Source organism: Ceratotherium simum, chromosome 3 (assembly GCF_057802395.1).
Source record: "Ceratotherium simum simum isolate JZ-2026a chromosome 3, ASM5780239v1, whole genome shotgun sequence".
NCBI classification, from domain to species: domain Eukaryota; kingdom Metazoa; phylum Chordata; class Mammalia; order Perissodactyla; family Rhinocerotidae; genus Ceratotherium; species Ceratotherium simum.
Window position 1 is genome coordinate 29,596,387 of NC_141902.1, and position 72,089 is coordinate 29,668,475.

At 34.7% G+C, this 72,089-nt stretch overlaps 7 protein-coding genes across 7 annotated transcripts; 5 read left to right on the forward strand and 2 right to left on the reverse strand.

The window, feature by feature from the left end:
• The first annotated feature begins 2,725 nt into the window (after positions 1-2,725).
• Positions 2,726-3,667, forward strand: LOC101389432 (olfactory receptor 4K13-like). The gene has a single exon (XM_004421964.1). It carries the CDS (start codon positions 2,726-2,728, stop codon positions 3,665-3,667), a length of 942 nt encoding a protein of 313 aa, XP_004422021.1.
• An 8,163-nt stretch (positions 3,668-11,830) lies between these two features.
• Positions 11,831-12,772, forward strand: LOC101389676 (olfactory receptor 4K13-like). The gene has a single exon (XM_004421965.2). It carries the CDS (start codon positions 11,831-11,833, stop codon positions 12,770-12,772), a length of 942 nt encoding a protein of 313 aa, XP_004422022.1.
• A 6,831-nt stretch (positions 12,773-19,603) lies between these two features.
• On the forward strand, positions 19,604-20,563 carry LOC101392325 (olfactory receptor 4L1-like). The gene has a single exon (XM_004421340.2). The coding sequence runs from the start codon at positions 19,622-19,624 to the stop codon at positions 20,561-20,563; it is 942 nt and encodes a 313-aa protein (XP_004421397.1). The 5' UTR covers positions 19,604-19,621.
• Positions 20,564-37,437: 16,874 nt separating this feature from the next.
• LOC101389945 (olfactory receptor 4K17) lies at positions 37,438-40,408 on the forward strand. Its single transcript, XM_014780382.1, has 2 exons — positions 37,438-38,377; positions 40,368-40,408. The coding sequence occupies exons 1-2, from the start codon at positions 37,438-37,440 to the stop codon at positions 40,406-40,408; spliced, it is 981 nt and encodes a 326-aa protein (XP_014635868.1).
• Positions 40,409-49,193: 8,785 nt separating this feature from the next.
• On the forward strand, positions 49,194-50,117 carry LOC101390203 (olfactory receptor 4K3-like). Its single transcript, XM_014780383.2, is given in 1 exon segment — positions 49,194-50,117. A coding segment is annotated over 1 exon segment (855 nt). The 5' UTR covers positions 49,194-49,262.
• A 9,175-nt stretch (positions 50,118-59,292) lies between these two features.
• LOC101390459 (olfactory receptor 4F15-like) lies at positions 59,293-60,231 on the reverse strand. Its single transcript, XM_004421967.1, has one exon. The coding sequence runs from the start codon at positions 60,229-60,231 to the stop codon at positions 59,293-59,295; it is 939 nt and encodes a 312-aa protein (XP_004422024.1).
• A 9,461-nt stretch (positions 60,232-69,692) lies between these two features.
• LOC101392589 (olfactory receptor 4F15-like) lies at positions 69,693-70,634 on the reverse strand. The gene has a single exon (XM_004421341.2). The coding sequence runs from the start codon at positions 70,629-70,631 to the stop codon at positions 69,693-69,695; it is 939 nt and encodes a 312-aa protein (XP_004421398.1). The 5' UTR covers positions 70,632-70,634.
• Between the last annotated feature and the right edge of the window lie 1,455 nt (positions 70,635-72,089).

Genomic DNA, 72,089 nt, shown 5'->3' on the forward strand with positions numbered 1-72,089 from the left:
ACTCTACCTATGTACCACATCTATGATAGTATTTTCATGTACAGTATTAAATGTGTTCATAAGTGATAAAATACAAATGGCAAAATAATAACTGAGGGGAGGGCTGGAAAGGGAAAAATTAAACTGAAACAAATTTCATTTTGTTACAATTGGAAAAAAATAACAAAAATCATCATACTCATGTGAATTGGGAATTAAGATAATGAGTCAGTAATCTAGGCCAAATAAATTAGTCTTAGAGACAAGGGATCTAAGTATGTTTAAATTGTTTGGCTATACTGATCAGATTGAATAATTTTATTCTTTGAATTACTGCATAATATAGAGAAAGTTGCATAGTTGCTTTCAGAGATGCAATTATTTTTAAAGAGAGATAGGTAATAGAACTTCAAGGATAAAATGCCTGATTCATGGCTTAGAAGATCATAAAATATCACTACACAAAATATTGATGCTATTATTACACTTCTTAGACTTATTGGAGGAACATACGAGGAAATTTAATTTTCTGATGAGAAAAATCTGAAAATAACCAAATATTTGAACACTCATTCAGCTGGAAAGATCTTGAGAGAAATCCCCTTGTTTAGGACTCTTTCTTTGTCAGGTTCATGTGCTCTTGAAAAATCTACTTATTTTATATTTTGTTGAAGCATAGAAGATCCAGAAGCCATATCTGAACATGAAGGTCTTACTGTAAGAATACAAGCTCAATGAACAAATAATTGTGTTTTTTTTTAATTAAGATGTGATTAGTATATAATATTGTGTAAGGTTAGGTGTACATGTGTTGATTTGATGCATTTATATACTGCAATACGATTACCACAGTACTGTTAATTAACACCTTTTATGGTGAGAACAATTAAGATTTAGGCTTAGCAACTTGGAAGTTTATAATACAGTATTGTCGACTGTACATAATCACTATGCTGTGTATTAGATCTCCAGAACTTATTTATGGCTATAAGTTTGTAACCTTAAACAACAACCCCCCAATTAAGATTTAAAATTGTGAATGAGAATTGTCAGATATTTCTACTTTCAAATTCTTTTAATTTGTGAAAGAAATTAGTTTTCATGTCATTCTGAATGATGGAGTACAACATAATGGTTAGCATATGGGGCACTTATGACAAAATATTTACCTTGGTGGTAGGAGTGCAACATAATCGTTAGCATATGGGGCACTTACAACAAAATATTTACCTTGGTGGTAGTATTCATGCAGGAAAGTGCATATAATTAAATATTCATTGAAGTCTGCTAGAAATACGACATTTAAAAAATGTAAACTATGTGATTAAAAGGTTAAAATGTACAAAGAAAAATTGCATATATATGTATAAATACATCAGATGTATATATACATATATGATTTTGTTCCTTGATAATCTGCATTAGCTCTGGGTCTAGGACTCTGATAAATACAAGAAAAAGACTGGAGGTGAGCAACAAGCCTGGAATAATAGTTAGGAATAGACCTACATCCAACCAAAAGGGGAAGCTCTGAACCAAGTGGATTTATGGAGATCCTGTTCTATCTGTACTCTTTAAGTATATATTTATTTTTTAATCCTTTAGATTACTTGTGTCCATCTCAGTTACTAACACAATATTTATGACATATGCATCCTGGAAAAAGATTAAGGGCAAATGATCCTTAGAGAAAATCATTGTGAGAAAACAGAGCTCGAAAGAGAGAAAGTTTCTTTGCCCAAGATTCCATTCAAACAATATATCATAGATTTGTTTTGTTTTATTCGCTTTAGGTAAAGAGAGGTTAATAATTCACATCATCCTTTACACTTCTTTGAAGGAGAAGGATGGAACAAGACCAAAGTGGTCATCTCCACTAGTTCCTAGTCTTAAAGACAGTGTTCTAGTTATTTCTATCACCCATTATATGTGAAAACATATGCATTAGCTGTAAATTTCCAAGCAAAATATTCTTTTGATCAAATTTTCCACAATTACATAAGAATGTAAAGATGGAATACACTTAGTCCGCTCACACAAAATGAAGAGTTAGGCATGTGAGATGAGCATTTATAGTTTGGAGAGTCAATCTATGTCATTCATGTCCGAAAACTTAATCTTTCTTCAGTAATTGAGTTTGATTTCCACTAATAATATAACTGTCTCAACATTCAACTTTATATCACCAATGTGGTCATGGTCTCTAATAGTTTTTCGTTGTTCCCTTCAGACAGCCATAACACAAATTGTGTGATTACAGCAATATATTTTTTTAATATGGAAAAGTACTCAGATTTTCATTCGTATTTAGGATGGAACAAAAATGTGTACTTCCTGAGACTTGAAAAAGATAAAAATTTACTCCATTAATGCTCTTCAAAACTCTTCTCTATCACTCCAATATATTAACTATTCATGCACAGTCTGATCTGGAGCCAAACCTGAAAGGAGACCAAATTGACTCAAATGTCTAACAGAATTTGCCTCATATTATCCAAGAGAAAAAAATTGATTTAATTGGCTCTCTATCAAGCGCAGTTTCTATTGGACTATGGCACATGAAGTGTGTCCAATTACAAAATACCAAGGAATACCTACAAAGCAGTCGTATTACCAAAAGGATTGGTTACTGAATAAGAAATAGGATGCTTAAGTAAAGATTAAGCTCACTGCCTTGATAGTCAGTGTGATTTCCTGTGTTGTTTCCCTTGTTAGAAACATCTGAAAAACCAATGCAAACGGAGGAATGGATCCCCTGAATAACAGATCAAGTGTTTCTGAGTTCATCTTGCTGGGACTTTCCAGTTCTCAAGAAGTTCAAATATTCCTTTTTGCAATCTTCTTTCTTGTCTATGTAGCCATTGTGGTAGGAAACTTGCTCATTGTGATTTCTGTGATATTGGATAACCATCTTCACTCCCCTATGTATTTTTTTCTGGCAAATTTATCATTTTTTGACTTATGTCTTTCCTCTGTGGCAACTCCCAAAATGATTGCAGACTTCCTTAGAAAACACAAGACCATCTCCTTGTGGGGCTGCATGGCCCAGATGTTCTTTACGCATTTCTTTGGGGGTGGAGAGATGTCTCTTCTGATAGCTATGGCCATTGACAGGTATGTTGCCATATGCAAACCCTTACACTACAAGACCATCATGAGTCACAGGGTGCTCATTGTGTTTCTACTGCTCTCCTGGGCAACTGGGTTCATACATACCACAAGCCAGATGGTTTTCACAGTGGGTTTACCTTTCTGTGGTCCCAATATTGTGGACAGCATTTTCTGTGACCTTCCCCTGGTCATCAAGCTTGCCTGCACTGAGACCTATATCCTAGAGCTCTTGGTGATTGCAAACAGTGGACTTCTGTCCCTCATCTGCTTTATTCTCTTGCTCATATCCTACATCATCATGTTGGTCACCATCTGGCAGCACTCCTCCAGCGCATCCTCTAAGGCTGTACCCACCCTCTCTGCTCACATCAGTGTGGTCACTCTCTTCTTTGGTCCCACTATTTTCAACTACACTTTCCCATTCAATAGTTATTCTGTAGAGAAGTTTCTTTCTGTGTTTTACTCTATAATCACCCCCCTCCTTAATCCAATTATGTATACTCTGCGGAATCAGGAAATGAAAGCAGCAATTAGGAGACTGAGCAGCCAGCATGTTGGTTCCTGGCTCACCCATTAAATATTGTCTGTAACAACTGATTATTTTGTGTGCTCTGATATTTTGGGGTTTTGAATCTTAAATATTTATTCAAATAACTGACATGAAAATGTTAAATAATATTAATTTTCTTCCCCTCAATTTTGTGAAATTTTTAATTTAAAATTATAATGGAAAATGTTCATAACATAGACATAATAAATAAGAACATGTGCATTCATTATGTACTTTCTTGTCTTAGAATTCAGAGAAACAACCCTGATGAATGCTTAAAATATATAAGCACAATGTCTTTTTACAAAAATTTTATGTTTCAGTGAATCACTATGTAAAAACAGGAAACATTAGTCAAATAGCACACTATATACTGTTTAATATAAATATCTATTACTAAAATTGTATGTAGTAACTTAATAGGTGTTAAAATATCTATCAATATATATCAACCACACGGAGGCCTTACAGAAGAGTTGTGATTTGAATGAGGATATGAAGAATATTTTTTCACTGTATGGCCTCAATAGGCTAATCATCCTTAACATAACATAAAAATATGCCTAGAATTGAACATTTCAAACATTTCTTTGAGTACCCAAATAGTTTTCTGAGAATCAATATCAACTAAAATATTACAGATTAAAACCATAGACTGCTTATTGTATCTTGCTACACCAGACAACATGAATACTGGATGTTCTTTTAACTGAATTCAGTCATTCACGAAACATTTTTAAAAATATTTACTAGATATCAAACACTCTGCAAAGCAATATGGACATGGTTAATGATACAGACCTTGTCTCTGCGCTGGAGAGAATAACAGCGGGAGCAACAAATGTTGGCCATGGTGAACTCAAACGACGAATGTAAGGAGGAGACATTTATACCAATACATTAAGAAAGCTAAAGAATTCAACATTTGAGCAGGGAAAAGAGCATTCCAGGCATAAGAGCCAGTGTTTATAGACATTGTGTAGTGAGACAGAGCTTGTAGGTACTGAAGGCAGACCCTTTTGAACAAGGTTGATGAATAAAGAAAAGAAAGATCTGGGCTGAGATTTTATAGAAAGGAAGAAACCCAAGTATTCAGGCCTAATGGATCCTTTTTTATTGGCAATATAAAGCCATTAAAGCATTTTGAAAATGAGAGTGATGGGATCCTACATACCTTCAATTTTAGTATACCTGTGTCCTCTCAAGTGGAGAATATGATATAGCAAAGGGAAGCAGAGGGAATAACAATAATAACAGTAACAATAATAATAAGCTGTTTCAGTTACTCAGCCTGTTTAATAAATGATAATGATGATACTAACTGTGAGTTTATTGAAACTTTTCAATGAGGTCTCACAAAGGCAAATACAAAACTTCAAATTATTTTAAAGAATAACCACATTGAAAATCAAACTTACATGTATTCCCCCCTAAATGCCTTGTTCTCCCTTTTTGAGTATTTTTAGCTTTACTGAAATTTGGCCCTGAACCATCTGCTCCTAAAATTTTGGGTTTATTCTAGAAAATTCTACATATTCCAAACTTACCAACTAGATTGGATAATCTTCCTGGGAATTCATTTTTGTGTACATATTAACTTTCAAAATCTGAATTTAAGAATCTTTTCCTTTCTTAAAAATGCCTTCTCTAAAATTAATACAACACTAACACCTGGCATATATTTCTCAGCAGAGAAATGTTTTAAAAGTCTTTATTTTTCGTGATGATTCTGACTGATTACTAGTGGCTGCATCGGGTATTTATTTATTTTTTTTAAATCTGAGTCTCAGTCATAAAGGGTGATTAATCTACTATAAATATACTATTGGCTTAAGAAATGAATACGGCACCATACTTATTGTATATTTACTACCCTCACTTCTATGTAATCTTTTTCAGAAGGTTACAGCTATTGAAGAGACATTGAGGGGTTACATATAAGAATAAACACAAATTACTTGCTCAATTAAATTGTTTTACCATAGAAGTCAATACTGGCATTACATCCAGAAACTTCCTTTTATATTGTGGAATAGGACATCATGAAGTTCTACATAATATCAAAGAACTTAGCAAAACTCTAAATCTTCAGAATGGCTGATTGCTAACCTCCACTAATTAATCATTTATTGATTACCATTAATCAAAAGAGCTTTAAGGATGATGAAAGGCCCTTCGCTCTCTCTCTTTCTCTCCTGTCTTACTTTCTTTCCCTGTTTCTCTGTCTCTTTCACTCTCCTTTTCTCTCTCTCTCAAAGAGCCCCACAAAAAATTTGCATTTTTCATATAATGAAGAAGATAAATTGTTTTTTGAGTGATAAAAGAAAACAAATTTAAAGACAGATAAAATCTTTCTTGATGACAACTCAATTTTGTAAAATTGTTCATTTCTCCTATGTTTATTGTTAAGTTTAATGATATAATAATTGAAATTCCAATGGAATTTGTTTTAACTTCAGAGAAGAATTCCATTTCATTGAAAAATATAAAAATATCTAAGGAAATTTTAAATGATCAAAGCAAGGAGAGGAGACTTGCCCTTCCTGATATTAAAATGTATGATAAAATACGAGTAAAAATAAAATATGTGGTACCTTGTCAAAAATTAACAGGCAATACAAGAGAGAATAGACCAATAGATAATAGAAAAGAATAAATGTGCATAAATACAGTGAACTGATCTTTTACAAAGGAGCAAAGGCACCACAATGGAGAAAACATGATCTTCTCAACAAATGGTGCAGAACAGCAGGACATTCAATGCAAAAAAAAATGAACCTAGACATAAACTTCATACCCTTCACAAAAATTAACTCAAAATGGACCACAGATAGCCTCTATGGAAAATGGTATGGAGATTCCTCAAAAAATTAAAAATAGAAATACCCTATGATCCAGCTATCCTACTACTGGGAATCTATCCAAAGAACCTGAAATCAACAATCCAAAGAGGCTTATGCACCCCTATGTTCATTGCAGCACTATTCACTATAGCCAAGAAGAGGAAGCAACCCAAGTGTCCCTTGACTGATCATTGGATCAAGAAAATGTGGTATATATATATAATGGAATACTACTCAGCCATAAAAAAGATAAAACTGTCCCATTTGCAACAACATGGATGGACCGGGAGGGTATTATGTTAAGTGAAATGAGCCTTAAAGAGAAAGACAAACACTGCATGATTTCACTCATATGTGGAATATAAACCAACATATGGTCAGAGAGAACTGTATTGTGGTTACCAGTGGCAAAGGGGGTGGGGGGTGGGCATAGGTGAAGGGAGACATGTATATGGTGATTGACAAACAAAAATTTACAACCAAAATTTCACAATGTTATAAACTATTAAGACATCAATAAAAAAATGGATCACAGAATTAAACATAAACTGCAAAATTGTAAGACTTGTAGATGTTGACATAGGAGAAAATCTAGACGACCTTGGGTTTGGCAATGACTTTTCAGATACACACCAAAGGCACAATCTATGAAAGAAAGAATCCATAAGCTGATTTCATTAAAAGTAAAAATTCTGCTCTTTGAAAGACAATGTCAAGAGAATGAAAAGACAAGCCAAAAGGGGAGAACATATTTACAAAAGACATACCTAGAAAAAGCCTATTATCCAAAATATACATGGATGTCTTAAAATTGAACAATAAGAAAACAAACAATCTTATTAAAAAATGGTAAAATATCTTAACAGACACCTTCTTTGAAGAAGATATACATTGTATATCATAAGGATAATGCAAATTAAACACCTATAAGATGCCACTACACAGCTATTAGAATGGGCAAAATCCAGAACACTGACAACATCAAACACTGACAAGAATGTGGAGCAACCACAACTCTCATTCATTGCTGGTGGGAATGCAAAATGGTACAGCCACTTTGGAAGACAGTTTGGCGGTTTCTCACAAAACTAAGCACTCTTACAATATGATCCAGCAGTTGTGCTCCTCGGTATTTACCCAAATGCGTTGAAAATTCATGTCTACAAAAACCTACACACAGACGTTCAGAGAAGCTTTATTTGTAATTGCCCAAACTTGAAAGCAACCAAGATGTTTTTCAGTAGGTTTATGGATAAATAAACCTTGGTACACCCAGACAATAGAATTTTATTCAGTGCTAAAAAGAAATGAGCTATCAAGCCATGAAAAAGGCATGAGGAAAGGCATGGAGGAATCTTAAATGCATATTACAGAGTGAAAGAAGCCAATCTGTAAAGGCTACACACTGTGTGATTTCAACTATATGACATTCTGGAAAAGGCAAAATTATGAAGACAGTAAAATAATCAATAGTTGACAGAATTTAGTGGGAAGAAGGAATGACTAGGTTGAGCACAAAGGATTTTTAGGGCATTGAAACTGTTCTGTATGACACTATACTGGTGGATATATATTACTATAAATTTGTCCAAAGCTGTAAAACGTACAAAGCCAAGAGTGAACTATGGACTTTGGGTGACAATAATGTTTCAATGTAGTTTGATCAGTTGTAACAAATGGACCACTCTGATGTGGGGTGTTGATAATGGGCGAGGGCTATGCCCGCGTGGTGCCAAAAGGTATATGGGAAATATCATTTGCTCAGTATTGCTGTGAACTTAATACTGCTTTAAAAAGTAAAGTCTATGTAGGGGCTGACTCAGTGGCATAGTGGTCAAGTTCACGCATTCTGCTTCTGCATCCCAGGCTTTGTGGGTTTGGATCCTGGGCGCAGACCTACACACCACTCATCAAGCCATGCTGTGGTGGCATCCCACATAAAAAAAAAAAAAAAGGAATGGAGGAAGATTGGCATGGATGTTAGCTCAGCGGCAATCTTCCTCAAGCAAAAAGAGGAAGATTGGGAACACATGTCAGCTCAGGGCCAATCTTCCTCATTAAAAACAAACAAAAAAAAAACAACAACAAAAAAGTCTATTTAAAAATAAAAAACAAGGAAGAAAAATAGATCAACCTGAAGCAGAGTCTTGTTATCTGTAAATTTAAATGATAAACATTATAAATTTTAGTGGAATTACTTATTTTTTGATTACAGTTATGTAAATAATTTTCTCACATCATTTATCAATAAATTCCAGACAAATTAAAGTTTAAACGTGGAAAAAGTTCACTTTTAATAAGATTTAAAATTAAAATAATCTAGACTGAATATTTTTTGTCTGAATATAACATGATAGACGCTTATTGTAAAAAATAAACTACAACTATTACAAAAAATAATTCACCTCTGGTAAATTCACCTCTAGTAAAACGTCCCATAATGCACTATCTTTCCACACCCAATTGATTATTGATTGATACCTTTAAACGATTGTCATTTTGATAGGTGAAAACGGTGTCTCATTTTCTATATTGTCAAAAGTCTATTTTAACAATCCCAATTACTTTTTTATTGCAAGTCTCTGAGGAATCTAAAACAATCAAATGAGTTTTTTCCTTTATGCCTCCTATCAAGGGATACACTTATATACTGTTGTCTTCAGAAGTTCATAACAGAAAATAAAATAACTGGATGATGAAGATTAAGCATCTAGAATATCATATTGATGTTACTTCTGAAGTCCAAATGCAAACTGGTAGGTTACATAATCCTGACGTGTTACTCTACCTATATACAACATCTATCTTAGTATTTTCATTTACAATGTTAAATGTGTCCATAAATGATAAAATAAAAATGCCAAAATAATAACTTAGAGACGAGCTAGAAATGGGAAAATTAAACTGGAAAAAAATTGATTTTTTTACAAATGGGAAAAAATTATGAAAATCACTGTGCCAGTGTTTACTGGAAATTAAGATAATAATCCAACAATCTAGGCCAAATATATTATTCTTAAAGAAAAGGATCTAAGTATGTTTAAACATGTTGGCTACATTGATCAGATTGAAGGATTTTATTCTGTGAAGTATTGCATAATAAAGAAAAGGTTGCCTAGGTGCTTTTAGGGATGCAATTGTTTTTAAAGAGAAATAAATAATAGAACTTCAAGGATAAAATGCCTGATCCATGGCTTAGAAAATCATAAAATATCACCACTCACAAAATACTGATGCTGTCATTACCCTTCTTAGGAATTACTGGGGGAACATACGTGGAAATTTACTTTTCCTATGACAAAAGTTTGAAAATAACCAAGTATTTGAAAATTCATTCAGTTGTAGGAAAAAAAAAAAATTGAGAGCAATCGCCTTGTCTAGGACTCTGTATTTGCCATGTCCATGCATACCTGCAAATCTACTTATTTTCATGTCAGAGAAACACAGAAGGTCCAGGGACTGTACCTTCTGTAAAGACTGTACCTTCTGCAGTAAGTGTACGAAGCTCAGGACAAAAATGAATAAAGATTCACATCTATATATGAGATATATCAAAGATTTGCATTTTCTATTCTATTACTTTGTGAAAGAAAGAAGCTTTTATGCTACTCGGAATGAAGGTTTCAAATATAATGATTAGAGTATGGGCTACTTATGATAAAATGTGTATCTTAGTGATAGCAACCATACATAGAAAAGTGCATATGATTAAATGTTCATTACTATTTACTAGATATACTGTATTATAAAAATTTAAAGTGTGTGATTAAAAGGTTAGAATGTACTTCCAAATCACATATATCCTAGTTTCTTTTCTGATAAATGGCATTAGGTCTGGGTTTAGGCTCTGATAAAGGCAAGGAAAGGACTGGAGATGAGCAATAAGCCTGAAAAATAGAAACTTAGACTTGAAAAATAGAACTAAAATCAGTCAAACACAGAAGCACTGAAATAAGTGGATTTATGTAGATCAAGAACTGACATATTCCCTTTCAAGTTAAGTGTGTATTTTTTAAAATTTCATTTGGCTTAGCTGAGTTCACTTTAGTCAGTAACAGAATATCTATGATTTATTTCCACCCTCAACAAAGTTAAAGGTTAAATGAGCCTTAAAGAAAATCGTTGTGAGGAAACATATTTCCAAAGAGGACAAGTAACTAACCCAAAGAAACTACTCTGTTCAAACAATACATCATACATTTTTTTTTTCTTGTGGTGAGGAAGATTGGCCCTGAGCTAACATCTTTTGCCAGTCTTCCTCTTTTTGCCGAGGAAGACTGTCCCTGAGCTAACATCCATGCCAACCTTCTTCTATTTTGTATGAGGGATGCTGCCACAGCATGACTTGCCGAGTGGTGTGTAGGTCCGGGCCTGGGAACCCAACCTGTGAATCTAACTACTACGTCACCGGGCCAGACCCCATCGTACTTTTTTTAGTTCAGTTTCACAATGGTAAATGATTCACCTTACTCTTTACACCTCTTTAAGGGACAAAGTTTGAACAAGACTACAGTGGTAGCCCTGAGTACTTCACAGTCTTAATACAGTGATTTTGGTATTTCTATACACTCATTATATGTGACGAATTAATGAATATCAGATAAAAATGGTCATTTGATCAATTTGGCACAATTGGATCGGAATGCACATATGGGATACACTTATTTATCTAATTACATAAACAGAAGATTTAGGCAGTAAGTGAGACGAATCTGTAGTTTTGAGTCAATACAGGTCGTTAATGTCTTAAACCTTAATCTTTCCTCAGTAATTGGGTTTGATTTCAGTTAACTGTCTCAGAATTCAACTTTATATCAACAATATGCTCATGGTCTCTAATGAATTTTCTTCAGGAAGCATGATGCACGTTATGTGATTTCAGCAATATTTTTTTAATACGACAAACTTTTTACTGCCTACTGAGGGTGTCACAAAAATGGACTTCCTGAGACCTGCAAAAGATAAAAATCTCCTCCAGCGATGCTTTTCAAAACTCTCCTCCATTTTTCTAATAAATTAAGTGTTTACGTACAGTCTGGTTGGAGCTGAACATGAAGGAAGACAAGTTTTCTCAAATGTCTAATTCATCTTGCCTTGTACTAACCAAGAGACAAATTTGATTTAGTTGGCTCCAAAGCCACCACGCTGTCTACTGTCTTGTGGTTCTGTGAAATACCTCCAACGGCAAAATACCTTCGGAGCAGTTGTATTGCTGAAATGGTTGTTTCTCTGAATAAGAAAGAGGATCCTTACATAAAGATTAGGTTCACTGACTTATTAATCCCTGTGACATCCTTCACTGTTTTTCCTTTCAGACAACTTCAGACAAACTCATGCAAAAGGATGAATGGATCCTCTAAATAATAGATCAAATGTTTCTGAGTTCATCTTGCTGGGACTTTCCAGTTCTCAAGAAATTCAAATATTGCTTTTTGCAATCTTCTTTCTTGTCTATGTAGCCATTGTGGCAGGAAACCTCCTCATTGTGATCTCTGTAATATTTGATAACCATCTTCATTCTCCCATGTATTTCTTTCTGGCAAATTTATCGTTTTTTGACTTATGTGTGTCCTCTGCGGCAACTCCCAAAATGATTGCAGATTTCCTTAGAAAACGCAAGACCATCTCCTGGTGGGGCTGCATGGCCCAGATGTTCTTTATGCACTTCTTTGGAGGTGGAGAGATGTCTCTTCTGATAGCTATGGCCATCGACAGGTATGTTGCCATATGCAAACCCTTACACTACAAGACCATCATGAGTCGCAGGGTGCTCATTGTGTTTCTACTGCTCTCATGGGCAATTGGGTTCATACATACCACAAGCCAGATGGTTTTCACAGTGGGTTTACCTTTCTGTGGTCCCAATGTTGTGGACAGCATTTTCTGTGACCTTCCCCTGGTCATCAAGCTTGCCTGCACTGAGACCTATATCCTAGAGTTCTTGATAATTTCACAAAGTGGACTCCTGTCCTTGATCTGCTTCATTCTCTTGCTCATATCCTATGTTGTCATGTTGGTGACCATCTGGCAGCACTCCTCCAGCACATCCTCCAAGGCTGTGTCCACACTCTCTGCTCACGTCACTGTGGTCACTCACTTCTTTGGTCCTGCTATCTTCATTTATGGTTTCCCATTCAATGGTTATTCTGTAGATAAGTTTATTTCTGTAATTTACTCTATAATCACTCCCCTCCTTAATCCAATTATTTATACTCTGCGGAATCAGGAAATGAAGGCAGCCATTAGGAGACTGAGCAGCCAGCCTGTTGGTTCCTGGCTAATCCACTAAATATTTTCCGTAACAACTTGTTATTTTGTGTGCTTTGCTATTTTTGGGTATTGAGTCTTAAATATTTATTCAAATAACTGAAATGAAAATACTAAGTAGTATCAATTTTCATCCCTCAAAATTTATGAAACTATTAAGATTGATTTAAAATTCTAATGGAAAATGTTCATAGAAAAGACTTAATACATAAGTAAGCATATATTCTACCTCCTTTTATCTTAGAATTCAAGAAAAAGCCCTAATGAATTTTTTTTTTTTTTTTTTTTGTGAGGAAGATCAACCCTGAGCTAACATCCACGCTAATCCTCCTCTTTTCGTTGAGGAAGACCGGCTCTGAGCTAACATCTATTGCCAATCCTCCACCTTTTTTTTTCCCCTAAGGCCGCAGTAGATAGTTGTATGTCATAATTGCACATCCTTCTAGTTGCTGTATGTGGGACGCGGCCTCAGCATGGCCAGAGAAGCGGTGTGTCGGTGTGCGCCCGGGATCTGAACCCGGGGAGCCAGTAGCGGAGCGCGCGCACTTCACCGCTAAGCCATGGGGCCGGCCCATGAATGTTTAGAATACATAAGCATAATGTCTTTTTACAAAAGTTTTGTAATATTTCAGTCAATCAATATGTAAAAATAGGAAACATTAGCAAGGCAGCACACATATGGTATTTAGTATAAATTTTCCTTTCTAAAGTTTTAAGTAGTAAATTAATAGGTGTTAAAATATCTATCAATATATGACAACTATTTATAGGCTTCACAGAGGATTTGTAATTTGAATGAGTATTTGAGGAATATTTTTTCACTGGATGGCCTCAACAGGCTAATCATTCTTAGTAGAATGTTAAAATACACGTACAAATAAACATTTCAAACATCTTTAAGTACTCAAATAGTTTTCTAAGAATCAATATCAACTAAATTATTAAAGATTAAAACCATAAATCACTTTTTGTACGTTGCTACACCAGAAATTATGGATACTTTATATTCTTTTAGCTGAATTCAGTCATTAATAAAACATTTTTAAAAATATTCCGTAAGTACCAAACATGGTCCAAGCAATATGGATACACGGTTAATGATACAGACCTAGTCTCTGCCCTGGAGAGAATAATAGGGGGAGAGATCTATGTTAGGCTTGGTGGTCTGAGAGGACTGCTGTAAGGAGGAAACATTTATACCAATACATTAAGAAGCTAAAGAATTAGACATTTGAGCAGGGAAAGGAGCATTCCAGGCAGAAGGGCCAGTGTATATAGACACTGTGAAGTGAGACAGAGTTTAGAGGTACTGAAGGTAGAACTTTATGAAGGAGGTTGGTGAATAAAAGGAAGAAGGATGTACGCTGGGATTTTATAGAAAAAAGAGACCAGAGTTTTCGGGCCTAGTGGATCCTTTTTTATTGGCGATGTAAACCCCTTAAAGCATTTTGAGATTGGGAGTATTGACAGTTTATATACATTTAAAGTTTGATATACCTCTGCCTTCTTAAATGGGGAATATAATGAAGCAAAGTGAAAGCAGAGGGAATAGTTAGTGGGTGGTTTAAAGTAGTAAGCCTGAATTTACTAAATGATACAAACAGTGAGTTTGTGGAAATATTGCGAAGAGGCCTTCCACAGGCAAATACAAAACCTAAAATTATGCAAACATCTTAGAGACCATGTCTTTTGGTGTCTTTTATTTCACATAACAATGTACCTTGAATATTCCCTCTTTATCCCCTTCTTCCTTTTTAGACGACTTGGCCCACTTCAGCCTGACCCTAGACCATGTGCCTCTAACATTTCCACTTTGTTCTGAAAAAGTCAGGGCGTACCATCATTACCAATTAGTATGAGTAATCTTGTCTGGGCATCCAATATTGTGCTCTTATTATTTTTCTAATTTCTATATTTAAGAATCCTTTTCTTTCTTGAACACATCTCCTCAAATTCACACTAAACTGTGGCATATATCTATCTCCTCAGCAGAAATATTTTTAAAAAGTTTCTTTTGTATGGCAATTCTAATTGTTGGTGGCTACATGGGGTCCTAAATTAAAAAAAAATAAAAAGAAAAAAATTCAGAGGCTTAGTCAACAAGAGTAAGAAATCTACTAGCAATGTCTGCCGTGGGCTTTGGAAATGAACGTGGCACCCTGTTTACCCTATATTTACCGCCCTCACTTCCTTGTAATCTTTTCAATATTGTTATAGTTGGAGAAACATGGAAGAGTTATGTATAAGAATAAACACAGAAAAATTCCTCTAGTAAATGAACTCATCTGCAATCATGTATTGTTTCTCAGTTAGCCTTTAGAATTTTATTTGCTTAATTACATTGTTTTACCATAAAAATTTTTACTAGAATCGCCTCCAAGATATTCCTTTAATACTGTTGAGTTATCATGAAGTTCTACATAATTGTAAAGGACTTAGCAGAATTCTAAATCTTCAGAGTGATTGATCGATAAACTCCACTAATTAATCATTTATTGATTACCATTAATCATTCATCGATTACCATGGTGAAAGCCTCACCTGCTTGCTCTCTCTCACTGTCTCTCTCTCTCTCTCCCTCTCTCCCTCCTTATATGGAAAAAGGAGATTTTTCTCTATGTTAAGAACTGTACTATAGTCTGTGTATTTCCTTACAAGTCTTGCTCAGTGTAGACATTGTTTATTTTAATTTTCCTTGAATAAATGCACTCACTTATCAAATTTATTATAAATATTCAGACCAATAAAATCAGATTAATAGAATTATAATTTCCTCAAGTCTATCATCTATATTAGATCCGTTATCTGTAAATGTGCCCACCCTCCACCAATCAAAACACATGAGTTAGTGCTTTCTCTAGAAAGCACTTACTAGAGAAAGTTCACATGGTTGATACACACGGTGAATTCACAATCTATTTAAATAATGAGAGAAGTCCTTCCTCTGAACTCTAGGAAACACTAGCATGTTTACTTTAATAATTCCCTCTGGGAGTTGATCACCAATCTGCATCTTATGTATGTTTCTTGTCTTTTTTTTTTTTTAACCCGCAGATGATTGTCATGTATATTCATAGAGATAAAAAAATAAACAATATATATTCAGAATCTCACTGTGTCTGCATGTCTTTGAAGAGGCCACTCCGCGGCTAAAACTGGTAGGTTTAAATAACAACACTAACAACATACTGCAATTGCATACTTTAACAAAAGAGGAGACATTTTACAAGAAACTTGGAACTGAATGAAAACCATATTATTCTGATCATGAGGACAACAGGAAAAGATAATTTTGGCTAACTGGCATCTGGACAAATGTATCTAGTTTCAGTAAGAAGAAGACCCAGTCTGTGACAGATAAACAAATGCCATTTACATTTCTGATCTGAGGGGTCAGTTTTATAGTTTGAATTTGTGTTTTGGCATATAAACTTGGGTTAGTTTAATCTCTATAAAATAAAAATAATAATTTAGAATATGGTAAAATAATAGAAAAATTAGATTCTTCCTTGGCAGAGTTTAGCATCTATAAGTCTGAAATGTCATCTAATAAAATCTCAAATCAAGAAATGCGAAACATTGACTTATTTTGTTTGATATTGATTTACTTATCTATGTTTTTACTTTCCTACATCATTTATTTCAACACAGAAAACACTTACGGAATGATGTGAGATAAATGATTAATTTAAATCAATGTTTTGTTCTTTTTCCAAGTCTACACTTATTTTCTTGCTGGAAGTCATATAACATTTTATTCAATATGATTGTCTAATTGTACTGCAAATATATTTATTTTTTGGTAATTTTAAAACTCAAGGACTATTTCTATTTTTCTAAACCCACCAGCCTTTTTCTACTTACATTTAAAAAAATTATTTTAATGTTTTAAACTTGATCAGTATATGAGAACAAAGCCCTTTGTGCATTTATAATGTTGAGTTTTCTCTATTAAATGCATGTTTATTTTTTAATTAGAAAAATATTCCTAATGGTTATTTTAGCAGCAAATCTGATTTTTCACATTCCAAACATTTTTTTGCGATAAGTGAGTATTACCCGTGGATTATCTAATCCAAACATGGGTTAACAGTCTCATAAAAAGGAATCATAAAAAAAAAAAAAAAACCTCAAGATCAATAGAAACTGTATAGTCTTTATTCTTATCAAAAAAACTGTCAGTTACACATTTCCACATACACTATTTAAGTGCTTTTGTGGACATTTATGGAAATGACTTTAGTACTGAATATAAACACACAGTATTGAACATCCCATATCTTATTTTCCCCTAGCAAGCAATCACAGTTGAAAAGGGTAGAGTAAGTTTTCATCTATTAGTCACGTGAATGGCCCAGAAAGAACTAGTCTCCCCAGTCACAGGCTATTCATCCCATTCTCAGACACAGTTCCTGCCAGAGAGAAACCAAACCCTGCCCGATCCAGTTTTATTCAATTATTTTTCATTCCTTTTCAGTTCACTCTTATTTGTATAAAACACACCACTTAAGTTAAGAAGAACTCTTTTCTTTTTATTACTCTAACTTATTTTTACCTGTGTCTGAGTAGAAGAAGATGTAATTTAAAGATATTTCATCTCTGGTCATATGTACAAATTGTCATAATGAATGATTTCATTTGTCATAACAGATTTGAATCCATCTAGAAGTATGCTTAGCTACATATATTTTACAAATATTTATATATATTTTATAAATATGCTTGTAAATTTTTTAAAAGCCTAAATTAATATTTTTTGTTTTAATTTTCCAATTTTACATATTAAACTATAAAAATTATTTTGAGGATCCTCCTCAAGATTTTCTCCTGTTAGCATTTTGAGACTGATGACTGCATAGTTTTGAAAACAATTTCATAACTAGTCTGTGGACTCAATTACTGCATGAAATAGAACACCAATGAGGATGACAATAACTCCTTGTAAAGAGGACAACTAGGTAATTAAATCATTTCTATTTAATAGAGACAAACACTTCCAGTAACACTGTCTTTTTTTACCAAGTCTTTCATAGTAAAATATTTCAGTGGTCCTTATTGGTTTGAGTATCCTTATAATCACCAGAAAATGAGATAACGCTAAAGACAGAATTTTTTGAATGAACGTACATAGCACCTATGTACATAGAATGAAATATGCAAATATATTCCATGTATGTTACTCTTCAGAGTCTCATAATAATCTGTGAAGTTGAAAAGTAGGCATTATTTTATTTTTATAGAAAAATAAATCAATATTCAAAAGAGTTAAGAGCAGATTTGCCTAGTAAATGTTGAGACCAGAACCAATTAAATCTTGACTCTTGGTTCAGCTTTTTTTTTTTATTTTCTGATAGTTAGACTAAACAGTAACTTCTGAATATTTCATGAACTAGTAGGCCCAAAGGTGGAAATTCAGAGTAAATTTTCCACATTTTGTTCTGGTACTCCAGAACTAGAAGGTGATATAAATATGTGCATTTGTGTTTGTGTGTGCATGTGTGTTGCAGTATCTGTTATGTCCATGAACGTGTTTGGTCTATGCAATGGTTTTAGACAGGACCAAATACGGAGGACCTTTTGGTGTGGACTAATTGTCTTCATGGACATTTTGGGTAGGACCAAATATCCTGCAAGTGTGTCTGTGTGTTTGGTGTGTATCACTAATAGTTTTTTTTTAAAAATATGAAGAAAATGAAAAAAGAAAAAAGGAATTTGGGACTAAAAGATCTAAATCAAAACTAAAAAGTAGATAAAAGTGAGACACATGGAGAACATATAAAGTGCAAGCGTCAAGGATATATGAGCCAGGATAATAATAAATAGTCAGTCTGCACGCAAATGTGCAACGTCAGAGGAAAGCACTGGATACAAAGAAGCTAAGCGTTTAGGAGCCAAGGAAATGTAAAAACTCCTTGTAAAAGGTTTGATGGTTGTTCAGAGAACATCTATATGCAGAATGCAAAGGGACAAGAAAGAAAACTTTAGCCAGGAACCCCGCAACAATAGATTCAGGAAAATATGCAAAAAGGCTAAACAGCAGAGGTGAGGAGTTTTGTATAGGAATCAAAGTATGAAATACAAAACACTACTCAAAAAAAAACCAAAAAAAAAAACAAAAACAAAGAAAAAAGAAAGAAGGACGGAAGGGAAGCAAAGAAAGAAACCTGCACACGGAGAAACATTTATGTTTTTGTCTAGGAACTTCCTAGAGGCTTACTTTATTATAATTTTGGGGGGGTAAGAATATGTGTCACACTGTAGCCAGGTTAAATCTTCAGGAATAAGTACAATCATTGGTATATATCTCTTTGGGATGAAAAGGAGGTGTGAAAATATAGTATAGTTGATAGAAGAAAGTTCCCCGAAGTAATCTGCTGAGTGGGTATATAATTTAACGCACATTCGCATATCTGAATATTTCAAATGAGAGAGTGTGAAAGGGGTAAAAGATTAAACACTAGGCACCGAAAAGTTACACAACTGTATTCTTATCCATTTGAAGTAACTCATTTGACTAATAGCCATTTGACTCTTTTACTCATTAACTCACTGAACTCATGGTTCATGAACTCATGATAGAAACAACTAGTCAATGTGGAGGTACAATCTACGACTGCAAAATTTACAAAATTTTACAATAAATTTTTCATCTTTTGTGCCTTTTTGGCTGAAACAAATGCAGTAATGTGAATGTTGCTTGTATTAATCAGTTAAAATGTATTTTTCAGAAATGTCCATCTTCTCTCTTTCTATAGGAATCAAATACTACTTTCTATATGTCCATACCTTCAAAACTATCACAGATTAAATTATCACTTTTTCCAGATTATCTTCATTTTAAAGACTTTCTGAAAACTCCTACCTAGACTAGATGGATATGATGAATAGCTCAATGATATCTGAGTTTGTTTTGTTAGGACTCACCAACACTTGGGAACTCGAAATTTTCTTTTTTTTCATATTTTTGTTGGCCTATGCAGCAATTATGGCAGGAAACCTTCTCACTGTGGTCATCGTAACATTTGAATCCCACCTGCACTCCACACCAATGTACTTCCTCCTTGGAAATCTCTCCTGTCTTGATATGTCTATTTCCACAATCACAACCCCTAAGATGATCACAGATTTTCTCAGGGAAAATAAAACTATTTCCTTGTGGGGCTGTATGGCTCAGATGTTCTTCCTCCACTTTTTAGGGGGCAGTGAGATGACTCTTCTCATAGTTATGGCTGTTGATCGGTACATTGCAATATGCAAACCTCTTCACTACACAACCATCATGAACCGCTGGGTACTCATGGGCTCTGTGCTGCTGTCATGGGCTGTTGGCTTTGTGCACACGATGAGCCAGATGGTTTTTACTATCACCTTACCCTTCTGTGGCCCCAACATAGTGGATAATATTTTTTGTGACCTTCCCCTAGTTCTAAAGCTTGCCTGCACTGAGACCTATGTTCTGGAGTTGCTGGTAATTGCTGAGAGTGGACTGTTATCTTTCCTCTGTTTCATAATCTTACTCATTTCCTACACTGTCATTCTAGTAACTGTCCGACGTCGATCCTCTGGTGGACTCTCCAAGGCTCTGTCCACTCTGTCTGCTCATATTACTGTGGTCACTCTGTTCTTTGGGCCGTGTATCTTCGTTTATGCTTGGCCATTTAGCAGCTTTTCAGTGGATAAATTTCTTTCTGTGTTTTATTCAGTTATCACACCCTTACTGAACCCCATTATTTACACTCTGAGGAATCAGGAGATGAAAGCAGCTATTAGTAGGCTGAGGACCCAACACGTGAGCTCCAGACAGACCTTCTAGGCAACAATTATGATGATGAAGGTTTTTAGTGGAAAACCCTACATGTGTTACATCTCAGAATGAGCTGGTATTAATTTGTTTTATTTGTAGATTTTTAAAAATATTCATGATGTATATTGAAATTGTCAAATGCTCCATAATTACATTTGTATGATGTTTGGTTTTATTGGAAGAATAATTATTCTAATTGAAATTCAATTCAGTTGGGGTTAATAATTTTTTTAAATGTAATAGAAAATTAAATAGAAAAAAAATGGCTCAGTAACTATTGTTGGAAACCCAGAAATGTCCAAGACTAAATTTTATTAAATAAAGAGAAATCAAATCTGAATTTGTCTATTTTTTATTCAGAATTAGAGATTTTTCAGCGAAATTCTCCAGGTGACCAAATGTGCATAAAAAAAAAAAAGAGGAGGATTGGCATCAGATGTTAGCTCAGGGCTAGTCCTCCTCACAGACACACACACACACACACACACAAAATGTATGAACTCTTCTAAACTCACAAGTACACACACACGAGCTCATATTTTTGTGTCCAAAATGTATAAGAATTATTATCTTTTTAATAAAGCAAACAGGCTACTTTCTAGGAGTAGATTGATCCAAACGGTACCCATCATCCACTGACAAGAAGTACATATTTATTTCTTTCCTAAGAAAGTAGAAATCCCACAAGGTACATGTTACACACAGCTCACTTTACCTTCTTCCTTCATTCATGTTTGTATTCATATTTATCCTCATACATGTCTCAAGAATCAAGTGAAAGCATTACTATTATGTTACTCTTCATGGACAAGGAATAAATGAAGAAGTTTTTAAATATGTCAGTCATTTACTTCACAGCAAAACAGGAAGTATTCAAGCTGCTTAAGTTGTGTAAAGTGTACTAAATTACAAAGTTTGATCTGTGGTCCACAGACATTAGAATAAAAATATTCTATGTCCTCTTTGATATCAAATTCAAATGCTCTGCTTTTTCCCAAACACTCAGCAGCCCTTTTACAGGCTTCTATCCAATACTTCTTCTTCATTGTCTCTTAAGCAATATGTGTAATATACTAACTATAGGTTAAGGACTGGTTTAAAGACCTATCCCTGGCCATATGTGCATGACATATTTTAGACTCAATTTTTATTTCAAAAAATGCATTGAGGAGGCTAGGAACTGTGTTCCTGAGGATCATTGGGCATATTTGTAGCTATTTCTTATGAACTGTTTCAATCAGAGAGTTAAGTGTAGACAGTGATATAACATGTAGTTTTATCAAATTTCTAACATTTTTCCACATTTATTTCAGATTCTTTTACGACAAAGTATTAGAGGTAATAAAGACCCCTAAGCAATGCTCAATATCCAGTTATTTTATTGTAGCAAAGATAATCACTATCATCAACTCCATACGTTATCATTCTTTTGTGTGTTTTTAAAACTATTTTTCTCATTTTTTATACACTGTGCATAAAATACCTTTTGCATGTTTTTAACTTGATATAAATGGAATCTATATAAATTCTATTATTTTAAAATTTATTTTTTCACTCAATTTAATATTTTAATGATTTATCTGTTTAAATATGTGCTTCTCTAGTTCATTCTTTTATTTATTTATTTTTGTTTTTTGGGTTTTTTTTTTTGGTTTCAAAAATGGTTTTATATAGGTTTTCACAATACATATTTGGATTTGTTTTACCAAACAGAATGAGATCCTTAGAAATATAGTGCACAATGTACTACTATACTACAGCAAAAAAAAAAAACTCAGTTACCACTAGCAGAGTTCATCGTTTATTCCACTGTCTTTAAATTCTTTCTCCAGCTCTGTCAGCATATCAATCAGCAGTTTTACTGTCTCTAGCACTCATCTCCCCTTCTCAAAAACACTGAGTGTCATTAAATTTTAATGTCTGAATATGTACATATAATCATTGTCCTCATAAGTAATATCTAAAACAGTGCTGGTCCTGGGTAGCCAAAGGGATGAAATGGTTTTTAAAACATGCCACAATATCTGATATTTTAAGTTGTGGTATTTAAAAATCATACACATTAATAATGGAAATGACTGAATCCCAAGTACCATAGCCATTCCTCAGACTATCAAATAAGCAGGCCTTGAAGTCTGAAAAATACAAGTTTGATCTGAGCCATGCAAAAGGCGTGATTCACTCAGCTTGAGGACGTGCATTTTCTCTTTCAGGCCTTGAGCTGCCAAGGGCAAGGTACAGTATTTCTTTGATTCACACCAGGAGGATCAAGGCCAGTAATTTTCAAATTAGGGCACCTTCAAATACCTCCCTTCAAACCATCCTAAAAATGTTCCTTCTAAAAATCTCAGCTTAGGAAAACAGAAGTATAATACCATGACAGAATTTACCATCAAAACATTCCTAACTGAAGCAAGCAGACACACAATGTATAATAACGACAGTAGCTGTAAAAGTATCTTGCATTCTTGGGGGTGGGGGAAGTTTATAAAGCTCCTCCTTCCATTCCCTCCCATAGTTCATTTTGTGGGGCATCTCTGTTTTATTTAAGGCCCTAGGTGCTGATTTTGGCTTGGTCATTACGTTTTACACTGATCCAACTGCAACCTTTCTCTTAGACTTCACAAAGCAATATCCATACATAAAATGTTAACCGAAACCTTAGAAGTTTTTCTTTTTTAGTTTATACCTGATGTTGCTACAGCATTATAACACTTTTCATTAAAGAACAAAAAGCTGTAGGTCTTCACTGACAGTACCACGCACGATGAGGAGCTAAGGCATTCATTTGGCATGAGAGAGAAAAATACAGAGTATAGCTAATTTTACTTTGTCATTTTTAACATCAACAGAAATAGATGTGTATCCTTTACTTGAATTTCTGTGAGGCTTAAAAGATAATCACAGAATGCTCTTTTAGTCTGACAGTTAAAATGTTGCCATTAAAACAAAACAAAAAAACATAAGGACCTCTGTACGGCCTGTCGGAATAAATGACATTTCGAGGTTGAAAAATTTGCAGCTCTCAGAAATACCTTTCAAACTGGCATTGTGAATTATTTTCATCATCAAAAACATTTAATTTCCTATACCACTCTAGTGATTTTTCTACTTCTTATCACAAGCTAAGTAAAGAAAGTGAAAAATATCCTGGTTTCCTTTCATCTGTCACAAACACCTTATTAGGGAGGCACAAATAATGCCCTCTGGAAAAGTAGTTACCAAATTTTAAAAAAATAACACACAGGAGGAAAGGGAGAAGAGGACAAAAATAGAATGTGTAACTATATTGTGACAATTTGTTTCCACAGTATTCATAATTTTCACAAGTCTGTGAGCTGACTCAAATGCAGACTGCTGCAATTTCAATAAACTACATTAAAACAGACTTCAACGAATTTTAGAATTAAAGCCTAAAAGCAAATAGTCCATCAATATTCTCTGAAAAGTTGCTTTGAGATTATTACTACTTTGTACGTACCACCCAGCATAATGCAACAATTTCAATGGATTTAACTTTATAAATTTGTATTAGTAAATTAGCACATTTTTCAGATTAATCTGTAGCTATATTTTTTAAATCCTCCTGATGTTATAATGTATCATATCACTCCACATAAAGAATGGAAGAGTGAAAACTACCTAGAGCAGTTTGGCATGTGCAGAACACCTGGGTATCCCATTACTTTCAATGCTCCTTTTCAGTTGTTTTTCTTCATGAAATCCCCAAAACTGCTGCAAGGATAATACACTGACACAGGCTTAACAATAATACTTTTGTAGGTAGTTTTTTAAAACATTATTAACTTCAAATCATAAATGTCCCTGTTACATAAACAAAATATTTTATATTCATTCCTTTAAAAAAAAGAAAGAAGGGAAAATAGTTAAGTGACCAATATCCAAACACCTTAGATTATACTTACACCTAAACAATGTGGCTTTGTTTAGTGTATTTGAAATCAATTACCATCTGAAGCAAGAAGACCAAATACAGAACTAAAGATGGGTAGAGAGGAAGGGTAGTGGAAAGAAAAGTAGAATTTATGAACACACAATTCTATTGTCTGTGATTAAAGTCCTTTCCTTTTTAGCACCACATTAAACGATTTTACATATCCAGTCACTTAATGAAATCCAACAAACTCTTCAAGAGTTCTGGGGATCTGGTCTTGGTAGTTAATGTCATTAGCCTGAACTGCTCGGGCAGCCAGGCACTTGAGACTCATCTTCATTTGAGTTTTAAGTAGTAGTTCAGATACCCCAGTTGGACTTTTTTTCTAGTAGAGTCTTATTCTGTTTATTTGTCCTGTCAGTGTGAGTGCCAGCTTCAACTAGGATAATGATGATAGAGTGCAAGGTCAAAAAATCACTGATGGGCCTGTTGTACTGAACGATAATATGAAGGGCGCTGTTCTCCTCATTGTCCACAGCTTCCACCTCAGCACCACAGTCCAGGAGGAGCTTTGTGACAAGCGCGTTGGGAAAGCTACACACGTCATTGGTGTGGAAATCATCAACTGGAGTATTCGAGTTGACAGCTAGTTGCAGCAAGGTGAAACCATCGCGAGTTCTGGGATCAAAGTGAATCAGGTTGCAGATCTGCTTGTTAATTTTGCACTGATCTTCACTGTGCTGTTTTGGTGGAGATGCACACTAAATACAAAAAGGTATAGAGATTACATTCATAATTGTCCATAGCATTGTGGACATCCGCATCTGGAATACTTTTTAGTCTGTTCATTCTTTGTTCTATTTCCAAAACACTGCATCTCAAAACACATTCTATGTCTGGGGCCTTCATAGTTTCATTCAAATGTGTCATCTGTGAGAAAACTTGAGCAAATCGAAGAAGATCCTTGTGGGTATTTCTGTTACTCTTCTGTCTGAGGTGCAGGGCATGAAGCCACAACTTGACATACTGTTCAAATTCCATGTTATCCGCATATACAGCTCCCCTATAAATGATAGGATGGGAAACATCAATATTATCAGCACCTAAAATCCGTTCCTGAGCTATAAGGTCTTCCATATGAAAAGCATCTCTGTCTTGCCGAATGGTAAAAAACATGACATCTTAATCATTTTTTTTTATGAGGAAGATTGGCCCTGAGCTAACATCTGTTGCCAATTCTCCTCTTTTTGCTTGAGGAAGATTGGCCCTGAACTAACATCTGGAGCAATCTGCCTCTATTTTTTTAGATGTGGGATGCTGCTACAGCATGGCTTGATGAGTGGTGTGTAGGTCTACGCCCAGGATCCAACCTTGTGAACCCTGGGCTGCTGAAGCGGAGCACTCAAACTTAACCACTATGCCACTGGGCTGGCCCCTTAATCATTTTTAAGTGTACAGTAGTGTTAACTGTATGCACCTTATTGTGAAACAGATGTCCAGAACTTTTTCATCTTGCAAAACTGAAACTCGATGCTCATTATACAACTTTCCTGTCTGCCTCCCCTGCCCCCTGTCAATCACCCTTCTACTTTCTATTTCTAAGGGCTTAACTACTTCAGTTACCTCATATGAGTGGATCATGTGATATTTGTCTTTTTTGTGACTGGCTTATTCCACTTAGCATAATGATCTCAGTTCAACCATGTAGCATATGACAGCATTTCCTTCTGTTTTTAAAGCTGAATACTATTTCATTGTATGTATATGTCACATCTTTTTTTATCTATTCATCCCTCAATGGGGATTTAGGTTGCTTCTATCCTTTGGCTATCGTAAAAAATTCTGCAATGAACATAGGTGTGCAAATATCTCTTTGACATCCTGTTTTCAATTCTTTTGGATATATACCCAAAAGTCAGATTGTTATATCATATGGTAATTCTGTTTTTAATTTTTTGAGGAACCTCCATGCTGTTTTCCAGAGTGGCTGCAACATTTTACATGCCTACTAACAGTGCAAAGGGTTCCAATGTCTCCACATCTCCACTTCACTGCCAGCACTTGTTATTTTTTATGTTTTTGTATTTGTTTTGATAGTGGCCATCCTAACAGTTGTGAGATAATATCTCATTGTGGTTTTGATTTGTGTTTTCCTGATGATTACTGACGTTGAGAATTTTTTTCATAAGTTGTTGGGTATTTGTATATTTTCTTTGGATAATTGTCTATTCAAAACTTTTTCCCGTTTTTTCATTGAGTTATTTGTGTTTTTTTGTTGTTGTTAAGTTGTAGGAGTTCTTTATATATTTTGAATATTAATCCCTTATCAGATATATGATTTGCAAGTATTTTCTCCCATTCTGTAGGTTGCCTTTCCACGCTGTTGATTATTTTCTTTGCTGCTGTAGGGGAGGAAGAAATATTCCTCTACCCTTCTAGGTTCTTCTGGCTGGTATAAGAATTAAATTGATGTGAGACAGAATAGGAGAAAATCAAACAAGTTTAATAACAGGTACACATGGGAGAAACTGAAAAAAATTGAGTAACTCATTAAAATGGCCAAAGCCACTACCTTAAATACTATCTTCAGCTAAAGACAAAGGAGGTTGTGGGGAGTAGGGGTTTGGGACTTCAAAGGGGAGGAAGGCCATTTACATAGAGATGGAAAAGCAAATTTTCAGTAAATGAATGTTTGCAATACCTTGCAAAGACAATGAGACATGGAGAAGACTTTGATCAAATGGGCCTTGCTAGGTTTTTCCCTGTCCGTCACACTTAGTTCATATTATACTATAGTTACCTATGGTGATAGCTCCTTCCCGGAACAGGACCCCATCTGAAATTATTTTAGGTAGTTAGGAGAAAGGTCAAAGTTTCTTCCTGAGTCATTTGTTCTTAAAAATAATCAAGCCAAAAAGAAACATTTTAGGGTGGCAAATTCTTCTCCTCTACACTGCATAAAAGGTTTTAAATTTGCTGTAGTCCTATTTGTCTATTTTTACTTTTGCTGCCTGTGCTTTTGGCAACTTATCCAACAAATAATTGCCAAATCCAATGTCTTGAAGATGTTTTTCCTGTTTTCTTGTGGGAGTTTTGTAGCGTCAGGTCTTACATTTAGGTATTTAATTCATTTCAAATTAATTTGTATATATGGTGTAAGATAAGGGTGCAACTTCATCTTTTACATGTTGATATCCAGCTTTCCCAATACCATTTGTTGATCTATTTCATTCATCTTAATGGCTACAAAATATTCTATTTTATGGATATACTAAAATTTATTTAAATTTCTTCCTCTAGGGAGACATTTAGACTTTTCAAATTATATACTATTATAAATAATGGCTCAGTTGAATATATGTATATATGTTTCTTTGTGCACATGTGATAATTTGTCTAGGATATGTACCTAGAACTGGAAGTACTGAGTTGTAAGGGATAAACATTATAACTTTACAGAAATAATCAAATTCCTTCCAAAGTTGTAGCTTTTACACTCTATTATGAATACTATTTTCGCCATGACTTTGTCAATACAAGATTTTGTAAGCCTTTTTTTTTTTTTACCATTTAGATGTATATAAAAATATTTTTACTGCATTTTCCTGGTTAATAATGAATTTGGGCATTAATTCAAACATTCTCTTTTGTCTTTCCAGTTCTTACTTTTGCTGATTTCTCTTTTGGGTTATCTTTTTAAGCTGATTTTTATAATTATGTATATATAGACACACAGATTATATGAATTGAAAATATCTTCACTCTGATAGATTATATTAACATTTTGTGGTGTTTATAAGTACACAAAATTTAGTATAGTTACATTTATCAATCTTTTTCTTTAGGTTTTCTTTAGGTTTTCTCTTATGTAATACATCCTTTACAATTGATAGCCCACAATATACTATTTTTTCTTTTTTTATAATTTTAAACTTCTCTTTTTCACATTTAGTTATTTAATGCAACTGGAACTTAAATTTTGTATTGGTGTCTGATAGGTATCAATTTTTATATGGATATAAACTATCATCCAAATACTATTTATTGAATAGCTTTTCCCTACTGATTGTAATGTCACCTTTGCCACATATCTATCAAGTATCCACGTATGCTTGAGTCTGTTTCTGGCCTCTCTCATCCCTTCCATTGGTGGATTTGTCTCTCAGAGACAGCACTACACAGTTTTAGATGCAGTTACTATTTAGCATAGTGAATCCACCCTCTCAAAATATTCTACTTTAAGTATATCTCATTTCTGGTCTATTAACTTCCAAATGATTTTAGGATAAGTTGTCAAATTCCATAAAAACAATTCTAGGATATCAATTGAAATTGGATACAATTTATAGATTAATTTGGGAAGAATAAATAACTATGATTTTGATTATTCTAATATATGAACCCAGTATATATTTTTATTTAGTTACATTTTATTTTATAATATTTAGTGATATTTTAATTGTCTGATTTGTTATTTTGTCACTATTGAAATAGAATCTATTTTACACTATATTTTAGTAGCTTATATTCACACTATATTTAGTTGATACTGAAGTGGAAAAACAGCAGATTTTTGTATATTGGCTGTATATACAGCAAATTTTTTGAAATTTCATACCATTCATTCTTATTTTGTCTATAAATTCCTCTGACTGTCATAATTAGTTTATGTAGAAATCGAGCAGCAAATTGTTTTTCCTCATTCTTCCCAAACCAAAAATTTGTTGGTTGTTAGCATTTTGCCGTATCGCACCCGGCTAGAATCCCCAGTACAACGCTGGAGGAAGATATTTCCTTTTTTCCAAATTTATAGTGTTAGTTTCCAAAATATCATCATGGACTGTACTCTTTTACAGTTAAGATATATCTCTTCTATTAATAGCTTTCTAATCTTTTTTAAAATCATTAATGATTGTTGAATTCATAAACATTTTTATGCATACTTTGAGATAATTATCTTTCGTCTTTTAATCTATTACACTCGTGGATTGACTTAATATTGTCACATTTCTTTAAATTTTTAATTTAAATTCTAATTTGTAATAGTACAGCTTTTCTTTTGCTTTTGGTCTTTCCAGATTTAATTTGCTAGTTGTTGTTATTTTGTTTTGTTTTAAATTGTCCATTGTTTGACTTCCTCTCTTTTTATATTGTCTAAAACATTTTAGAATAAAATAAGGATAACTTAGCTTACTTTTAAAATCTAAATATAAGCTCCCGTACCTCCCACCATCTTCTCTACTCAATTGCCTGCTCACTTTTCAGGGAAAGCTTCAACATCATCTTCTGAGAGAAGCCTTCCCCCACCCTCCAAACTTGACTGAGACTCTTTGTTCTGTGACTCCATAGTAGCATATAGTGCTGTTTTGTAGTGTCTGTCATACAGCAAATTACTTAATTAAATGTTTGTATCTATCGACATTCCTATTAGAACATGAAGGGATCATGAAGTCAAGGACCATGTCTATCTTAATCACTGGAATATCTCTAGTGCATGTCTGCTGTAAAGTAGGTATTAAATAAGCGATGCTTGACTGACTGACTGATTAGATTGCAGGTATCTCTGACTTACCTTGTTAGATAAATAAGCTCATTCTTCTATGTAATTTTTAAGAGAAATTATTATCCAAAAGCTTGAGAGACCCTTTTATTCATGACAGAACGTAATTAATTAATTGCTTCTTTATATTATGCAGTGAGGAAAAGATTTAAAACACCAGACCACATATATCAGTCTTTTTTTCCCTATCATTTCTAATGAAACTCTAATGTAGCATTGAGATGAAAATAATCATTCAGTTCATTGTACCTTAGAGTCTGTTTATTTTTATTTTTTGTTCCTAAATCAATTCTTGACTGAAATTCCCATCAAATAGTCACTCACTCTAAATGTGTTTATTTTCCTTTAAATATGCCAATTTCCTATAAAATATGACCTTTTGTTTTATGAATGTATGTGGTTTAATTTACATAAATATCATTCTATTTTCTTTTCCTCTAATACAATTTATATTGTTTTATTTAGAGAGAGTGTATTACTTCAAACTGTTGCTATTATTGCAAAGTATGAGTAAACTCACTTTACTATCTATTTCCCAGATGATGGACAGCTAAACTGCTTCTAATTTCTTATTACCATAAATAATTTCATGATTAATATCTTTGTCCGATAGCCTTATGTAGACCTATGTAAGAATTTCTCCAAGATAAACACCAGAAGAAAAAATAACCCACTTGTGAAATTTACCCACTTAATTTCACTAAGGCATTTACCCAGTTAATTTCATTAAGTATTACAGATTGCTTTCCAGATTGACTCTACCTATCTAATTCCAAGTACAGAGCAAGATTTCCCATCACTCATGTCCCCGCTACAAAATTTAGTATTATTGACCTTTCTAAATTTTTGTTTTCATATGAAATAACATCTTGTTGCTTTAATTTGCTGTTTTTTCTGATTATCAGTGAATTTGTAGCTCCTTTCATATCTATAAGCTACTCTAGCTTTAAGTTCTGTGGATTATTCTTTAAGACCTTGGCCCAATTAAAATGGATTTTGCATGCTTTTCTTGTTGATTTGCACTGTGCAATACAGTAGCTATTACCATATATGGCTATTTGAAGGTTAACTTAAATAAATTAAAATAAATAAAATTGAAATTTTAGTTCCTCACTTACATTAGCCTTATTTCAAGTGTTAAATAGCTGTATGTAAATAGTGGCCACTACATGGGATAAGGCAGATATAAAAATTTCCATCATTATAGAAAGTTCTACTGAAGAGGAGTGATCTAGATATTAATCTCTTGTCAATGTAATACATTACAAATATTTATTTTGAATCTATCATTTGTTACTTTTATCTCTAGTTTACCTCATTGGACAAAAATTTTTGCTATTTGTATTCAGATATTTATTAAAAGGTTGCCTTTATTCATTTTTAAAAGATTTCTTTATAAGATAGCCTTCCTCAAACATAAGTTGCAAAGATATTCTTCACATTTTCTTCTTTTACTATCATATCATATTTTTCACAGTTTGTTGTTAAATGTTTCTGGAGTCCACCTTTGTATATATGGAAGGTAGGGACTCAACTTTATTTATCAATTAAATATTATGAATTAAAAATTTTATATGAATTAATTTCTCATTCTTCTGCTGGTGAGGTTTTATTGTGTAATTAATTCAAAATACAAACATGAAAACCTGCTCCCCACCTCTCCCATCCGCTTTTAGAATGATTAGACAAAAAGAGGAATTGAACCACATTTAAATTCCTTGAACATAATCAGATCACATCTTCCTCAGGGAGGTGGGGTAAGGAGGTAACATGTTTCTGCTTTTATACCCAAGAATTGGAAATGGTTATATATGTACAGACTTCCATGTTTTGTGGCTCCTTAAAAGCTTTGAACACCTTCACATTTTGATAATCCTATTAGAGTAACCATGCCTCGCCAATGAAGAATTTTTTTGAGAAGACTACATTTCCCAATCACCCTCACTGCCAACATGCAGGTATATGACTTAGCTTCCACCTATCTGATATATTTATCTGTGGGAGGCTTTTATTTGAAAATAAGTCATATAAATAATAAGACTGGAAATGGTAATTCATTTTGCTGGTACCAATAGGAACAAAGGTTGCTTAATCTGATTGTTTCAGAATCAAAAATAAAAAAAAAAAAAAAACTAATGGTCTCACAGCCAGTTGAAGACAAGAGAAGAAAGCAAGCCACTGGCTCTAAAAGTTTCTTCCATCTCCCTAGTGGATCTAACATCATCGGTCATGTTCCAACTATTATTGGTGCTAAAAGATCAAACCATCACAAAACACTTTTTTGTGAAGCATTATTTCCTCAACAGACAGAATTCCCATTAGAATCACCTACTGGGGATTCCCAGAATTTTTCAGCACTTATTGGATACTACCTAATCCTAACAGAAACTATATTAGGAAGTCCCCAGGTTGGAGTTTATATATCTTAGTGATCTGTTCCTTCTTAAGGAGTTATGAATTCAGAAGGCTCCTAGACATCTGGATATTTTCCCATCTGAACTCATTGCCCGTAACTGCATCTAAATTGGTAAGCAAAAGAGACATTGCAAACATAATAAAGTCAATGTATTTGCCTGTTACAGCCCACACAAAATGGTAAATGTTAACTGAATGTATTATAATCAGTCCTGAAAAGGCACAGTCTCAGGTTTGGGAAATTGTGTCAGAGATTCTGGAAAATGGGCCAGAAAGAGAATTAAACTCAGAGTTATGAAAATTAAGTGAGATGATTTAGGTGAAGTTCTAATACAAAGTCTAGCAAATAGCAGAACCTCAATGAATGATTGCATTTATTATCATTGAGGAAAAAAATATGAGCCTCCGTTGTATGCCAGGCATTGCTAGGTACTAAGATAACAATAAGTAAATCAAAGAATGCATAATCTTGGAAGGAAGGCAGAAATATATACAAATAACTACTTCACAAGTTACAAGAGCAGTACTGTGGGGACACAGAGAAGAGAAGCATCAATTCTGACTCAGTTTCTTTAGAGAAGATCCACTGAGAATGTATTATTTGACTTAGGCATGGAGGGTGAATAGGAGTTAGAAAGATAAGAGGATTCCTTTATGTAGATGTACGCGTTTCTTCTTCATAGGGAGTTACATTTCCTGAAACCATCCTTTCTAGAAGGCTTTGTAAAGAGAGCTAGGCTGCTGCTAAATTAAAACCATTAACACAAATAGCCAATTCTCAATAACCCATGCTAATTTAAGAAAATCTAAGCATTTTTATGCCCCAACAGGTAGATGTATTCAGGGTTTTGTTTTGGTGTTGCTTAGGCTCCGGTTGGTTCTAGGAAAGAAATTGCTAGCCCTCAAGTTGCTGATCTTTGAGCTCTGGTTTAGAAGCTGGGAAATGTAAAGAAGAGCTTAGAAAATATAAGTATGTGTTAGATAAAAAATACAGACCTGTCCTGCACTACTCTTAGAACCTGCATAACCCCCAGAAATGAGGAGATCACTTCAGTTTGGCTTTACTACAGTGAGCCCACCCCTAATTACCTCTACTTGTCTGTGCCTAGACTGCCTTTTCTTGTGTGATCTGCTCAGCAGCCCTGTCCGATTCCTCTCTCCAGTGGGAAGAGCAAAAATTCAATACCCACTTGCTCTTCATTGTAAGTCGGGCTTGAAAACAAAGGAAAGAAATGGAACTCTGGAAAGACTGGCTAGGTCAAAGTAAGGAAAGCAATTTGGACCTTACCATTTATCAGAGGAATGAGGAAAATGGAGGTAAGGAGTCAACAAAAGAGTGACATACTGTTTGTAGTGGTGGGGGGCAGTTATTGGGAGTGGAGAAGGCCTAGTGAGGAAAGGGATTGAGGAATCCTGAAAGCTGACACGTGTTAGTTCCTTCTTATGGAACTGTGAATTCAGAAATAAAGTGTTAGTTCTTGCCGTTTTTTTTTTAATACACTATAGAACACATAGTCTTGAGGGGCTCAGTAAGGTCACCTATGTTGACCAGAATCAGACGGCACAGTCAGTGCCCTCACTTCAGAAAGGTATCCAGGAAGGATGTTTGGTCAGGAAGGTAGGCTCCTTTTTAACAAGGAAAGCACACGTCCCTTAGCCTCTCTGCCCAGAAATCTTTAGTTTCTGTCCCAGAGTTTACAGAGGATAGAAACACATTCAAAAGGCAGGTGAACAGAATGGAGTCAGGGCTCCGCAAATGATACTGATCAGCTCTAAGCAACGTGTTGAGTTGTGGCGGGGGCCATGGTGTCAGAAACCAGGAAAGCACCAGCATCCTGAAGTTAAGACAAATTAGTTAATTGAAGACTTTTAACACCCAGACCACCTACCGAAGTAAACGTGGAGATCAGCAACCTCAATTCAGAGAAGACCAGAGCACCAGCTCAAGTCCTTGAACTTGATATAATTTTTTTTCCTAGAGGACGTTTACAAAATATTTCTGCTGTGGCAAGAAATACAGCAGGCTGGAGTAGGTGAGATTGTTCTTTTGACGTGAGAAGTATGGGGAAAGTAAATGGCAACATCCTATTAGTGTTTTCGTTGAATTTCAAAGTGTTTCAGATAAGAAACGAGTGTATGAAAACTTCCAAGGTCATGACTGAAAATATGAATCCTATGATATAATGATGAAAAAGTTCTTAAGCTTCTGTTATGCGAAACTGCTCTGGGCATGCAGGGATTTTCAGTTGTTGTCCAATGGTACTCTGGTAAACCATCAAATTCAGATTAATGTCAAAAGTGTATTTTTTGATGTCACTAATGTTACACTGTCACAGTTAAGGCTAAGGCTTAAGGCTAAGGCTATGCCTTAGAGCACAACATAACTTGTTGTAAGGAGAACAGAATCACGGCATAATATTAATTCCATGCCAAAGAAAGATCACGTATAAACTAGTCATGCAAGAGTTTTGCCTGCAACAGACAATTCTACTCAAATAGGAACACAATATGAAAAAATGACTGAGTGTACTAGTGTGATATGATAATAGGGCAACTTTTCCAACTATCAAAAACTTTCCTTTTTTTTCTTTTTTTTAATTGAGGTAAAATTGGTATACAACACTGTGTAAGTTTCAGGCATACAACATTATAATTCTGTATACACTACAAAGTGATTATTATATTAGTCTAGTTACTATCCATCACTATACAGTTGAACCTCTTCATTCATTTTGCCAACCCCCAACCCCCTTCCCCTCTGATAAACACCAATCTGTTCTCTGTAACTGTGAGTTTGGTTTGTTTTTGTTTTGTTTGTTCAGTTGTTTTGTTTTTTAGATTCCACATATAAGTGAAATTGTACAGTATTTGTCTTCTCGCATTTGACTTATTTCACATAATACCCTCAAGGTCCATCCATGTTGTCACAAAAGATAAGATTTCATTGTTTTTTATGGCTGAATAGTATTCCATTGTGTATGTATGTGTGTGTGTGTGTGTGTGCGTGCATGTATTACATATTCTTTATTCAACCATCAATGGGCACTTAGGCTGTTTCCATATGTTGGCTATTGTAAATAATGCTGCAATGAACATAGGGGTGTATATATGTTTTCCAGTTAGTGTTTTTGTATTCTTTGGATAAATATTCAGAAGTGAAATAGGTGGGTCATATGATGTTTCTATTTTTAATTTTTTGAGGCATCTCCATACTGTTTTCCATAGTTGCTGCACCAATTTAAATTCCCACCAGTGTACGAGGGTTCCCTTTTCTCCATATCTTCTCCAACACTTGCTGTTTCTTATTTTTTAGATAATAGCCATTCTAACAGGTGTGAGGTGATATCTCATTGTGGTTTTGATTTGCATTTCCCTGGTAATTAGTATTGTTGATCATTTTTTCATGCACTTGTTGGTCATCTCCATGTCTTTGGCAAAATATCTATTTAGATCCTCTGCCCATTTATTAATCAGATTGTTTGTTTCTTTTGTTGAGTTGTATACGTTCTTTATAAATTTTGGATATTAACCCCTTGTCAGATATATGATTTGCAAATATTTTCTCCCAATTGTCAGGTTGCCTTCTCATTTTGTTGATAGTTTCCTTTGTTGTGCAGAAGCTTTTTAGTTTGATGTGGTCCCATTTGTTTAATTTTGCTTTTGTTTCCCTTGCCTTTGGAGTCAGATCCAAAAAAAACTAATGTCAAGGAGCTTACTGCCTATATTTTCTTCTAAGAATTTTATGGTTTCATGTCTTACATTCAAGTCATTTATCCATTTTGAGTTAATTTTTGTGTATGGTGTAAGACAGTGGTCTGGTTTCATTCTTTTATGTGTGGCTGTCCAGTTTTCCCAACACATTGATTGAAGACACTGTCTTTTCCCCATGTATTTTTTTGGCTCATTTGGCATAAATTAATTAACCGTATATGTGTGGGTTTATTTATGGGCTCTCTATTTTCTTTCGTTGACCTATATGTTGTTTTTTAATGCCAATACCATCCTGTTTTGCTTACTATAGCTTTGTAGTATAGCTTGAAATCAGGGAGGATGATACTTCCAGCTTTGTTCTTTCTCAAGATTGCTTTGGCTATTTGAGGTCTTTTGGTTCCAAAGTGTTGAATGCATACTGTATTCAACTATTCCCTCCCACTCTTTTTTGACACCTAAACAGTGGTAAAATGAGTGTCCGCAGACATGTCTTTATATGCTGCTACTTTTATTTCCATGGGACAGACTACCAAAGAGTAGTCAAAGTGTCTATTTCCCTTTAACGGGTAGTAAGAAATTTATTTCCCCCCCAAAAATCTATAGTAACCTGAGTATTCTTTTCATCCCATTGTCATCAAATGTGAGTGTTACCTCTCTTTTAATATTTATCAGTCACATAAAAAGTGATATCTCATTGTTATTTTATTTTGTATTTTTCTGACTTCTAATGAGATCATGCATTTTCCCCACAGGTCTATTGGTTATTTAGAATTACTGGTCCATGAAATGCCTATTCAAGGTGGTTTTCTAAATTTTTGATGGTTATCTTTAAAAAAATAGTTAAGAGGAATTATTTCCAGGTTGTGCATATTAATATTTTATCTGTTATATATTTTGAAATCATTTACTCCTTCAAACTTTTGCCTTGAACTTTAAAGAGGTTGTACCGAGCCCCTCTGTCCTCCCAGGTATTCACACTAAAGGATCTCATCTACAAAGACACAAAGCTTCAGAAGATGGTAGTATCACCTTTGACCTATGAAGACAAAGCATATGCCTCTAAGCTCATGGATTGCTTAGGAGAACCAAGAGATATGAATAGGTTATTGCTTATAAGCTAGGGTTAGAAGTAGAGAGTTTAGACTATAAGTCCTCCTTCTTAAAGCAAACAGAGGATAACCCTAAATTATAAAGTCAAATGAGATTATTTAAGGAGCTAAAGGAATGAAAAAGCTTGGCATCCTCCATGGTATTAGTGCTTTCTTCTTTCTTTCTACAGATCATCCCAGAACAAAGCATACAATGGAGTCCAGGGAACAATTAAATCAGTCCCAAGTGTCAGAATTCGTTTTGCCGGGACTGATCAACTCCCAAGATATACAGTTTCTTCTCTTTGCACTCTTCTCCGTTATCTATGTGGTCACCGTTTCGGGTAACCTTCTCATTGTGGTCACAGTGTTTTACATCCCAAACCTGAACACCCCCATGTACTTTCTCCTTGGGAACCTCTCCTTTGTGGATATGACCCTTGCATCCTTTGCCACCCCTAAGATGATTGTGAACTTGGTAAAAAAGCATAAGACCATTTCCTTTGCTGGATGCTTCACACAGATCTTTCTCCTTCACTTACTGGGTGGAGTTGAAATGGTACTTTTGGTCTCCATGGCATATGACAGATATGTGGCTATTTGTAAGCCCCTACATTATATGACCATCATGAATAAGAAGGTGTGTGTTTTGCTGGTAGTGATCTCATGGTTCTTAGGTCTCCTTCATTCAGGGCTTCAGATACCCTTTGCTGTGAACCTGCCTTTCTGTGGTCCCAATGTAGTGGACAGCATTTTCTGTGATCTCCCTCTGGTTACTGAGCTTGCCTGTGTAGATACCTGTATTGTACAGATAGTCATTGTTGCCAATAGTGGGATGATCTCTCTGAGCTGCTTCATTATTTTGCTTATCTCCTACAGTCTGATCCTCATAACCATTAGGAGCCACTCTTCTACTGGGCAGTCCAAAGCCCATTCCACTTTGACTGCTCACATCACAGTGGTGATTCTCTTCTTTGGTCCATGCATCTTCATCTACATCTGGCCCTTCAGCAACCACCCTGTGGATAAGTTCCTTGCTATGTTTTACACCATTGTCACCCCTATCTTGAACCCAATTATCTACACTCTGAGAAACAAAGAAATGAAGATAGCCATGAAGAAACTGTGGAGTGCTTTTATGAGCTCTAGAGAGGATATTTAGGTTAAAAATATAATTTAGATAGAAGTAGGGTATTTTAAAAGCTTTTAAAGGTTTCTTTTAAAAGTTGTTATTGACCCACACAGAATAAGTTAAGTAAAACACAACAAAATTATAAAAATTAGACATTCACTGATATTCTGAATATAGAACCAACAAAAAAATAAATAATAAATGTTTTTAGACTTTTTAAATGATGCTGACTGAATTATAAAAATTGTCAAGTAAAAACTCACTTGTATTTAAGAAGAGTTGATAAATATATGCTTTATAAAGGTATTAAAATGATATTGGTTGTAAGGAAAAATAAAGTGAATCCTCAGAAAATCTATCACATTTTTCGGCAGTAGGAATGATTTGGCACCTGTTGTGGGTTCAAGGTTGGTTCTCCATCTTCTCAACAATATTAATGTCCAAGTCAGCACTCACACATGGTGCCTTCTAAGAAAACAGTAACTTGGGGCTGGCTGGGTGGCGTAATGGTTAGGTTTGCAGGTTTGGATTCTGGGCTCAGACCTACACACTGTTTATCAAGCCATGCTGTGGCAGGCATCCCACATATAAAATGGAGGAAGATGGGCACAGATGTTAGCTCAGGGCCAATCTTTCTCCGCAAAAAAAAAAAAGAGTAACTCAGTTTCAGTATCTCCCTATACTATCAAAGTATACTCATTTTTCTTGTTGCTTCCAAAATGAGAGGTTTTGTAGATGCCTTTAGGGCTGCTAATATTATAAAATCTTACTACCATTTTTCGACTCCAAAACTTCTCAATTTCAGAAACTGTGTTGCTAACTCCAAAAATAAGTTTCCAAAATTCAGAAAGATACTGATTTTTTCCTTAAGAGTAATTTGAATTTAAAATATGATATTTAATAATCAATTACCTTATGCATGTTATTCTTTTCTAGGGAATTAATGTAATGACATTTGGATAGCATCACATCACTACTAATTCCTATTAATAAACCAATTCAGTGGTGTTTCTATAGCTGCGAATTTGAATAAATTCAGTCATAATTTGTCATTTAGCTCTCTCTGTAATACATGGCATTGATATATGAGATAAAAATCACCAGTTGTAGAAAGTTGTTTTTTATCTTTTTAATAAGTCTAATTGTAGGCAAAGTGGAGTCCTGACAACAAAAGAAAATTAATACATATATTTGTGTGTTATTTTCTCTACTTTTACACATCATTTAACCACAATCACAAAACTAGAATTTAATGATGACGGAAGACCTTGAATCTTAGGGAAGAAATTTCAGGTAGCGGCAGCAACTGTTGTTACAGAGACAAAAGGAAGTAAGAAAATAATCCTGTGTATTCCCTCAATGAAAACAAATAATCTGAATAACACATAATAAGCAAATGTTTTGTTTAACAAACGACAAAGCTTCAGAACTAAACTCAACTTTTATAAGAGATAAGTCTATTATACCATGATCAAGCTATCTCAGAATACATTTCTCATAAATTCCAAGTACATTAGGAATCATTTCCTTATGTTTCATTGGAAAAAGTAAATAAGTATTCCCATTCTACAAAGCAAATCAAAAGTTTGTGAACATGAACAATAGTGGAAATAGAAACAACATAACAGACAAGCACATACATTTATTCTACTATAAATGCACACACGTCAATGCCTCCACTACTATCCTCCCAGTCAAAAGATAAATATGTTAAAAAATAGCCGGGGAGCTGTAGGAGATTTTCTGAGTCAGCCACAACAACTACTAGAAAGTAGGAAAGAAGCCATGGCATTTGGAAAACTCCCTTGTGTCCCACAAACGTCAGAGTTCTATTTGACATGTCTATGACATATATTCTTATCCACTGCCAGAGGAGGAAGCACAAGGATAGCTTTATACATAGACCACATACAAATGTACACATATTTGGTGATGTTCAATCTCGCCCAGAAGATCCCTTCCCCAAAATCTTCACTCAGTATGGTTTGCCACATGACCTGAAATTCCACTACTTTCTGTCGTTAGTTTAGTGATAAAATCATTTCCATTTTAAAAATACACTATTTAAATATACAAAAATACAAATGGTAACATATTTGCTTGTTTTCAATTATGCATATCATACTATGAGTGAGTTTAGTTAACTCCTGTTTTCCATGACAACCAGCTGAGATCAAAGGCCTGGGGAAATGATGTCCTGACATGTGTGGAGACTAGCAATAGATAGAGACAAAAGTAGAGAAAGAAAGGGAAAATGGCCTAAAAGACATAAATTTTACACATTGTATAACTTTTGAGACATGTTTTGATCATACTGTTATAAGATTTAAGGGCACTGGCCAATAGGATAACTTTGAAAAGAATTCTATCTGTGTGACTGGAAAATAGGTCTAACTATAAGACACCGCACCTGAAGATTTTGGGTTCTAGCTGGAGTCCCAGAATCTGCAGGCACTGCCATACACTGCAGTCACATTCCAAAAGGTACCAATAATCTCTATTCCACACAAAGACTGTGAATTTCCACGGCAGCTCAATTCATAATCACCAACACTTAAAACAATTAAATGGATAATAAAATTGTGATCTATGCATATGTTCAGCAATAAAAAAGGAACAAACCAGAGGCGGGACATCCAGAATGGCTGTGTGAGAAGTTTGAAAAATCATCTCCCCAGAAAAACAGCAATAAAACTGGACAAATTTTTCAGACAAAAAAATAAATAAATAAACCCTTTAAAGTCTCTGGAAAATGACCAGAGGGCACACAACAAATTGAGAAATAATTACTCTAGAAAATCTACTGGATCTCAGTAAGAAAGGGGGCAGTCTCTGACATTTAAGCCAGAGTCTGCTCCTACTTCTCCCAGCTCTGTGTGGTGAAAGTTCTTTACTGAACAGGTGGGGCACCGCATAAGGTCAGGCAACCCTCATTGTCCCTCTAAGCTCTAGACCTGAGACAAAGAGATTCCATTCCAGGTAGACCAAGGCAGACCTTAAGAGCTGGTGACTCTCATATCCCCTCTTGGCTCTGGCTCCATGTTACGGAGGTCTGCCCAGGATGAGCATGGCAGACAAGAGCTTGGAAGCTCCATGGCCCTGATTAAAGAAGCTGACTTTATTTGGAGAACTACATGGAAAATCCATATCCAGGGCCTATTGTTTAAAATAGTAAAAATCACAGTGGGAACATCACTAACAACCTTCCAAAAAGAAAGTATTATAAAGGAATACTATGAAAAATGACAAGCCAACAAATCAGATAACTTACAAGAAATGGACAAATACCTAAAAACACACAAGAATAAATAGAAAACCTGAAGAGAAATACAAGAAATAAAAAGATTAAATTACTAATTTTAAAACTTCTCAAAAAAAATGTCCAGGCTCTGATGGCTTCATTGGTCAATTCTAGGGAATATTCAAGGAAAAATAATACCAAATCCAGAAAAAGAAAGCACAAAATAAGAAAACTACAAATAGATATACCTCATTGATACAGACCCACTATATACTACATACCAGAAACATGCTTTAAATATAAAGACATAGGTTAAAAATGAAAACATGAAGGGGAAAAACAAAGCTGGACAACTGACATCATTCAATTTCAAGACTTACTGTAAAGCTACTATAATCAAGGCAGTGTGGTATTGGCAAAAGAATAAACAAATATCAATGGAACAGAATAGAAGGCCCAGAAATAGACTGACATAGTTATAGGCAACCGATCTTTGACAAAGGAGCAAAGGCAATACAATAGAGCAAAGACAGCCTTTTTAACAAGTGGTGCTAGAACAACTAGACATTTATATGCAAAAAAAATGAATCTAGACATAGAACTTACACCCTTCACAAAAACTAACTCAAAATGGATCACAGACTTAATGTAAAATGCAAAACTATAAATATCCTAGAATATAATATAGGAGAAAATCTAGATGACCTTAAACATGGCAATGACTTTTTAGATACAACACCAAAGCCATGATCCATGAAAAAAGTTATTGATAAGCTGGACTTCATGATAATTACAAACTTTTGCTCTGCAAATGGCAGTGTTAAGAGAACAAGACAAGCCACACTGGGAGAAAGTATATGCAAAAGATATATCCAATAAAGGACTGTTATCCAATAAACACAAAAGACTCTTAAAACTCAACAAAAAGAAAAAAACACAATTAAAAAATGAGCAAAATACCACAAGAAAAACCTCACTAAAGAATACACACAGATGAGAAATAAGCATATGGAAAGATGTTCAACATCATATATCATTAGGGAATTGAAATTAAAACAACGAGATACTACTATACAGCTATTAGAGTGACTAAATCTAAAACATTGACAACATCAAATGCTGACAAATATGTGGAACAACTGGAACTTTCATTCATTGCTGATGGGAATGCAAAATGGTACAGCCATTTTTTAAGACAGTCTGGCAGTTTCTTACAAAACTAAACAAACTCTTACCATACGATCCAGCAACCATGCTCCTTGGTATTTACCCAAATGCACTGAAAATTTATGTCCACACAAAACTCTGCACCCAGATGTTTACAGTAGCTTTATTCATAATTGCCGAAACTTGAAAGCAACTACGGTGTCCTTCAGTAGGTGAATGGATAAAAAAACTGAGGTACATCCAGACAATGAAATATTATTCAATCCTAAAAAGAAATGAGCTATCAAGCCATGAAAAGGCATGGAGAAAACTCAAGTGCATCTTAGTATGTAGTAGAAGTTGATCTGAAAAGATTGTATACTGTATGATTCCAACTATATGACATTCTGGAAAAGGCAAAACTATGGAGTTAGTAAAAATATCAATGGTTGCCATGGGTGAGGAGAGAGGGAAGAATAAATAGTTAGAGCACAGAGGATTTTTAGGGCGGTGATACTATACTGTATTTTTAGGGCAGTGAAAATATAATGGTGGATAGATGTCATTACATATTAGTCAAAACTCATAGAATGTTCAACACCAAGAGAGAAGCCTAATGTAAACTCTGGACTTTGAATGATAATGATGTATCAGTGCAGGTTCACTGATGGTAACAAATGTTCTACTGCTATGTGAGATGTTGATTGTGGAGGAGGTTGTTTGTGTGTATAGGGGGGCAGGGGCGGGAAGTATATGGGAACTCTGTATATTCTACTCGATTTTACTGTAAACCTAAAACTACTCTAAAAATAAAGTCTATTTTTTAATTTAAAAAGTAAAATGATGGAAAAATATATACCGTACTAACACAAATCAAAAGAAATCTTCAGTGCCTATTTTAATATCAGACAAAGTATATTTTATCATTATACTTCTATTTCTACATGATGTACACCTGAAATTTATACAATGTTATAAACCAATGTTACCACAATAAACAAACAGAAAGTATATTTTAGAGCAAAGAATATTACCAGGAATAAAGATTGCCATTTAATACTGAGACAGAGGTCAATTAATCAAGACATAGAAGTTTAATTATTCATATCCCGAATAACAGAGGTTTAAAATACATGAAGCAAAATTTGATAGAGCTGCAAGAAGAAATAAACAAACAAAAAATTATAATTAGGGACTTAAATACCTCTTTCTCAATAATTGATAGAACAAGTAGACAAAAATTTGTCAGAAATGTAGTAGATCTGAAGAACACTATGAACCAATTTGACATAATTGACATTTATAGATCACTTTGACCAAAAATATCAGAATACTCCTTCTTTTAAAATGTACAAAAATATTTACCAAGTTAGGCCATATTCTGGGCCATAACTTAAGTCTCAATAAATTTTAAAGGATTCATGTCATACAGAGATTTCTACATAAATGTTCATAGCAACTTTTTTATGATAGCCAAAGACTGGAAACAACTAAAATTTCCCTTAGCAGATGAATTGATCAGTAAATTGTGGCATATACATACAATGGAATATGCTTCAGTAAAAAGAAGGAATGCACTATTGATACAACATGATAATTATCAAAGTATGCTGAGTGAAAGAAGTCAACAAAAAAAGAGTAGATACTACATGATTCAACTTATACAAAACTCCAGAAAATGCAAACTAATGTATAGGAATAGAAAGCAGATAAGCAGTCGTCTGGGGAGGGAGGATGTGTGGAGGGATGGGAAAAGGGGATTATCAAGGAACACAGAACTTTTGGAGGCTGATGGATACATTCACTGTCTTTATTGTGATGATGTTTTCCTGGTTGAATATATATGTCAAAATTTACCAAATTGTATGCTTTAAATACGTACAGTTTGTTGTATGTTAATTATACCACAAGGAAGTTATTTAAAAAATCTGAAAGATCAAAATAAATGTATTTTAAACTAACATCAATGTCCTTTAAAAAAAATCTAAAGATATCTTAATAATTTGACACCCAATGCAGAACTGTGAGGATCTTGGGGTAATCATAGATGCTATTGACACAAATCAGTCAGCTGACCAAGATTACCTGCCTCTTTAGACAGCGTTAGGCATGTGCTAGGACACTCCATCCATGTCAGGGTTTTCCCTTGGTCGCCGTATATTACATTGGTCAGGATATGATTTCTCATGCAACTGGAACTAAAACTTTAACTGAATTTGATGGTATAGATCTAGTTAGAGATTAAAATTGCATAAGACATCTCTTTAGTATTTATAGCTTAAGTGAAAAATAATTTAAAACTTCACTAATGTTTAATGCATAGCTGCTTTATATGTAATTTTTGTTGTCTCCCTGTTCTGATTTCCAGAATATGCAAAAGTTATCACTCTTGACAAAGAAGTCCCTAAGAGATGTCCAATGTAGATTATTTTCATGATTCTTATTCTCTCCAAAACATAGAATAGAAAAATTTCACCCAAGGGGTTCTTTCCAGCGGTGAATATACACCATGGTGAGGGAAAGCTCTTCCACAGATACTGTCTTCACCCAACCATGGATGTCATCTCAAGCATACATCAGAAGAGAAGAGGGAAAAACAATCTGATATTAGAGGAAATTCGTGTTTAGTAAGTTATCTCATGCTCTTTGTGACTCTCTTCTTTAAAATATTTTTTTTAATATTTCTATGTATATGTTTCATGCATGCCCACTTGCTTGGAGTAGAGTATGACTTGTTTATCTCTGACTTTTAAAGGAGATAATTTACAGGTTTTCTCCTCCTATCCTATTCCTACTGGAATTTCTATGTTCTCTTTGGCAGTGGTGTACATGCACCATAATACAGTGCCTCAGAGGTGCACTCAGGCCTGCTTTGGGAGATCACAGTTCTCTGACAGCTACTTGATATTAGCAACTTCCAGCTATCCTGCCTGAAATGGTCCTTGCCATTTAAAAAGATAAAGTTTTTCATGTCGGATAGAGTACTGTTTGCTAAGATAACTTTTAACACAGAGGTAGAAGGAAGAAAAGGTATATGTCCAGTGATAAGTTATATGAAACTCAGTTACTATAGAAATAAGATTCAAAATCATAACCTGAGAATAAAAGGCAGGGAGCTCAAGCTAATGGAAGAAACTTCGACTACCTCCCTGAGTACCGCAAACAGTGAAGATCTCAGACAATCTATTAAATTCTCTGAGTCCAAGTTTCTTCTTGTAAAAATATAAATGTTGAGAATCTCACAGTTCTAGGATTATTATTATTAAAAAAATCTTAATGGAAGGCATTGAATCTAGAAGGGGGTGAAAAATGTGTTGCTGTATTTTAACACTCCTAAAAGAGTAACTCAATTTGTCTCTTTTCCTTAATTTTTCACTTTGACTAATCCCAAAGTTATCATTATCCCCTTTGTGAAAATTCTCCCTGAGTTACAGGTAAGAATTCCAAAGGTACTTTAGTAGAATGTGCTATTGCCTCTTGTAGGTCTTCTTAAAATACTAATACCAATTCTGGACAAAAGCAGAAGTGAAGTGTGAAAAAGTTGTTAAGCTACTAGAAATAAAGCAGTGTGTCTGGTAATTCTTTTGCATCTGCTCCTCCTATAGGATTGCTGAGTATGTGCTTGCTAATTTAGAGAAAACATAAGAAGTAGGTATTTTAAAGAATGTTGATTCTATATATTTTGCTTACAGAAGGTAGTTGGCTGTTCACTAAGATTGTTGCCAGTAAGCTTTTGAAATTGTACTGTTTTAAGTTGCATTTTAATGAATAAAGAAGGGAAATAACTAATATTTATTAAACATGCACTTAGTACCAGAAATGTTCATGTGTTTCTGTATATTTTCTGACCCATCTTCACAAGTCTATTAGATTGAGTGCTCTCTTTTCACAGAAAATGAGATAAATGAGAGAAAAATGAAAACAGAAATAGATTTAGCTCAAGGTCACAAAGTCAACAAGTAATACAGTTAGATTTCAGACCAGATCTGACTGCCCATCAAGGGATGAATGGATAAAGAAGATGTGGTATATACACACCACAGAATACTACTCAACCATAAGAAATGATGAAATCTAGCCATTTATGACAAGATGGATGGACCTTGAGAATATTATGCTAAGAGAAATAAGTCAGAGGGAGAAAGTCAAATACTATATGATCTTACTCATAAGTAGAAGATAAAAACAACAACAAACAATCATATAGAGACAGAGATTGGAACGGTGGTTACCAGAGGGGAAAGGAGGAGGGAGGAGGGCGAAAGGGATGATTAGGCACATGTGTGTGGTTATGGATTGTAATTAGTCTTTGGGTGGTGAACATAATGTAATCTATACAGAAATTGAAATACAATGATTTACATTTGAAATTTATATAATGTTATAAACCAATGTTACTGTAATAAAAAAAATTAAAAAAAACTAAAAAAAATTTTAAAAGTCCATGGTTTTTCTACTAATTGTCCTAAATATTGGATTAATGATGATAAGCAATATAATTAATCCACCAATATTATGAAATATTAACAATTTCAAAACTGATGAAGAACTGTATTATTTTTTATTGGTAAATTGTTCTCTAGAAATGTACATATTCCTCTTTTAGTAAATTCCTCTCTCAAACACAGTTGAAATAGTGCTTTTGCTTTTAGCTATCTTCTATGTCATTTATTGTAACAGATACAGAACTAATTATTAAAAACTAATCCTGGAATGGTTTGTCTTGACAAAAATTAAGTTTCAAGGTAAAAGTCAAATTGTTCAAGTTTCTCAGGGGACATGTCTATTGAGTATAATATCAGGATATTTTCTTTAGAAACTAAACAAATCTCTATTATGGAGGATACGTTTATTTGTAACTTGTGAGACTGTTATCACATGTCCCCTTTTCCACAGCAAATGTTTGATTTACCTAATTTCTTTAGGAAGATCTTTGTTTCCATCCTTAATCTATGCTGCTGACTTCTCAGCATGAGGGAAGGGGAAACTAGTGCTCTACGTCTGTAAAAATTTGCATTTTTCTAACTTTTATGGCAACTTTTTGAAAGCTAGGGATTTCCTATCATCCACTAATATAATTGAAGGTAAATATTTTCTATTGATAAGCTTGAGTTGTAAGAAGCTTCTATTCAGAGTTCACATCAGAATCTGAGTCTGAGTTACCTTCCACTTTCATTAATCCCTTTCTCACATAACTCTCCACTGACATCTTTTCTTTTTTTTTTTTTTTTGTATTTTTTTGTTTATTGCAGTAACATTGGTTTATAACATTGTATAAATTTCAGGTGTACATCGTTATGCTTCTATTTCTGCATAGATTACATCATGTTCACCACCCAAATACTAATTACAACCCACCACCACACACATGTGCCGAATTATCCGTTTCGCTCTCCTCCGTCCCCCCTTCCCCTCTGGTAACCACTCTGTCTCTATGTGTTTGTTTGTTGTTGTTATTATCTACTACTTAATGAGTGAGATCATACAGTATTTGACCTTCTCCCTCTGACTTATTTCACTTTGCATAAGTGAAATACCCTCAATGTCCATCCATGTTGTCACAAATGGCTAGATTTCATCGTTTCTTATGGCTGAGTAGTATTCCATTGTGTATATATACCACAGCTTCTTTATCCATTCGTCCCTTGATGGGCACTTAGGTTGAATACACTTAGTTTACTAAACAAAACTTTTTTAATTGTGATCTTAATTAATGTTAAATTATGTGCTTGATTTTGCATCAAATTATCAAGCCAAGGTATTTATTATATGGCTTTCTATATAGCTTCTCTCCTAAAGATTGTCCCAACATGTATTTTAGAGTAATAAGTAATAAGTAAAATTTAGTTTTATGATGTCTTATAGAATAAGATCAATTGAGGCTTGAAGGAATTATTACTTATAATACAGACAAACTATAATTTTGTATCATGTCATTTGTTCTGGATTTCGATATCTGTTCACCATCATCTTCCTAGGTAGATGACTTAAATTTTAGTTATTATTGTAATGGTTGTTGGTGGTGCCTCACCCAGATTCTTTTTATTGGAGTGGTGGACTGAAGCTACTTTCCAGGTGACACCACAATAACTTTTTTTAGCCTTTCCTTTTGCTGTCCTGCTTCCTTCATTCGCTTTTGTGAAAATACCTTCTCAATTAAACATTTGCATAAGAATCCCATCCCAAATTCTACTTCTTGGAAAGCCAGTCTTAGATGTTTAGCTTCTCTTTGGGGCATAATACCATGAATATTTTGCCAAGATTTGTCTTCCCAATTATACTTTTCTCTTTCAGTTACAGATGTTAATTTTCAATGAAATTTAAATTTCAATGAAATAGAATTTCAGCCAAATTCTAAAAATTAAGTACCCTTTCCCACACCGCTAACTGATAATCTATCCTCTCTCTAGGTCGTTTTAGAGGACACATTGAGTAAAATGGATAAAAGAATAGGACTACAGTGTCAGAATCTGTGCTTCCGGGACTTTGCCACTCATGGAATGTGCAGGTGTTATTCTTAATGATATTTTCTATGCTTTACCTGATCATTGTATCTGGAAATATTGTCATCATGATCTTAATCATCACTGACCCTCATCTCCATTCCCCCATGTACTTCTTGTTGGCCAACCTGTCTTTTGTTGATATGTGGCTTTCTTTAGTCACCACTCCTAAGATGATTGCAGACTTTCTGAGGGAGAACAAGACTATTTTCTTTGGAGGCTGCATGTGCCAGATCCTCTTTGTGCATTTTGTTGGAGGGGGTGAGATAGTGCAATTTGTGCTAATGGCCTGTGACCGCTATGTGGCCATCTGCAAGCCACTCCACTATCCTACCATTATGAGCCTGCACAAATGCTTTGGGCTAGTGGTGACTTCCTGGGCCATTGGCTTTGTGCACGCGGTGAGTCAAATGGTTGTGATTGTGCAATTGCCTTTCTGTGGCCCCAGGGAAATCGACAGCTTCTTCTGTGATATACCACTGGTAATTAAGCTTGCCTGCATAGCGTCCTACAACTTGGGGGTATTAATGAATGCTGATAGTGTGGTTCTGGCCATGACCTGCTTTGTGCTGTTGCTCATATCCTACACATACATTCGTCTCACTGTCCGCCAAAGCTCTAATACAGGTGTGTCTAAGGCCCTCTCCACCTGTACTGCCCACATCTCAGTGGTGGTGCTCTTCTTTGGGCCCTGAATCTTCATCTATGTGTGGCCACTCAGCATCACCTGCGTGGACAAGTTTCTTGCTGTGTTTTACTCTGTTATTACACCTCTCCTAAATCCAGCCATTTGTACTCTGAGAAATAAAGAGATTAAAAATGCTATGAAGAGATTCAGAAGCTACTACATGCATTCCAAGGGAAATATTTAATGCCCAAAAACCTCACTGTAAGCACTTCAAATTGACAATACATTGACCTTGTAAAATAGGTTGAAAATTCTAAGCATTCAGTTTATATCTACATGTTATACCTGTCTCCAAGGGCAGTAATAAGATTAATGTAATTCAAGGAATTTCAACATTTATTAATCAACCAGTAGAACACTATGAAATATTCCGCCCAAATCCAAACACTAATGTTGCTTCTTTATGAGGGAATTATCTAATCAGTCTTCCTAGGCCTTTAACTATGTTAAATGAGAACCTGAAGTTCATTCAAAAAAGTCATACATCCATCCTAGTGGATAGCATCTTGAGAAAACTTCTTGAATTTTCTTCTAACTCTGGAAAACGTTTCTGTAACATTGCCTCTTTCCCTCAAACCTTTCACTTAACCTCTTGTCAAGAGGCCACTGAATTATTATGTTTTTCTTTAACTTAGCTTCCTACCTAAATACTAATAGGATGCAGTACAGGAAAAAGAGAGAATGAAATACCAGTGGTAAGTACATAGGGAGTAACAGTGAAAATTATTCTGTGTTTGGTTTCCATTAACTCAATAATGGCTAAAAAAAGGAAGAAAAAGTAAAACCTACTGATATTTCCCTTGGTTATCACCATCTCAAGGACTAATATTTATGCTTATACTATTATTAACCATTTGTGGAAAAGTCCTGAAATGTAAGCTCCTTAAGAGCAGAAACTGTGCCATACCTGGTTAATTCTTGAAACTGCAGTACTTAGCACAGTGGTTAATATATAATAAACACTCAGCAAATAGATTTTAATGTATATGTAGTAGCCAATTTTTCTATTCAAATACCCATAATATTTATTGACTGTGGTTTATTTAAATACAGTCTTTTATCGTTAAGAAAAGTTCCTAAAAGTTTCAAATTCTAACTAAAACTTACTTTCTTTCTCCCAGAATTATAAATTAAGTGAATTGAAATTTAGTTGTAAAAACTCACAATAAAAGTCCTAAAAAAATACGGCACATATGAGGTTTATATTTCTCGTAATATGGGAACAAAATACAACAAAATGACAGAATAAAAATAATGCACTTATTATCCTTCAATGCCTAGTATATGCGATTTTGTTATATGTATTACTTTAAATGCTTTTATTATTATTCCCAAATTGTGAATAAGAAATGAGACTCAGAAATATGAATTAAAGTTCCTCAAGATAACACAGCCTTATTTTTTTTCTCTTAAGGATACAAAGATCAATTTGATTCCTAAGACTGTTCATTTATTAACCGACACTGCACAATACAATAGAAAATTATTTCCTACAAAGAAAGTGAAAGAGTAAATTATACCAAGAATAAAATACTAGAGTATCTCTATTAACCTGAAAAAATAAAAAATATATTGGAAATAGCATAATTTGCAATCTAATTTGATCATGCAGTGTAAATTGTGAATGAGAGAAACATCCCTAAGGACATGCCTGCACACAGATAGTACTAAAGGATTAACAGTCAACCATTAGGCTGTCTCTGTCTTGGGCTGTAGCCTCAATTCGTTCTCAGGGATATATCCATTCATTCACTGCATTGTCATTACTGTATGTTTTAAGTAAATTTTTTCCTACCCAGTATGCTGAGTATCTTTTTATCTGTCTGTCCCCATAAGAGAAACCTGAGTTTTAGGTAATATTTTTATGGATTTCCTAGTATTCTGAAAGTAGAAGGGCATAAGAATGAAAAATGCAGCTTATACTGTCCTCTACTATAATTTGCCACAACAAAATCCAAGTAGTACATGCTCTCAACTCAAACATTTTAGTCAATTTCTGCCATGCTATCCAAGCTTAGTATTTACACTTTTATCAGATAAGCAAATTTTCCTTAAGTGTCCCTTATTTCTATCAGAATCAGCTTTACAGATATGAATCTAGAGAACTTGTAGTTATGTATATTCTTTAGCAAAACTCAAATGGCCAATAGTCAGTCTTAATTTCCAATTTAATGAAAATACTTTCTACTGTGGTAGAAACGTTCTTTCCTTAGGCACCAAGACATTTGACCCAGCAGAGGTCAAAGTGTTGGGGATGGGAAGCAAAAATTATGTGAGTTGGTTATTAGGTATAACATGAGGATCTACTACCACTTCCACATCTCGATTCCCAAATTCATAGAATGAAGATCTCATCTGCTAAAAGAGCCATACAGAGTATTCAGTATGTCATTCTTCCATTCTAAGAGATCAGCTGTTTATGAGCAATCAGGTATGTGTTAAGATCAGTGAATTCCATGGTCATAAGCCCATTGCTGCACTTGTTTTTCTGTAAAGTAAATTCCTTGATCAGACGCAATGCTGTTCAGAATACCACGATTTTGATAAAGCATTTCTTAAATTCATGGATGGTAGTACAAGCTGAAGTATTATAGTTAGGGAAAAAAACGCATATACAGAATACATGTTCATTCCAATAAGGTCAAAATTCTACTTCCTCCATGATGGAAAGTTCTCAATATAATTAACCTGCCTCCATTCCTATGATCCCCATAGTAATCTGTGCCATATTAGTGGCTGAGCACTAAAGGGGCTTATTAGTACTAATAGATCAAGCTTTGATAGGAACTCTATGTTGTTTAGCAACACATGATCTCCAACCCTGGTCATTTTATATAGGAATCCATTCAGCAAGCATAGGGGTGGCTGGAAAAAGAGGTTAAAATGCCCAGAGCTTGTCATTTGTCTATTTGATTACTGAAGTTTCCTCTGTAGTAGATGCCCTATGGTGTGCACTCACTCACATCTATATTTTCATAATCTGTGCCTATTCTGACAGATCCATCTTCAGAATTCTTCCCCATGAATTCTTTCTTACCAGGCTTCCCATTCTATTCATTCTAAGCCCAAATCATCTAGCCAAACCATTAGTAAGCGTTCATGAACCATGCTTCTAGCCAAACAAAGTGGACAACCAAAATGCACTACTTTCATTTCTTCCCAGTGAAAGAATTTCTCCTCACTACTGTCCTTCAGGGCTATAATCATAACACTAACCCCAACTAAGTAATACGTAATCATAATACTTCACTAAATTGGGGCTATGAAGCTACAAATTTTCACTTTTAGTTGCTGCCAATATGTTAGGCAAAACCAACTGTATATTCAGGTCCAAATTTTACATTTTCAGTCCACTGGTTATAAGGAACGCCCCATGTAGCCATCGATGTACATTGAAGGAGAGATGGCAATTGCGCATTAGTAGTTGTTCAAGGAGTTGAGTCAAAAGCTAATGCAACTTTTTTATGCCTCTGGACCTGCTAAGCCTAATCTTCTATGTAACATTTCCGATTGATGAAATAACTCTGTTTTTCATCTCAATTTTATGGCTTGAAGAGTGAGATAGTATCCAGTTCTTGATGAGTAGCTGAAATCACACAATCACTTGAGGCCCAAGTTTAGGTATTTAATATCTACCAGAGCCCAGTAGGATGCTAACCATTGGACCCCTAGAAACTTTATTGAGGTGTTTTACCTCTCACCATCTGGTTCAGATATGTCTAAGGCAGACAGAATACTTGCTTTTTCCTCATCATTGTGTCTAACCAGAATTGCCGCATCAATGTAGCAGATCAATACGATATTTTGTGAAATGCCTGATGATCAAGATTTCTGCAGAGTATACTATGACAGATGGATGAATTTTATGGTTTATGAACAGTATCTCTGTAAAAGATTATATAGATATTACTGTAAATATATTTATATATAGCCTTTTAAATACTGTCAAGTCTGTTAACTCTACAAATAAGAGAGGTATAACTTTAAGTTAATAAATACAAGTATAAGGATGCCTCCACGAAACAATCACAAGATAGCTTACTTATTACATTAAGTTAACATCAAAACATCTCACAATGTAATACCAAAAAGAAATATTTGGCAAAAGAAAGATATCCACATAACTCCTACTTGGTTCCACATAGTAATGCAAAGGTAGATTGTGTGATTATTTTCTGAATCATGAATGCTATGATTATTCAGAGGAAAAAAGAAAGCCTTCACTCAGATCCTTCTGTTCCTGTCTTTTCCTTCCTTCTTCTCCCATCTTTTATAACTCCATGCTGGTCATACTTCATTTAGAGCATCAAACTTAGAGCATAGAACCTGAAGTTCACTCAAGGAGAGTAAAGAAACTTAGAATCATATTACATGAGGTACCCTTGAAAGAATTCAGAATTGCTTAGCCTAAAGCAAAAAAGGAATGTGAAATATATTTATGGAGTTGGGGAAAATTATAACTAAGATCCTTTCCCCCAATTCCTATGCGGTGGTGCAGAGGTTCTGATCAGAGGGAGAGACAGGCTTTACAGACAAAAAGCCCTGCAGCTGTATCTGAGGTGGCCTACTTCCTTTAGAACACAGTATGGAGAATTCCATGACTAAGGACTTTTTCAAAAAACATGGATATCTTTGTGGATAGAATTTAATAGGGTGTTGGAATTTCCATGATACTGGTAGCTATAAGCAAAACAACAGAGAAGCCAGAAATTTGACAGAAAAAAACAACCAAGAAGAACACTCCTGAGATTACAGTTAACCCAGGGGGTCAGTAAGGCTATTTGCATGGGCTAGGCTGCACTCACTCAGGTGTAATGAGGCAGACTTGAAAGCATCTCCCAAGCCACACATAGATCCAATGAAGAGTGATGGCTGATGGGCACAGAGATGTAAGCACAATGTCTGAAAAAACGCTGCCTGAAAAATAAGCTACTCTGATCTAGGAGAAACTCTCAGGAAGCTAACATTTAAAAAAAACTACAAACATCTCTAGAACTTTGGAAGACTGTGTGCATGTTTAATTCCAAAAATGTTCTCATTCCTTGTTAAGAAAAGCCCTGAATTTCATAAATTAATAAGCCTGCAACAAACAAAATTAAATTTTGTGTCTGATTTCAGCAAAATTACTTCTGTAACTACAATAAACAGAGTATTATTTAAAAGCTGTCATAGAATTTTTGTGGTTCTCAGACTATGGCTTGAAATGAACATTTAAAGATCTGAACTTGTCATTTTTTTCTATAAGTATTCAGAAGAATCCGTCACACACCACACTTCTTATAATCATCATTAGTAACAAAATGGTCAAGTACAATATTCACTTGCTTCAGTTGGTACTTTAATGCAACCAACACAATTATTCATGATGCCACTGCTTGCTGGTAATGGAATTACTAGTGTAGGGGAGGAAGAGAATTCCTCTACCCTCTCTAGGTCCTTCTAGATGGTTTATGAATTAAACTGATATGAGACAGAATAACAGGAGAAAATCAAACAAAGCTTTATAACATGTATACATGGGAGAAACCCAGGAAAGCTGAATAAATCACCAAAATGGCAGAGGCTGTTATCTTAAATACTATCTTCAGCTAAAGACAAAGGAGGATGCTGGGGGTGGTGGGAGTCAGTTATGGGAGATTACTAGAAAAGCGTAGTAAATAAGAGTAAGGTTATTATGTAGATTTAAGTCCTCGCCTTCTGCATTGGTAAGAGTTTCTAGAGATAAGGTCATCCCCACCTCTTCCTGGTATAGAGAGGGAGACATCTTTACAAATGGAGATTTCCCTTACAAATATTACATGTCTCTTACAAAGTGTAACTTCTACTTCTACTTGGTTTTCAGAGCTTTTCCCATGTCTGCAGTTTTTAAAAGTAACCAGCCCAAAATAATCCCTATGCAAAAAAGACACATTTTTGAGTGGCCAATTCTGACCCCCCACACTAGCATCCCATTTCACATTGGCAAGGAGCTCAGCACTGTGTTCATTCTCAAGGACAAGACCAAGCCAATGCCAAAACCCCGTATTTAAAGATCTATTTCTAAGGACAAATTTTGTTACAAATTTCTTAATTAGTGCCGTTAAATGTACACTTGAAAAAGTGAATCCTTCTTTATTGTTTTACAAAATCTGATATATATCCATACACCCAGAATATCTAGCTCAGTATAATTATATTATTTAAAATTTTCACTTGTAGTTTCCACTTGATCTGTCAGATTGAACATAGTCTGTTAATGCCTGTTAACAGATCTGTCCTACTTTGTTTATTGTTTTGTGTTATTATTAACATGTATGTCACAGTATTGTCTTTTTTATTTGCTCTTTTTAATTTTTAAAAATTTATTTTTATATTGATTTGGCATAAAATTTTATAGCTTGTTTCAGTGTCTATCTTTCTGTAATGTGCTTAGTTTCCTCACTTAAAAAAATCGCACTTCCATTTTTTGAGTTCTATTAATTTTCTGATTCCTACCTATTGCTGATAGGGAAATCAACACATTTTTCTACTTTTTTGTTTTTCTATCCCTTCCCCATTAAAACTGTTTAATTTATCAGAGATTTACCACTTACATACTATTCTTTCATGTGTAGCCTCACTTTTATTTAAATCCTAAATCTATAATACAATGTATTAAACTCTGAGCACCAGTATTGCTGAAGGGTCCCCAAATAGTTCTTAATTGCATGGAGCTCATCTTGCAGAAGATTTCTTCAGGAAGTGTTTATACATACAACATTTGACAAAAGTTTGCATACTTAAAATCATTTTTCTTTAATCCTGGTATATTTGAAGGATAGCTTGGCTGTATAATAAATTTTTATCTCACATTTTATTTCCTTTAGTCTTTTGAAAATGTGATTCCATTGTTGCCATTCTTTGTATATTTTCAAGAAGAAGATGCCAACCTGATTTTCTCTCCTATTTAGGTTATTTGGGTTTTTTGATATGAGGCTTAGAAGATACCATATTTTAAATATCTAGTAATTTTACTATGATATGTCTTGGAATTAACCATCTGTGGTCAGTGTTCTCAAGTTCACTACAAGCTGTGTTCATTCTTGTCTTTTATTTCTGAAACATTAATAAAAGTTTGAAATGTTAATTCTATGTCGGGGGAAGAGGGAGAATCTCCCTCTGCCCCTTCCCTTAAGGTTCTTCTGGCTGGCCAAATAATCAACAAGACAGGTTAGCAGGAGAAAATAATACCAAGTTTAATAACATGTATACATGGGAGAAACTCAGAAATGAGCAACTCGCCCCTCTGTCTAAGCCGCTTGCTTAAGTATTGCAGCTAAAGGAGAGGAGCGTGTTGGGGGTGGGTAGTGGCCTGGGACTTCAGAGGGCAGGAGGACAATTCTTTTTGGGGTCATCTATAGATAATGTGGTCAGGGAGAGACAGAGTTTTTTGATAAAAGAGGCTTGGTGCCTTTGCTATTGTAACCTCTATCCTACATTATCTTTATAGCCATCATGATAGAAGATCTGTTCCACGAAGGAGCCACCATGTCAAATTCTTTAGGCAGTTAGTGGGGGAGGTCAAATGTCCCTCAGAGAAAACAATGAAGGTAAAGAGATATATTTCAGGGTGGCCAAATCTTGATCTCCCACATCTATTATATTGTCTCATTTTCAAATTATACAAATGTTGAATATCATTTGTCTGGTTCTATGCAATCTTCTCTCTGAAACTTTTTTACCTCTGTCTTTAATTAGGTTTCATTTTCTGGTTCTTTTCATCTATATTCCTTGTATCCTTTACTATAATTTTGTCCATTCTATTCTCCATTGGGTACTTAGTAATTTATTCTTCATTTCTGAAACGATATTGTTCAAATTTTGTTCTGAGTTTAAGGTGGCTCTTATATATTATTTTCATATTTTTAGTTATTTCCGTCAGAGATTTTGAATTTATGATTCAGATGTTCTTTCATATCTTGAATTGCAAGTTTAGTGACATTTCATTTATGATGGAATATTATTACATGGTTTTCACTGCTTCATGTCTGGAATCGGTATCAACTTATGTCATATTCCTAAGGGTAGGCATTAGGGTTCATGGCTGCAATCAGTGTCAACTTAGGTCCAGATTCCTTAGGGTTAGGGAACAGAACAGAAACAAATTTTAACAGAAATTTAAACTGATATTCCAGCTTGTCTCATAATAAAAAAAAATTATTTCATGAAATTTTCAAAATGGAGAATTTTGCCTAAAAAGATTTAAGATTAATATGTTTAGCTTCAGAAAAAATATTTAACCTTAAAAGTAGAAGGTACAATAGCATCATTTTTATTTTCAAATATGAAAGGAGAAGACAATGTGGAAGATATTTTATTCTGCATAATTCAGATTACAAATGAGGAATACTGTATAAAATATATAGGGAAGAAAATTCCTTCTCAATATAAAAATACAATTTCAACAAACCAACCTTTCCAAAAGATATTGTGTTGCTTTGTGGGGCTGTGAGTTCCCTGTAGGTCTAAAAGCGCAGGCTTGATGCTTGCACGTAGAGTGGTGTCCAGTGCTGCATTGGATCCGCTGCTGGACGAGATTGCATCTGAGTTCCCTCTCTTTAAATTAACATTTATTTTTAATCCCAGCCTAGTTCTCTGGCTGAATGTTACTACTCAATTCGTATCATTTTACTGTCAGTACACGTTTCAAGGGAATAGTTAAAAGCAAAGTTGAAGGAAGACATAATTTTGCCCTCTTAATGACCACATCCTAAAATGGTACTCAAAATCCTAATAATTATTTAACTATTTACTTGTCTATTTTATTGTTTTCTATATATGTGAATATCAGACAATATTTAACCTAATAAATAAATTAAATTTCTTTTAAAATTTATGTTCATGTTACTAAGTACATCTATTTACGTAAGTAACAGAGTAAAGGTAGGAAAAGAAGCAACAACAAACCTGAATCAACATAGAAGCAATCCTGCATTGCTTGGCCAAAAATGGGTGTGAAAAAAACAGCCATTCTCTTTACATGAGAATTTTTCAACCCAGTTACAGAGGAAAATATCAACATACACTGGTAGATCTGCAAATACAGAACTGTGGGCTGGAATTCATAAAAAAAATTTAAGATGTTCTATGGAGTATTCAAAATGTTGACCATACAAAGTGTATCTCCTGTATTTTAAAAACTGAAAACTGTGTAAAATAGCCTATAGATAAATCATTAAATATATGACCACATTATTGGTCACCAACTTGGAATAAACCGTCCAAGGTATTTTGAGCTGTCGAATTAATAACAATAAATTGTCTCAAGAGAGTATGTATTTTAAACATTTATGTTTACAGTAGTGCTTACAGAAGGCATCACTTGTATTCTCATGAGATGTTTAGGGCATCTTCCTTAAACTCAGCAGTTGACTACTCAGTTTCCTCATTGCTATCTTCATGTCTTTGTTCCTCAGTGTATAGATGGCAGGATTCAGGATGGGTGTAATCATAAAGTCCAAAATGGCAAGAAACTTATCCACCGACACTGTGGGAAATGGCCACAAGTAAACAAAGATGCATGGTCCAAAGAACAAAACCACCACAGTAATGTGAGCTGACAGAGTAGAGAGGGCCTTGGACAAACCACCTGAATAGTGTTTCCATACTGACACCAGGATGAAAATATAGGAGATAATCAGTAAGAAAAAGGTGCCTGTGGAAATGAACCCACTGTTGGCAGTAATCATGAATTCCATTCTGTAGGTGTCTGTGCAGGCAAGTTTAATAAATTGAGGAAGATCACAGTAAAAGTTATCTATTTCATTAGGACCACAAAAAGGCAAATGGACAACAGAAGCTAACTGAGCCGCTGAGTGAATGAGGCCAATAGCCCAGGCAGCAGACAGAAGCAAAATGCACATCCGTGGGCTCATGACAGTCAGGTAATGGAGCGGCTTACATATGGCCACATATCGGTCCAAGGCCATGGTGATGAGCAGCACCATCTCAGATCCACCCAGGACGTGAAGGATAAATATCTGGATGACACACCCCTGGAAGGATATGGTTTTATGCCCAGAGTACAGGTCAGAAATCATCTTAGGAACCGTTAATGTAGAAAGACACGAATCAATAAATGAGAGATTGGCTAAAAGGAAGTACATGGGGGAATGTAAATGAGGGTCAAAGAGCACTGTAAACACAACAAAGAGGTTTCCTAGAATAATTGTTACATAAAACACTGTAGAGAAGGGAAGGAGGAAATGCTGCACTTGTCTAGAGGTAGAAAGTCCCAGGAACACAAATTGAGACACTTCAGAGTAATTTGCATCATACATTGGCTTTGTTTGGTGATTCCTAAAACCAAAACCAAAACAAAAACTAAGGAATTTATGAAAAATTAATATTTAAAGACATAGACTTATGCTTTTATTAAATCTGGCTTCAAGAATAAGAAATCTTCACTGACAACCATAAAGTGTTTTGAAAAACTTAGGCATTAATTTATGCATTCAGCTAATATACTTAAGGAGCATAAATAATATTCTTAGTGAGCATCTACCATAAGCCTGGAACTATGTCAAGCTCTGAGGTAAAACACTTATCCAGACTTCAGGAGGTTACAGGCTCATGGTGGATCTAGACATTAAACATCTTGAAATACAGATGCAACTCTGATAATTGATTTGAAGGAAAAGAACAGAGTGCTAGAACAATGTGACTCACCACTGTGGTGCTTGTTCAGATTCTGCTAAATAGGGAGTTACTACTGAAGAGTAAGTGGAGTAGTCCAGACTGGGAAATGCCACGTGCAAAGACCCTGAGACAAGGAGGCCAGTGGGGCAAGAGGATGAACGACGGAGATCAGACTGGAGTAATAGGCCAGAGAGGATGGAATCTTGTGTCCATGATAAGAACTTTGCCTTATGTCCTAAGAGCAATAGAAAATTATTGGGAATTTTTAGCAGTAGCTTGATCGTATTTCTGCTTTCAAACAGTCACAAAAGCTTCAATGTAAAGAATGGAATGAAATTGCTCAAGTAAACTTAGAGTGACCTCTTAGGAGACCACTGAAGAGTCCTATCACATCAGCGTGGACAGGGTGAACTATTCAATCACTGGTGTTGGCACAACACATGAAATTTGGAAAAATGCAGATCTTTGCCTCTCAAGATAAACTCAAAGAAGTTTCAATGGATATTTAAACATGGAAAAACAAAACAAAACAAAAGAAAGTATAGAAATATTTAAACATTAAGATGGAAAATTCATTCTAAGCATATCCCTTATTAACACAGCCGGGAAGAAATAATTGACAGTATCCAAAATATTAAAGTCAAAATTACATCATATTCTACATCATATGCATACATATATAAAGATAGTGTACATAGATATACATATAGATATCTTTATATGGAAATATAAATGCTATTAAAATAAAAGTAAAAACACACTGTGGAAATAGTTGTAAAATATCACACAGATGATTAGCACTTTTGTGTGTGTGTGAAGAAGATCAACCCTGAGATAACATCCATGCCAATCCTCTTCTTTTTGCTGAGGAAGACTGGCCCTGAGCTAACATCTATTGCCAATCCTGCTCCTTTTCTTTCTCCCCCTTTTCTCCCCAAAGCCCCAGTAGATAGTTGTACGTCATAGTAGCACATCCCTCTAGTTGCTGTATGTGGGACACCGCCTCAGCATGGCTGGACCAGCGGTGCGTCGGTGTGCGCCCGGGATCGGAACCTGGGCCACCAGTAACAGAGCGCACACACTTAACTGCTAAACTACGGGGCCGGCCCCAGCGTTTTTAATATGAAATTAGTTCTTCCAGATAGATAAAGAAAAAAATGTGGTATACCAATTTTAAAATGAGAGAAACATATAAATACCAATGAGGAAAGAAGAAATCCTAATAGTCAATAATCGTATGAAAAGTAACACACTCATTAGTAATCCAAGAAATGTAAATAAGATTGCCTCGGGGTGCTATTTTGTACCATACATTTCAAAGTTTTTAAAAAATTGATTATCATCATTGAGGCTGTGAGGAAATAGACACTCTCATACACTAATAATTACAGCGAAAATTTATACAACTCTCTAGAAGGTACATTCAAAACAGATACCAAAAGTTTAAAATTTTCCTTATGACTAAGAATCCCATTTCAAAGGATGAAATTTACACTATTTCGTGAGTGTAATAACAATAGATGAACTAAAAATTAAGCTATAGGGCTAACTATTACAACAATGTTTATAAAAAGAAATATTAGAAAGAACATAAATTCCACAGTAGAGAATTAAATTGTTTATGGTAATTCCAACTGAAGAAAGCATTATTCCTCATATATGGAAACAAAAATCAGTGCCTTGGAAATATGTGAATAATGGACATTTGAATCAAAAGAGATGGTTACAAGAAAAATGTATAGGAAAACTATTTTAAAACTTACATATCCAGGAAAAAAAGAAACAATGATGCTTATCTTTAATGCTTATCAATAAATTGTTAATCTCTGGACTTCTGTGTATTTATTACTTTGAACCATGTGAAATTGTTCTTTCCATAGATCCAAAGATGGTTAAGCTTCAATGTTATAGATTTCAATCTAATATATCAACTTATCTGTTTCTTACATAATTTTCTAAACTGCTTTATCTTTAAAAAACCAAACCAAATTGTGGAAGCTTATTCCACGACTGAATTGAGTACCATGGGTTCTCCACTTGCACTGACACCAGCAAGTTTTCCTCCAGGACCCATGCCAGTAACAACCATTCTTTCTCATGTCATCACTCTTCCCTTTGCCACCCCACAACATGCCTGGTTCCTGCATGGGCACAGTTCTGCACCTCCTCAACAGGAAAACAACATAAGTAGGTGAGAGAACCACGATTCCATTATAGCCAAGAAGAGACTTGAGGAAAGTCAGGCCAGGCAGAAATGGGAATGTTGAGAGTTATGGGCATGGAGCAAGTATTGTAGCCAAAAAGGAAACACTACAGGGATGATTCTAGGATGCCCTGCCACAGGGCACTGGATGGAGAATTTCACAGCCAATAACTGGTAAAAGATACAGCAGGACAAAGCAAGGGAGAAAAAGACAATCACAGAGGTGAACAGCAGTAGACGTCACATCTCAAAGGATCTATAATCAACTCTTTCTATGTGTGGGTTTTAAAATGAAGATATTCTGGAATATAAAAATATACATTCAGTATGTTCCCAACTGTACAAAATGAATAAAAATATTTTAAAGACCAATGGAAAAGCCATTAAAAAAAAGTACTGATAGATTGTTTCTTAATAGTAGGAAAATTGTATTTTATTCTTGTTTTTCTCTTTTCTTTATTTTCCAAAAATCTAAAATTCTTTATTAATACAAACTGTTTTAATTTGATACAGTTCAATAGGAAGGGATAAACATTGTCATCAATCAGAGTATTATATTTGATAGTAGGGCTAATAGAAGGAGATCTAACGTTAAAAAGAGGGGAGGCATGCACAGGTAACTCACAAAAGGAACAACAACACACTCAAATGGCCAGTAACCGTATTTATTGATGTTCGGTCTCATCATCATCAGTGATCAGGACCTTCATTGTTTTTTGTTTCACCAATTGACAGAGAAGAAGCAGATATAGAGAAAGAAAATTCTCAGTACTATCAAGGTTTCAACACAAAAGGTACTCTTATACGTTGTTGAAAGGATTACAAATTGACAATATTTACTAGAATTTAAAATGTACAAATCTATTTCTAGACATACTAGCACAAAAGCAAATATTTTCTATATGTAGCATATATATTTATATAACATATACTTACATATAGATATACACACATATATACATTGAATAGAATGTTGTTGACCTATGTCAATCAATACAGAAGGTATCAATCGCATTTTATATGTATATACATATATACAATGGAATACTATGAAGCTCATAAAATCAACTAAATAATTCTGCACAAACAGATCTGGAAAGATTTCAATTTAAAGTAAAAAACAAGAAAGTGCATAAAATTAATAATATGAAATTTTGTGTTTGAATAAAAACAATCTGTAGGAATTAACATCAACCCTTATAAATGGTGAATCCTGAAAAGTGAGATTACAAGTGGCTTTCACTTCCTAAAGTCTGTATTTCTATATTGTTTAAATGGTCTAAAACAACTTTATATCGCTATTGACTTAAAAAGTACGATTTTTTTTAATACAAAATGAGAGGTTCCAGATGCACAGCCCTTCAAATTCAGATTGTAGTGATGATAATACCATTCAAATAGCATTTAAAAATTGACATAAAGTTTTATAAATGTATGGACAATTGTTTAGTCATAAAGTATCACAACGGTCACTTAGAAAATGTTCTCAGAGATTCAGCACCAAGATAAAATCTCATTTTTGTGAACAGTCTATTGCTAGTTTCTAAAAATATGTCTGTTGTTTGGTTAATTGATACTAGTAAAGAAGAAGATGACAGGAAAAGGAAGGAGACGGGAGGAGAGAAGTGACAGGGACAGGAGGGGAAGGATATAGGAGAGAAGAACAGAAGCAAGAAGGAATATCATAAAGATTGTAAGGGAGGCGACTAAAACACCATACTAAGAGAGTATTTCCTGAGTCTCATCTTGCCTACTCAGTAACTTTTGCTGCCTTCCCAACATCTCAGCGACACATAAACCTCTTGAGATCTGTATATAACTCATGTTCCCAGCCTCACAAATTCATGAACTACAAGGACACTCCTTGTTCTTTCATGAATGCTCAGGTTTACCACACTTTTTGTTCTGCACTAAAGATATCCCTGACCTTTTTCATTTGGCTGATTCCTTCTCACTCTAAAAATGCCATTGGTGCAACTGCTACTCAAGGACGTCTCCCTCTCTCCTCCAGTCTGGATTAGATATTCCTCCTCTATGCTCTCACATCATATTTGCAAACCTCTCATAATACTTTTTTCATGACAGTATTGTTTACAATTGACTAGTCTCTCTGTTTCTTCTGCTAGGTCTGTGAGCTTGTTGAGAGCAGGTGCTGTGTCTTAGTCATAAATCCTGGCCCATGTAAGTGTTGTGAGTTTGGGAGAGAAGGCAAGTGGTTGGATGAATGTGGGCATGTATATGTATATAAATGCATGGATAATTGACAGTAATGGTTTCTTGGTAAATACTTTTATTTTGCATCGTATTTCTATTGAAAATTGACACCAATATGATTTTAAAACAATTGTTACTCTGGGGCTGGCCCTGTGGCTTAGGGTTAAGTGCACACGCTCCGTTGCTGGCGGCCTGGGGTTCGGATCCCAGGGCCGATGCACCGCTTCTCCAGCCATGCTGAGGCCACGTCCCACATACAGCAACTAGAAGGATGTGCAGCTATGACATACAACTATCTACTGGGGCTTTGAGGGGAAAAAATTAATGAAATTAAAAAAATGGTTAAGACGGTAAATTAAAAAAACAAAACAAAACAAAAAACAATTGTTACTCTAGAAATTGTCATGAACATATGGCAGGTTTAAGGCTATTCACATTAAAACCAAGTTTCAAGGTCCTTTCTAGCCCCTAGTGAAATATTATCTAGACCCAGAAATTTGCCTGTAAATCAAGACACACTCTAGGCATATGGAGCAATTCATGCAACCTGAAATGAAAATTCTCATTTCCTGTTGGAAAGACTGGCATCAGAAAGTGTTCAATAAATGCTAGTTGGATTGGAAAATAGAAATGGAGATAAGAATAAAGGAAAGAGAGAGAGAGAAGGAGAGAGATTGATTTTGTAAGGTTGTGCCATAGGTAACATGCATTACCTGTATAATGAAAATAGTAGATAATTTTAGTAGGCTGTTCATTTAATTAAACCATCCCTACTTACCTGACCAAAAAAATGAGCCTCAGAAATCAATATTTTAGCTCTTATTGGATCTTTTAAGAAATATTTCCCTCTTTGATCTATGTGGTTAGTGCTTCTCACAACTGCTCCAGCTCTAAGAACAAACTAACAACAGCTTTTGGTGACCACTTGACTCCATTACTTGAGTCCCCAGGCCATTCATCATGGGAGCTCTACTTTTAATTCCCATGGCATTAGAAGAGGAAAAAAATACTGGAAGTTTGGTTTGAAAAGTAAAAGGAAAGCAAAGAAAACTATGTCTAATAAAATATGACAATAAAATATCTTCAGGGAAAATGAGCATCTCCTAACATTTTAATGCCTATTTATAAATTAAATACCATTTAGACAAATATCAGTGAAAAAGGAATAGTTATCAATAAACTCATTAGTAAGAATCATTTAAAATTCTGTTGGAAGCATATTCATGGAATATCCTTGGAAACACTGTACCTGCTTTTCACCTCCCTTATACAATTACTGTCCTAATTGTAGGGATACTAATAATAAATACATAGAAATTGAATACGTTGACAAAGGTCACTCTGCTAGAGTCAGATCCAATATTCAAACACAATCTCTTACTCTTAAATTCTGTTTACTGTCTGCCTTCACTCTAAGGATGGGACATCCAAGGCTCTACCTGCACTGCCCACATCACGGTGGTGGTATTATTCTTTAGGCCTTGCATCTTCCTTTACCTGTGGCCACTCAGCATCACCTAGGTGGATAAGTTTCTTGCCATATTTTAAGCAGTCTTTGCACCTCTCCTAAATCCAGCAGTTTACACTCTAAGAAACAAAGAGATTAAAAATGCCATTAAGAGGCTACGATGTTAGCATATGGATTTCTGTGGGTGTTTCAAGATCTCATATTAGAACAGCCACTGTATGCTGCCTAATTAGCCGCACTTGTCCTGTTACTTGGGGCTGAGAAGCATTCCCCAATTCACATATGCAAATCATGTATATCTCCAGATATAAGTTTTGTGTTAATTCTATTATATTCCTCAATCATTTAATGATCATTGAATGCAAAATGATTTCCTATCTGGGAAATTTGGCCAGTCTTTGTGACTATGATTTTGGTTGTGCTCAAGGATGACTTGAAATTAATAACAATGTTAATATTACTTATATTGCTGCTGTTACTTCAACACCCAACACTACATTCTGAAATTTTCTATTATGCTAAGTATTTCTTTGAACAAAGCATTCCATATTGATCTTCTCTAAATTTTTGTCAATAAGTCAGTGCTTTGAATATTGCCATCTTTATTTTTACAAATAGACTAATTAGTCTATCAATTAGTTAACATTCTAGCTACCATATCTGAAGAAACAGCTATAAAGGTAATCATTAAGTATTCCTCATCACACTAAGAAAAAAAATTGAATTATAGTTCTAATCCGGAAAGAATGTTGTTCCCTCAATGTCATGTTTTAGCCATTTGTGAAACAGTGTCATTGTCTTTAGAAGATATATGTTAAACACAAAGATGGATATACTAACAAGCTTTGGCTATTTTGCTTCTTCTCTTTCTAGTTATAAATGAGTTGGGTGTTCATTATATATATGAGACAAAAGCAGGGGAAAAGTGATATGAAGGTAGGTGAAAAAGTCCAATTTTAGAATAAATTATCCATTTAATTCACTGCAGTGTTCAGATGGCCTACAAGCAATTAGATTATGTATAACTTTTGTGAATTGTTCATTACTATATTTGACAAAATTTACTTAAAAATTCTTCCTACCTTATGCCTCAAAAAGGTATACAAGTTTACAGCCCCTTATCTGAAATCCATGGAGCCAGATATACTACAAATTTCCTATTGCTTTTTAAAGATAACATGGTCCTGTGTAGTTTGCAACATTCCCAATAGAGTCAGAGGCATAAACCCTTAAATAAAATAATTACTATTTCTCTATGTATGTGTCTATATATATATATGAAGACATATACAGATGCATAGATATATAAATCAGATATATACATGTTCTAATTTTTTTGTTCTTTTATATCTCTGTACATCAGTTAGGCTAATATCTATGAACTTGTCTTTGAATTCACTGATATTTTCTTCTGCTGTGTCCAGTCTGTTTTTAAGCCTGCTTAAATTCATAATTTCATATATTTCTTTTTCAGTTCTAAAATATCATTTGGTTTTTTCCTTAGATATTCCATTTCTCTGTTGAAATTCATTGTTTTTTCCATTTTTTCATCTTTTTAATGTCTTTTTTAAATATATGAGTTATTTTATACCCTTTACTAATTTCAACAACTGAGCCGTCTGTGGTCTGCTTCTATTAACTATTTTCCTCTTAATTATGAGTCACATATCCCTTTGCTTCTTTGCATGTTCTATAATTATTTTATGTGTTTTAAAAATTGTGTATAAAAGATCATATGGCTCTGACTTGACATGCTCCTCCAGAAACTACTTACTCTCTCCTCTATGAGGCATGAAGGTTCAAGTGTGATCACCTCCATCCAATCAAGTACTGAGCCTGTTTGAATCTGGACAGCAGTTTCTACAGACTCAGTACACTTCCGGTTTGTGCCTATTCTTTGGATATATCCCTTCCAGGTTTTGATTATGATGCTAATGGATCTCTTTCTTCTCAACCTGAAAGATTTCATGGGATTCAGTTTTGCCCTTCAGAATTTTTGAGCTTAGAACATTAGTCTTTTTTTTTACCTTCTTCTGCTAGCTACAAAAGTATGGCAAATTCCTCACGCAGAAATCTGGCTTTATATTTGTCCTTTTTAATTTAATGTACCTAAGAAGAATCCATTACAAATATAAATATTAAGGAACAAAATAATCGTGAGCAGGAAAAATGTAAAATATCATTGACTGTATAATCCAGAGAGAATTTTGGATTATAGATACTCAGGACATAGAGTCCTTTCATAATTTAGCAATGAATTTGGCTCAGTTTCCTAGTTATCAAAGCAAAATATAAATAAATAAGTTACACAATTTTTACAGATTATACACACACACACATGCATACTTGGGTCCCATGTCTTGAGCAAGAAAAGATTTATAGGAGACAAGTTACCAGAGAAAAATTGTCAGCCAACAATTTGGACAGAGTAGTTGTTGGATAATAATAATATCCGCCACGAAATGATTACATCAACATCTATTTGATATTTAAAGAACATTCATTGATTGATTAAGTCATAGACATTAAGTCACAATTTCAAAAATTGTGGAATAGCGACACACATATAAATTTCCCTGCCCTGGCCAACTGGAGTTGGCTTGAGTCCAATGGAATTGAGACAAGCAAGGGTGAGAGTAGTAGTCACAGGCCAAATACGTGAAACCTACAATCTCTGAGGTTCTCTCTCTTGTTGTGCCTCCTACCATATGGTAATCTCCCCTTATAACACTGCCTTATCCAATTTCTGTCTACTCCATTTCTCTTACTCTGTTCTTTTTTCTTCCTGGTTTTAAATCCTCTCTCATACAATTTTTGTCTTTCAGAAAAAGTATAAAAGCATAGTTCCCTCAAAAGTTTGAGTATGTTAGCTATAAGATATTTAATAAATTGAATGCATTGAATTCAATTGATTAAGTGAATCTAGACAGTCTCGTGTCTGAGGCCATGTTTTCAGCAGATTATAAGTTTGTAATCTATGCTTTTCATCAACTTCCCATAAATGTTTCCTGGAACTTTAATTAATTTGCCAAACAAACTTGGTAAATAGAGAATTAATGTAATAATTCAATGTAACCTCATAATCAATGATCTATTCTGAATATTATAAAATGATGACTTCCAAAAAAAACCCCCAAATTTTGTATAATTATTTAAGCATTAATGTTACTTGAAGTTGTTTGAAAATGCACAAAGTAACTTGTGCTCTTGTGAGTTATTTAGAAGATCTTCCTCAAACTCAGCAGTTGACTACTCAGTCTCCTCATTGCCATCTTCATGTCCTTGTTCCTCAGTGTATAGATGGCAGGATTCAGGATGGGTGTAATCATAAAGTCCAAAATGGCAAGAAATTTATCCACTGGCACTGTGGGAAATGGCCACATATAAACGAAGATGCATGGTCCAAAGAATAAAACCACCACAGTGATGTGAGCTGACAGAGTAGAGAGGGCCTTGGATAAACCCCCTGAAGAGTGTTTCCATACAGTGACCAGGATAAAGATATAGGAGATAATCAATAAGAAGAAAGTACCCATGGAAATGAACCCACTGTTGGCAGTAATCATGAATTGCATTCTGTAGGTGTCTGTGCAGGCAAGTTTGATAAACCAAGGAAGGTCACAATAAAAGCTATCTATCTCATTAGGACCACAAAAAGGCAAATGGACAACAGAAGCTAACTGGGCCACTGAGTGAATGAGGCCAATAGCCCAGGCACCAGACAGAAGCAAAATGCACATCCGTGGACTCATGACAGTCAGGTAGTGGAGGGGCTTACATATGGCCACATATCGGTCCAGGGCCATGGCAATGAGTAGCACCATCTCAGATCCACCTAGGACGTGAAGGACAAATATCTGGATGACACACCCCTGGAAGGATATAGTTTTGTGCCCAGAATAGAGGTCAGAAATCATCTTAGGAACTGCTAAGGTAGAAAAACACAAATCAATAAATGAGAGATTGGCTAAAAGGAAATACATGGGGGAATGTAAACAAGGGTCACAGTTCACTGTAAACACAACAAAGAGGTTTCCTAGAACAATTGCTACATAAAACACTGTAGAGAAGGCAAAGAGGAAATGCTGCACTGGTCTAGAGGTAGAAAGTCCCAGGAACACAAATTCAGACACTGGAGAGTAATTTGTTTTATTCATTGACTTTGTGTTACCTGAAAGGAACAAACCAAAATAATTATAAAGTAATACACCACAGCTATTGAAAGAAGCAGATATCATTGGATTTCAAACTCTGATATTACAGAAAAATCTTCACCCTTGGTCACACAAGTCCCTTGAAAAAGTCATACAATAGTTTATTCATTTAACAAATGTTCATTGAGTAGCTCCCATGAAGACCTCCTGTGTACTTGGCACTGTTCCACATTCTGGGGTACAACACGCACCCTGTCTTTATGTAGTTTGTAGTCTAGTTGTGAAGCTAGGCATTAAATAACTAATCACATAACTGGATGATTATAATGGTGATAAGTTATTTGAAGAAAAGTACAAAGTGTTATGAGAACTATAAGAGCTCATTGCAGTGTCATCTGCCCTGGTCTGGAAGAAGACGTTTGTGCTAAGATCTAAATGATGAATAGGAGTTATGTGAGAATGAATAGGAAGAGTGGTCTACCCAGAGGAAAGGCAGGGGAAATACTTGGAAGCATGAAGAAACAGAACAGGTTGTAATAAATAAAAGAAGACCAGGGGGGCAAGCCTGGTGGTACAGTGGTTAAGTTCAGTGCACTCCGCTTTGGTGGCACAAGTTAGTAGGTTCAGATCACAGGCACAAACCTATACCACTCATCAAGCCATGCTATGGTGGTGTCCCACATACAAAATAGAGGAAGACACATGTTGTTTCCTGTCTTGTTAATTATAGCCATTCTGACGGGCATGAGGTGATATCTCATTGTAGTTTTGATTTGCATTTCCCTGATAATTAGTGATTTTGAACATCTTTTCATGTGTCTGTTGTGGTATATATACACAATGGAATACTACTCAGCCATAAGAAACGACGAAATCCAGCCATTTGTGACAACATGGATGGACATTGAGGGTATAATGCAAAGTGAAATAAGTCAGAGGGAGAAGGTCAAATACCGTATGATTTCCTTCATTAAGTAGTAGATAATAACAACAATAAACAAATACATAGGGACAGAGATTGGATTGGTGGTTACCAGAGGGGAAGGGGGGAGGGAGGAGGGCGAAAGGGATAATTCGGTACATGTGTGTGGTGATGGGTTGTAATTAGTATTTTGGTGGTGAACATGATGTAGTCCATGCAGAAATAGAAGTACAATGATGTACACCTGAAATTTTTACAATGTTATAAACCAATGTTACTGCAATAAACAAAAATTTTATCTTTACAAAAAAAAAAAAAATAGAGGAAGACTGGCAAAGATGTTAGCTCAGGGCCAATCTTCCTCATCAGAAAAAAAAAAAAAAGGAGAAGACCAACAAGGGTATGATCAAGGAAGAATTCTATAGGCTGTGTAAAGAATTTGGTCTCTATCATAGAAGTGATAGAAAGCCATAGAGGCAGAACATGAAATATCATGTTAGTGCTTTAAAAAGTTTACAGTGGTTGTGAAGTGAGGTGTG

Bases quoted from the DNA above. Each gene is read 5' to 3' on its own strand.
- LOC101389432 (XM_004421964.1), top strand. From the start codon at position 2,726: ATGGATCCCCTGAATAACAGATCAAGTGTTTCTGAGTTCATCTTGCTG.
- LOC101389676 (XM_004421965.2), top strand. From the start codon at position 11,831: ATGGATCCTCTAAATAATAGATCAAATGTTTCTGAGTTCATCTTGCTG.
- LOC101392325 (XM_004421340.2), top strand. From the start codon at position 19,622: ATGGATATGATGAATAGCTCAATGATATCTGAGTTTGTTTTGTTAGGA.
- LOC101389945 (XM_014780382.1), top strand. From the start codon at position 37,438: ATGGAGTCCAGGGAACAATTAAATCAGTCCCAAGTGTCAGAATTCGTT. The intron at 38,378-40,367 runs ATATTTAGGTTA...AAATTCCACTAC, and splicing joins TTTTATGAGCTCTAGAGAGG to TTTCTGTCGTTAGTTTAGTG.
- LOC101390459 (XM_004421967.1), bottom strand. From the start codon at position 60,231: ATGTATGATGCAAATTACTCTGAAGTGTCTCAATTTGTGTTCCTGGGA.
- LOC101392589 (XM_004421341.2), bottom strand. From the start codon at position 70,631: ATGAATAAAACAAATTACTCTCCAGTGTCTGAATTTGTGTTCCTGGGA.